This window comes from Lepidochelys kempii, chromosome 19 (genome assembly GCF_965140285.1).
Source record: "Lepidochelys kempii isolate rLepKem1 chromosome 19, rLepKem1.hap1, whole genome shotgun sequence".
Classification (NCBI taxonomy): Eukaryota; Metazoa; Chordata; order Testudines; family Cheloniidae; genus Lepidochelys; species Lepidochelys kempii.
In genome coordinates this window covers 1,450,867-1,511,814 of record NC_136398.1, presented here as the reverse complement: position 1 = coordinate 1,511,814, position 60,948 = coordinate 1,450,867, and the positions used below count along the sequence as shown (strand labels likewise).

Below are 60,948 nucleotides of genomic sequence, written 5' to 3'. Positions count from 1 at the left end.
AGAAATAGCTCACTGGTACGGCCTACTGGCTATAAATAGCTCACTGGTACAGCGGACCAGCTATAAATAGCTCACTGGTATGGCGTACCGGACCGGACCTCCCTCCTTGCACCACTGGATAAGTCTGAATACTATGCAGCCTCACTACAGTGCTTTGGGTAAAATCCACCCTGTGCACAGGGGCTGCACAAAGTGTGTGCGCACTGCTTCAGTCTCCTGGAAGCCCTGTGGCCACAGGCCTCGTATTGCACAGTGGTGAATTTCACCCGGGAGATTAAATCTTTGCTGAGAAGTGGGGAGACCTAGACAGTGCTGGTGCTAATTCTGAGCCAGTCCAACTGGCGACATGCCGATGAATGGTTTTCTAATGGATGTAAAGGTTCTGAACATTTTGCCCCCTGCAGAGACGGGACCGCACGGCTTTTCTCCATTAGGTTAGGGAGGAGTCTGCACAAAGGCATCAGCACCTTCCTCAGTCCAGCACAGAATCCTTTCAGCTGCGACTGTTGTCAGAATCGCAATATCAAACAGCCTGTGGTTTGCTGTAACCTCTAATTTTCTCAACTTGCTGCATGATGGGAAATTCCCGACCGGACTTATTGAACACAGATGGGGATTGTGCAAGTGAATGACGACTGATTTGTGGCTAGGATGCAGCTGGCAACATTTTCTGAGATTTTCTTAAAGCTTTTATGAGTTTTCCTTCTGCAAGCAAGGCCCTGCCCCACGGGCCACCAGCTTCTGCGGGGGCTGAGCCATGAACCATACGCTCGGAAATTTGGTTGTCATTTTGTTGGATTTTTTTTTAATTTGAAATAAATTTTTGAAGCCATTTCAGGGCAGACATCTCTGACCTCTTCTCACAAAGGTTTAACATATATTCTCTTACAGCTTAAAACACAAAATAAAGGAAGGGGGAATAGAAACACGCCACTGCCTTTGCACGATTCCAGATCCTTTGATTTGGAATAGGAGCAAATCAGTTCTAGTCTCTGGCTGAAGCTGCGTTATGCTGGGGTTTACATGGCTGGCTTCTATTTGAGACATTTAATCAGGAATATTTGCATCACTGCCCTCCACTCTGGTTCACACTTTCTCCCCAGCTTCCCATTGTAAAGTCCTTCGCATTTAAGCTTCATCTCTTATATTTTCTTACTCCTCTTCTTAGAAGTTTGCTCTTTGCAGTCTATGTTGCATATGTGTGTGGTCTCCGTCAGTCTTTGTGTGTGTGTATAGTTTCTGTGTCTGTCTGTCTATCTTTCTGATTGTGTCTGTTGTGTAGCAGTGCTCTGGTTCAATAAAGCTTTCATATACATAGCAGCAATGAACTCTTGCCATCATGTGACTGTAAAGGGGCAGCTATTGAGCAGGGCTAGCTGGAGTCATGGGGACCACAGTCCCTCTCTGTTGGCCTTTCCTTTTCTTGGTGCCAGATTTAGCATCTTTGGTGTCTTTCCGGTTTCTGTTTCCATTTGTGTTATCTTGCTCTTCCTTTCTCTTCCTTTTTCCTGGAACCAAGCAAAGGAGCAAAAATGAGACTATCGAATGGAATGCTGGCTGATCACAGAGCTGAGCACTGTCACTGCCTTGTGACCAGCAGGCATGCTGGCCCAATGGCTAGTGAGTGCTGACATTGCCTCGTGACCAGCTTGCACGCTGCAGGCCTGTGTTTCTCCTGCTCTCTGAGGCGTTAGGGTGGTTGAAGTGCACGCCCTTGAGCTCAGTATTATTTGTGTTCACAGAGGGGTGAGATGACTGAAATTCTAATTTGGTTTTGTAATTTTCCATCTCTGGCAGGGCATTCAGAGCCGGCATTTGCTGAGGTTACAGGCCAGACTCCTTAGCATGATTGGAAAATTCACTTTGTGCATTTGAGAGCCACTAAACTCAACGCCTGCCTTTTCCCCTCTGCTCCTTATTGTCTTCTGCCTGGAGGGTTAGGCACTATCCAGAACGGGGCTCCCCAGAGCAGCCAGCACAACTGCAGTCCTAATGCAATCCGGAGGGGAATGAACAAGCCATCAGCCTCCATGAGTTCACAAGTCCAGTGACTATGAGGAACAGCAAAGAAAACACAACATTCTGCAAAGGGGGCTAGAGAGGAACCATCCATCACATTGACAGGTTTCAGAGGAGCAGCCGTGTTAGTCTGTATTCGCAAAAAGAAAAGGAGTACTTGTGGCACCTTAGAGACTAACCAATTTATTTGAGCATAAGCTTTCGTGAGCTACAGCTCACTTCATCGGATACATTCAGTGGAAAATACAGTGAGGAGATTTATATACACACAGAACATGAAAAAAATGGGTGTTTATCATGCATACTGTAAGGGGAGTAGAGACTGGGAGTGGTTGAGTCATTACACAAAGTAAAACTATTTCCCCTTGTTTATTCCCCCCCACCCCCCACTATTCCTCAGACGTTCTTGTTAACTGCTAGAAATGGCCCACCTTGATTATCACTACAAAGGGTTTTCTCCCCTCCCCCCACTCTCCTGCTGGTAATAGCTCATCTTAAGTGATCACTCTCCTTACAGTGTGCATGATAAACACCCATTTTTTCGTGTTGTGTGTGTATATAAATCTCCTCACTGTATTTTCCACTGAATGCATCTGATGAAGTGGGCTGTAGCTCACGAAAGCTCATGCTCAAATAAATTGGTTAGTCTCTAAGGTGCCACAAGTCCTCCTTTTCTTCATCCATCACATTGTAAGTGGACCAACCATCTACCAACCATCACATTGTAAGTGGACTATGAGCTCCAGCCCTTGGTGTGTTCTCTGTCTCCAGTGAAGAAGCTAATGGAATAAGAATGCCAACATACAGCAGACACGGCAAGCTGCGTCCAGGGACAATTTTTTAAGCTTGATCCTATTAGAAACTAACCGCTCAGTGGCTCATTCTGTTTTTACAGCCAGGGGTTCTTTCTAGTTGTCATGTTGCACACCGGCCCTCAAAGGCTTTTGGCAGGGCCGCGTTCCTATGAAAGGCAAACTGGACACACACTGTAAAGAGCAAGGCAAGACGCTCAGTGCCTCATGACATTGCATGAAACACATCACAGCTGCTCACATCCGTCAGTTCGGGCTGTGGCAAGGAGGATCAGGCAGCACAGACGTGCCTGTCCTGTGGAGGTGCAGCACAAAGCAGGTCCTATTTGGGGGCTGTAAGGCCCAGCAGGTCTCAACCCTGGACCTACAGAGCTGCCAGGCAGCGGGCATCTCCAGGCTGCCACCCAGTCTGCGCTCCACTGCCCATGATCCGCTGAGAACACAGACCGGGGGAGTCCCTCCTCAAGGGGTCTGATATGGGGCAGCCTGGTGGTTCCCGATTGGTTCCCTGCCCTATATAAACCAAGGAGCATTCCAGGAAGTCCAGGCAGCAGCATGGATCTCAGGTAGCTGCCGGGACTATTCCTGCTCCTGGCTCCTGAGTGCCTGGCCTTGCCCTCAGCTTGGTTTGGACTTCACCTTCCACCTCGGCACCTGAAACTGGATTCTGACCTTCGGTATCAACCCCAGCCTGGAACCTGACTACGAACGCAGTCTACGACTTCCAGCCCCAGGTTCCCTCTGCTCTGACCCTGGGTCTCGACTGCCCTTGCCAAGTTCCTGACCGGGCCTTGTTTGTTACATCCTGCAGAGAAACTACATGTTAATGCCAAGCAAACAGAATGTGTCCCCAAAGGGAGAGGGTGAAATGCCCTGCCATCAGCTCACCTTCAGGGCACTGGTTCTTCTGCACTGTGCATTTCCGGAGCTCCGTGGTGGCAGGACACACAGACACATCTCCAGAGGGAGCCTGCAGAACCTTCCGCGATCGCTCTTCGTTGCCTTTCTTGAAGCCACACAGCTTCCTTTTCTTGGCGCACGGGCCCCAAGGGCCCCACTCGCTCAGTTCACATTGTGCTGCCAGACAGCAAGAGAGTCAGGAGAAAACTACTTTTCCCAGTGCCCCCGACACGTCCCCGGAGCCCTTTCCCTCCCCAGTGCCACCGGCTGCCTGCTCCTCCCAGACAGATCTCTGTCTCCCCCAGAGCTGCCTCTGGCGAGGTGCAATACTCCCACGCACCCCAGCCCAGCCAGAGCTCTAGGGTGGAGCCGCCGGCATTATTCAAAGACTTAAACAATGCGGAAAAATCTATTGTGATGGGAATTTTCTGGGCCTGTTGCGAGACACTTGGAGTCCAAACGCCAGTTCCAGGCTGCACCACACAGGGCTGTGGTGATCAAGGCAGGGACCGCGTAACAAGTCAGTGTGCCTGAGGAGAAGGCTCTGACTGCACCTGGCCTCAGCCAGAAGGTTCAGTGCATCTCTCCCGAGGGGACCGTTCCTCCTGGCCCATTCTCTGCTCCACCTGCAGAACAGGGTCCTGGAGGCCCAGCAGGGGAATGGGAAGCCTCACTTCGAACATGCCTAGACCCTCAGAGCGCATCACATCTGCCTCTCCTAGAACAAGTCACCACAGTCCCTTCCTGCTTTTTCTACTCACTCTTGTCTCCTAGCCTCACGTGGCCTTTCCCTTTTGGCAACCCCAGATGTGGGTCACTGCAGACCTCACCCACATGAAGCTGGGTGCCAACAATGGGCATGTCTGCACTTTTTGATGTCTGCCTAACCCAAATAACCCCATGGCCGTGGCCTGCATTCTGCCGCACCTCGCACACCTCCCGAATGTCCCTCGTTTTGAGGGACCCCAACCTGCTTAGCCCCCAAGTTCCCCGCATTCCACACAAACACGGTGCTCCCTCATTTTCACTGCCGAAAATTATTTACTTTAGAAACAAAGACGGGCGAGACCGAGGAGCCATTCGCATGAGGAGGGGAGCCTGCCACAGTTTAAGTTTCCTGCATGGTTAATTTTTGTGTGTGCTCATATGGGGTCTTTGTCACCCACTGCACCCCACATCTGGGCCTTTAGCAGGTCAGAGGTGTACTCCCCCCACCCCTTCCTGAGGCTATTATATCCTTGAGTCCGTCATTTAGATCGTGAGTCTCAGCAACAGGTGTTTTCAGAGAAGTAACGAACAAACAATGAATCGGGACAGTGGGCTGTAGTATGCCAGAAGGTTTTACACTCCTCCAGGGGGTTGAGTATCTGGCTGTACTTTCACTCATTAGAATGCTGCTGCAGCTAGCCTTGTCCCTTGCAGGGTTTATTGACATCTTCCAAACCACAACTATGCTTTAAGGCAACCGGCACAGAAAACCGATCACGCATTTTGCAACTAAATATTAAATTGGCAAGGGCGGAGAGTTTCCTGCAGAGTTAAGCCCCTGACTGTTTGTTGTTTTTTGCAGATGCAAATATGCCACCAGCGAAGAACAAATGAAGAGGCAGATTCTGGTTTGCCTGGCTTTGCACAGCACAGCTGGGATGCAGGGAGGGGGGTTCAGGTGCATGTCTTACAGGGAAAATCTGTCTCCAGGCAGGAAAGATCACATATACACTCTGTGTTTCCTGTGCTCCCCCAGTTTTACTAGGATGTTCTCATAGGGAAAAGAAAACTTTTCAACAATGTCAGCTGGAATTTCTTGTCTGTTGCCGAACCCTTCAGGTACCTCCAGGTCATCTAGCCCAGTGCTTCTCAAGCTATCTGATGCGGGGGACCGGCAATTTTTTTTCCCAATGTGCGCGCGGACCGGCAGCAGGTGGCTCATGGACCGGCACCGGTCTGCGGACCACCACTTTGAGTAGCACTGCTCTAGAATGCACCTGCTGAGCTGTTAATTGTTCCATTCACATACTTGCTGGGCTGCCCACTCTGGCACCCCAGCAGGTCACTGCTGTTCATGGGACGTCACTGAAATGCAGCAGGGTGATGGAGGAGCAGCAGGGAAAGCGGGCAAGGATTAATACGCTGTTGCATACAGACAGGCAGCACAAATCTGAGCCTTCAGAATGCTACAGGACCCGGCAGAAAAATCAATCGCTCTAACAGCTTTAATGCCACTTACCAGGACTGCTGCACTCCATGGTGCCATTGGCAGCAGAGTAGCCGTCTGGGCAGGTGGAATAACATCTCCCTTTGTGCAAGTACAAACCTTCCTTACATTTGGTGCAAAAGTTTCGGCTGAAACAGGCCTCACAGTTCTCAATTTTGCATTCTGGGGAGGAAAAAGGGAAAAAAAACCAGCCACATAGTTTGAATTCTACCCCCAGGGCCAAAATCAGCAGATCCATGGATATGATCGAAAAGCAACTCCCGGCAGGCTTCTGTGGCCTTTAGGTACTGAAAGTGGAAAGTGCGTATTGCAGTCAAGTTACATTTCAAGGTGGAGACTGGGCACCATCTGCTGGAGAGGGGAAAGGAAGAGTGGAGCTATGCAAAGGGGAGGACTAGATACCCCACTAGAGAGCCCTCCTGGCCCACGAAATCTGCAAACAGCCAGTGTATGTCTCTGAGCACTCTGCCAGGCCTGGTGGTGCTACCACGAAGGAAACTGGTTTCCTTCTGCCATTGCCCCTTGCAAGACAGAGCCACTCTGCTGAAGTTATCACATCAGCAGCAGCCTAGGCTGGGTTATATCTCGGCAATATGATTGCAAGAGGGTTGGGCTCCTGTTTAGTTTGACAGACAATCAGCCAAAATGGAAGAAGACAAGGAGCTGACTCCAGTTTCAGTCACTCCTTACCCAGCTCTAGTGTGGCTACAGAAGCTGCCTGTGGTGCCAGGTTCTATGAAGCTGCTAATGAAATGACCCCAGGATTGTTCACAGGTCCAACTCACTCACTGGTGTTTCAGTCGGCCCAGCCCCTTGCAATGGAAGACAGACAGACCCAGGCCAAAGACCCAATTCATTACGGATGGGCAGACGAAGGAAGAGGTGGTGTCTGTGGCAATGGTTCCCCAGATACCGCACAAGATCCTGGAAGTAAGAGCATGCCCACCTCAAGAGGTCAGCTACGACACCAATGTGTTAGCATCACTTCGACCCGGTGGGTAAGCCAGACAATTCACACAACAAAATAAGAAATGCCCAAATTAGAGACTGTGTCTCTAAGTCTTTCTGTTTGACAGTTCACTGCTTCAGCCCTTCGCCCCCCCCCACCCCCGCCCCATGCCCACCTTGTAAAGACCCATGATAGCAACCTGACCCTGGCTGATGGGCCCGTGAGGACATTTTGTCTGTCACTGGCTGTGGCTCTCCGTGGTTTAAGCATAACGTTTAACATACGTTGGGCCAGACATTTAGTTGGTGTAACTGGGGGTAGCTCCATTGACTTGAGCAGAGTTGCACCAATTTACACTCTCTTGCAGTAGTTCCAAGCCACATTTCAGCACTTCCCATCTAATTTCTGCAATTTCCAGTTCCTAACAAGAATGACTGCAGTCAGCTCCTAGCTTAGATCCTGGGGGACCCTGACCAAAGACACAGTAGCCAAAACGCAAGTCAAAAGCTGAGAGAAGGGGCTGATGTCCAAACTAACCGATGCCGGACAGGCTTTTCAGGCCATCATTACGTGAGTGTCCATTGATGTATCTCTCTCTGTAGGACAATCTGTGCGTGCTCTTTCCCACCTTAGAGAAACTCACTGCGCTACTTCTACTGACCCTGGCTTGGTAGGTGCTATTAGGTGGCACTGGGAAAGCCTAAGGCACCTCGGCTCATGCTATTGCTTCTTAATCTGTTTCAAATAAACCCCTATGGGACATTGCATTCGTGGGTGGAAACGCAGCCACCTCTGCAGGGGAGAGAACTGCATTCCCATCTCAGGTGCAAAACGGGATAAATCTCTCTTCTGCTCTCATGCCGCATTCAGGGCTGCAAGCAGCAAATCGCAAAGGGATCCCTTTCTATGGATATTCTCTGGGCAAGTCATTTTCCCGCTCTGGGCCTGTTCCCCCATCCATATAATGGGGATATTACCCCTGATCCACATCCTGGGGGCAGGCAAGGGTTGACTCACTGCAAGCCCTGGATGTGAGGACCTGTAAGTGCAGAGCATGGTTTTGTATCTTTCTCTCTCCCAGGCCCTGGCACGTACTGATGCATTTGTTCATGTCTGGATTGCGAACGCCGAAGTACCCCAGCGGACAGGATGGCAGGCAGATCCCGATCTGTCGGATGTCGTTCCTCTCCAGCAGTATGAAGAGTTTGGGGGAACATTTCAGGCACCCGTTGAACTCAGAGCACAAGTCACAGCCTTTCGCACAGCCCTGGCTCACCTCGGTACTGACTGAAAAGGCAAGAGAGATACCCGCAGGTTAACAAACACATTGCAGAGCAGCAAGATTGTCCAGGGAACTGGCTGTAACAACAGCAGCTTGCTACACGGCCCACTCTCGCGCTGGCTTCCATCTGCTATTCAGGTTTATAAAACGTGTTCATGTGGTTAGTGGACTCAGCCCTTGTGGCCAAGTGTCTGCAAGACACAACCTATCCCTCACCCCCAACCCAATCTGGGCCCTTTGGCGGTCTCAGCAAAGAGTCCCCGGGCTGGATCGGCAAGAAGACTGAGCCCTCCTCCAGACCAGCACTCCTCTCTCCAGTTGGCAAGGGGTAGCACATGTAGGAAACTGCCCCTTCTAAAGACAAGTAGAGGATGCTGCCTTTCAGGGCAGACCAGCTGGCGTGGAATTCCTGGAGAGTGGGTCTGGCCCAGGGATCAATAATTAAAGTGTCAAAATAGCCGACAAGCCTTTTGGAATTCTTTGCAAGAAAAATTCTCAGGCATCAGAATGGACGAAATGGCTCAGGCCTGAGATAATCTGGTCGCTCAAACCCTGACCTCCCAGCCCCCATTTCCGAGTCCCCCTTTGTCTCTGTCTCCTATTTTCCCCTCACTTCAACCTTTTCTTTGTGGGACAGCAGGCCAGATGTGGCTCCAGAATAAACATTTCAGACAGGAGTGTTCCCGAGCTCCAGCTTTAGATCTGCCCAGGCTCTGTGGTGAAACACATGGCAGAGTTACTAGGTGTGACATCGCAGTATGGATGGTGCCTTGGCCGCACCAACATGTGGACAATAGGGGAAATGTAGAAGAATTATGATTAAACGATGGGAGAGGAGGATGTTCCAGTGGGTGTCAACAGGCACAAATCTGTCCAACATGGGAGTTGTCAGAAAGAAGAGATTACAGGAAAACCCTTCGCTATGCGTGTTCCTGAGCTAACCCAATCTGTCTTCTGTTTGGTGAAACCCACTTCATATCAGCCTGTCAAACCCCAACCTTTCACCACCCCAAGCCAACCTTCAGCAGAGCTGTGCCTCCCTGGCCAAATGCAACCTCATACCAGTGAGAATGTAACCTGAAAAGTGCAAACCCGTCATTAATTTGGTCAGGATTCAATGCTAAACTTCCAATGGATAACAGAGGATGGGACACTCTGGGAGACAAGAGAAGCCCCCTGAGATGAGGGAATCAGACAGAGTCCTATTGTCCCATCTAACCTGATGTTCCTTCTAAGCAGATGTTACTGTTGCTAAGTCAGGGATGGGGTGGAGAGGATGGAGTGTGAGCACTGACACATGCCTGGAGATATAATGGTTTAGGTACATGCCTCTGGAGAACCCAGATTCAAATCCCAGCAGGAGATAAACTGGGCCCACCTCTCCGCAATGTTCATGTGTCTTTAGGACAAAACTACTGGCTAATTTGGCCGTTTCTGCTGAAGAGGAAAACCAGGACTCGGCATAGCAAGAGCTGCTGCAGGTCGGGCTGCTGATGGAGGAGCAGAGCTGGGGAGGAGAGGGGAAATGCAGAGCATGCTGCAGCTCAGGGTGGAGGTACATCAGCAGAGCTGGACAGGGAATGCTTGGACAGGGTCTGCCTTGGCTCTCCTCCCTGTTGTAGCTTCTCATTTGAAATTCGCCCCAAAGGCTCCCATTTTAACCGGGATTGACGCTGCCCAGGTTTTGTGCTAGAACGTTCTCAGAGTCACAAGACATCCTTCCTGCCAGAAATGTGACCCAGCTCAAGCTGGCCCCAGAAGAACATTTGAAATCTCCAGTTCCAAAAGCCCCCATGAAGAGAGCTGAATGTTTCTTGTCAGCAAGCAGCCCTGTGTCTTTGGGCCTAATAGCTCACACATCATCTCATGGGAGATGGCACAAATGATCCTGCAGCTTCGAGATGGTTTATTGCTATGTGAAATGCTCCCTAGCGCTGGCTCTTAGGTAAGAATGGACCCTTTGCTGGCCAATCAGCAGCATCATAGAAAAAAATCCCTCTCTCAGGAGACCTGTCATTAATATTTGATGCAATGAGTGAGCTCATGCTCCAGCTTAAATACTACCCAGAGAAAATGAGTCAAACCCAGATAAATAATTGATTGCTCCTGTGGCCATTAGAAGCGCTGTTGTCCTTTGTGGCCAAGACACATCTGTTCCTGAGGCCCCTTCCAAGCCTGGCCTGCATCTTCCTCAATGGGACACAAGCATCTGTCAACTCAGCAAGATTTAGCAAGCTCCTTGAGCTAATGCGGCCCAGCATTCTCGGGATCCCGGATTCCCTGGTCAGCACTGGCCTTCATATGTGCTACTGTGAGAAAAACATATTTGGCCGTGAGAAGGTAACGTTTGCAAAACTCCTCTGTGTCCAACTTGCAGCACAAGGGAAAGAGACTTCAAGGATTCCCTGTTCTTGCCCATTATTCCTCTCCCTCCCTTCCAACCCAGGAGGGCTGCATGCACAGCTCACACCAGAGCCTATCCCATGATGCTCCAGGACCGGCACCCAGACACCACGTTGCTGAGTGCTCGATAGATACCCGGATTAGATAGTCAGAGAGATGGGCTCTCTCCTTCCCTGCCCCCTTCCCCCGGGCTGAGCAGGCTAGAAGAGATGACCAAGGAGCAAGTGATTTGAACTTGCAGCCCAGCATCGCACAGCCACTATTCTCAGCCTCGTTTCAGATGCAACTGCAGCAATATCTGGGACGAGTGCGATTGCTTAATACCCAAAAGAGATGGAGTCTCGCACTCTGTCTTGGTCCATACGGATGCATCGGTGGATGGAATCACGCGCCCAAATCTACTTGGGTGGGGAGGGAGTGGGGCTGTTGCACACCTGGTCTGGTTGCTCTGAGCATGGAGATAAATATCATGAAAACAACAGCAGCAATTTGGGCCAGCATCCAAACCCTGTAATAAACTCCGAATAACCACCCCCCCCCCCGACTCCCTCACCAAAGCGATTCCATCAGCCCCGCCCAGCGACTCCATCTCCCACTCAGAAATAACACCTGGCCTGGCTTTGGCTACCACTCCTAGAGCATCTGCAGGGGAACGCATCTCTGCACGTCCCCGGCCACGCTCCTGAAGTGGGCTGGGAGCATGTGCCTGCAGCAGGCCAAAGTGGGGAGGGTCACATGCCTGCCTTGGCTTATTGCCTGGCTCCTGGAGCAACTCACTCAGCCCAGACTCACACGCCCTCATCCGCCTACAGCCATATACTTTACGGGGAGGTAGCCAGCTCAGCCGAGGAGCATCCTCCCTCATGAGCAGGGTCCTGCCCCAGATAAGCTGGGCTCACATGTCTGCAGACTCCAAAAGGGGAAACCATCCGAATACCTCTCCAAACTGCTTGGAGCTGATTCAGGTCCCAAACTTCCTATATAGGTCAGTTACATCAGGCAACAGGGAGCTTTTAGTACCCCCTAAACTGAGACCAGTGCTGAGGCCCTAATCTCAGGCCAAGAAAAATGTCCACTTTCATGTCTGAACATCTTCTGCTTCTAATTATCATAAAAAACTCTGCTTTATTTTGAAACTAACATTTTCTGCAGGCTAGAATGCAGGTTATTTTTATTAGTTAATTATGTAAGCATTGTCTGTGTTTATAGAACATCTACATCTTTTTGTATTTTAAATACTGCACTTATTATACCTCAAAAGCAAGCACTGGAGCGACAGAATCTTTAAATTCCAGGCTAGTAACTGAGCGGCAAGGACTTGGATTCGCAAAGGAAAAGAAAAACCTCACGCTTGCTTCCAGAGCAATTTGCAAACCCCTGAGATCGCTTCAGTAACCTCTGTGCTCTGCCTTATCAGAACCATGCAGCTGCTGATGGCATTTGTTCTGTTTGGGTTACGGAGGCTGTTCTAAGCACAGAAAATGTAACAGAAATCGGAGCAGATTCCTGATTCAACAGAACAAATTCTAATTACTGGTCAGGACTGAATTCTTGCTAACTCTGGGACTTGGCCCCTCCCCCTTTTAGGGCCAAGTTCCCCCTTGTATTGGTGCTGGGGCTCCCACTGAGCTGCATGAGAGGGAGCCACGGGGGAGTGCATGGAGGCAGAATCTGGCCCCTACCTGTAGAGAGGAGATGCAGCTGATTTCATTCTCTCATTGTGCCTGCTCCGGCAGGACAGGAATTTTGCACTGTTTTGTGAAACCCTTTCCCTGTGTTTCGAGCAGCCCTGCTCATCTGTCCCCTGTGCTGATGGATAGGGGCTCTCTTTAAGCGGGGTGACACCTCCCCTCTTCTTTCCCCACGTCTCAGCAGAGCTGCACTGCCCACTGGGGCAGAGAACCACTTCATTTTGACCCTCTTAGCAATGAGCCCACCCTCTGTCTTGATGTTCTGATCCCGCTCTGGAGTGCGGCCAGAGAGCTTGCAGCCCAGCCTCGGGCATACGCGAGCTCCTCTCCCCGTGGTCCCCGAACGCAGTGCTCACTTCTCAGCCCACTTCTCTGTGGCCAGATGCTGAGGTTTTTATCAGCTCCTTCTCCCCAAGTCTTGTTTGCTCAGAGGCATGCTCACTATCACAGTACGTGTCACCAACTCGCCTCACGCCCAGAACAGCGAATGACCCACGAGTTTCAAACCGAACATAGTGACTGCTCAATGATCACCGAGCAGAGACACCCAGCTCCGCTCCCGAATGGAAATCGTGCAATGGTTTGTATTAACCAGCCCTGGGCCGCGCAGACAGACAGCTTCAGTGCGGAGCTACAGCCTGGGGCATCTCATCCCAGGGGCTGCTCCACGAGGCTCCGCTGGATACCGGAGCGGTTTGAATCGGGGCTTGGGGTACGTTGTGCTAGAACTCGACATCTCCTCGTATCCGCACCGGCAGCACCACTGCAAGCTTCCCAGCCCGCCTGCCCACTTCCACTGGGCCTCAGCCCTCACCGCCAGGGCCCACCTCTGGGGCCAAGATGGGGATCCCGTTTCTGGTGCAGGAGGCTGGACTGGAGGGGATATGCCCTGATTCCACCCCCCTTCCCCAAGGCCCCGTCACCACCTCTTCTCCGCCTCCTCCCCGGAGCAGTGCGGGCACTCTGGCTCCGCTTCTCCCCCTCCCTGGCAAGGGCCATCAGCTGATGGGCGGCAGGGAGGGAGGGGAGGAGGAGGGGCAGGACCCCAGCAGGCTGGGGGAAGAGGCAGGGAAGGAGGAACTTGCCTGCCCTGCAGCAGCAGCCGGCAGGACCAAGCTTCTTCACCCTGCCCTGGGGCAGGGGCAGGGGGAAGAGCGGGCCTGGGCAGGCAGGATTTTTAATGGCTCGCTGCTGCCTGCTGGGGCGGGGTCCGGCCTGGGTTCGGCAGCGGGCTGAGCGGGGCCGGTGGCTGGGACCCGGCAGGCCTCAGTGTGCCATTAAACATTGGCACGCGTGCCGTAGGTTGCCAACCCCTGGGATACAGCACATCCCCTCGGTCTGCGCTGGGTCAGGAACAGAATGGGGATACCCCCCTGAGAGCAAAATCTCTCGTTTGCTGCAGGCCTGGGCTTGTCCTCTGTGGCTGCGGCCAGGTGGTGCTGCTGCACCAGGTTCCCCAGGAGGAGCTCCCAAAGAGGTGGGAGCGGGCGACGAGACCGAGGAAGCAGGTGGAATCCCTGGGTGTGGGCGCTGGAGGCTCAGGCTCCACGACAGGACCCAGATGGCTGAATGGCAGCACCCATTCTCTGGCCGCATCGCCCTCTGCGCTGCCCAACTGGGGCTGCTTCAGGAAGCTCACCCTGCATGTTTCCCCAGCTGATCCGCCTGGCTTAGCAGCTGAAAAGGGGAGCTAATTCCCAGCTCGGCCGGCAGCATGGCGACCCTGCCGCGCCCTTCCGGAGAGATGACAGCTTGCATCCAGCCAGATCTCACTCATGCAAGAGAGGCACCGACACTGAGCTCCAGGGCTCTGCTCCCATGGGACACTGAGTCCCAGGATCTCTGTAACAGGGAGATCGCTTTCCTGCCCCTTCCCTTCTCGGAGGGGGAAATGCTACTTCTGTCCAAACGCGATAGCTGCGGTGGAGCACATGGTTCGGACAGACCCATCCCTTGGGGAGGGTTTAGTAAAGGGGATGCTCTATATCCTAGTAAAGAGGAGAAGATAGAAGTTGATGAAGTACAGGTAGGAACTGAAGAGAAACAGTCAAAGAAGGAGTCCTGTTCAATGACATCACACGAGACAGACAACTAAATATTGACACCTTTTAGAAGTGCTTGGATACAAATGCAAGAAGTCTAAATACTAAGACGGGTGAATTTGAGTGTCTGGTATTTAATGAGGATATTGATATAACAGGCATCACAGAAACTTGGTGGAACGATGCTAATCAATGGGACATGGTAATACCCAAGTACAAAAGACACAGAAGACACAGGAATGACAGAGTAGGTTGTGCTGGAGGGGGACTGGCATTATATATGAAGGAAAGCATAGAGTCAAATATAGTTAAAAAAAAAAAAAGGAATCAAACTGTACCATAGAATCTCTATGGATAGTAATTCCATGCTTGAATAATAAGAGTCTAGCAATAGAAATGTACTATCGACCACCTGACCAGGATGGTGACAGTGGTTGTGAAATACTCAGAGAGATTAGAGAGGCTATAAAAACCCATTAATAATGGGGGATTTCAACTATCCCCATATCGTCTGGATACACGTCACCTCAGGACGGGATGCAGAGATAAAATTTCTGGACTCCCTTAACGTCTGCTTCTTGGAACAGCTAATCCTGGAACCCACAAGGGAAGAGGCAATTCTTGATTTAGTCCTAAGTGGTACACAGGATCTAGTCCAAGAGGTGAATATAGTTGAACTGCTCAGTAATAGTGACCATAATTTAAATTAAATTTAACACCCTTGTGAGGGGGAAATAACTCAGAAACCCACCACGTACCATTTAACTTCAAAAAGGGGAACTAGACAAAAATGAGGAAGCCACGAGTTACAAAGGTGGGTGACTGGGCAACAAAACGACAGATAAAATTCAATGCTGATAAATGCAACAGTGGAAAACAGAATCCCAACTAGACATATACAAGGATGGGGTCTAAATTAGCTGTTACCACTCAAGAAAGAGATCTTGGAGTCATCATGGAGAGTTCTCTGCAAACATCTGCTTGATGTGCAGCAGCAGTGAAAAATGCCAAAAGAATGTTAGGAACCATAAGGAAAGGATTCAGAGTAGCAGCCGTGTTAGTCTGTATTCGCAAAAAGAAAAGGAGGACTTGTGGCACCTTAGAGACTAACCAATTTATTTGAGCATAAGCTCTCGTGAGCTACAGCTCACTTCATCGGATGCAACAATGCATCCGATGAAGTGAGCTGTAGCTCACGAAAGCTTATGCTCAAATAAATTGGTTAGTCTCTAGGGTGCCACAAGTCCTCCTTTTCTTTATAAGGAAAGGGATAGATAATAAGACAGAAAATATCATATTGCCTCTATATAAATCCATGGTACGTCCACACCTTGAATACTGCTTGCGGTTCTGGTTGCCCTATCTCCAAAAGGATATATTGGGATTGGAAAAAGTGCAGAGAAGGGCAACAAAAATTATTAAGGGTGTGGAGCAGCTTTCTTATGAGGGGAGATTAAAAAGACTGGCACTGTTCAGCTTAGAAAAGAGATGGCTATGGGGGAGAGGGGATGTGATAGATCAGGAATGGTGTGGAGAAAGTCAGTAAGGAAGTGCTGTTTACCCCTTCCCGTAATACAAGAACCTGGGGTCACCCACTGAAATTAATAGGCAGCTGGTTCAAAACAAACAAAAGGAAGTATTTCTTCATACAACACACAGTCAATCTGTGGAAACTTGCCAGGGTTATGTTGTGAAGGCCAAAAGTATAACTGGGTTCAAAAAAGAACTAGATAAGTTCATGGAAGATAGGCCCATCAATGGTGATTAGCCACAATGGTCAGGGATGCAACCCCCATGCTCTGGCTGTCCCTAAATCTCTGACTGCCAGAAGTTGGGACTGGATGACAGGGGATGGATCACTCGATAAGGTGGCCTGTTCTGTTCATTCCCTCTGAAGCACCTGGCATCAGCCACTGTTGGAAGACTGGACACTGGGCTAGGTGGGCCATTGGTCTGATCCAGCCTGGCTGTTCGTATGTAACAAGGCAGAAAGGGAAGGGCTGTTGTGAGCCCTCAGAGCAGGGGAGAGCATGGGTCCCTGGCTTTCCCACTCCTGGCAGCTTTAACATCTCAGGAGTGCTCCAGCGGGTCCCACAGTTTCCTCAGGGCAGCAACCTCTCTAAGCACCATCTCTTGCCATGAAGCGTTCACACGCAGCAGGAACAGGATCCACACATGGCCCTGATGCAGGATGGGCTGGCAGCGACCATCAGACTGGAAGGGGCCAGGAGGGCAAGGCTTGGCATGCAGCTTCCCAGGTGCGTTATGGATTGGGAGAAGGGGCCTGTGAGTGCTAGCCAGGGAAAAAGGAGGTGGGGAGCCCTGTGGGACAGAGGCCTCACCCTGGATTGGTTCAGAACAGCTCTGTACTTCAGTTCGCAGATACAGCCTGCCCATTTGTACTCCCCTCCACAGGTGCTGGAACTGCCGCACCCCCTGGCTTGAAGTGTTTTCCATCATATCCAAGGTTTACAGTTTGATTCAGTGGCTCTCAGCACCCGCACTATACAAATTGTTCCACCCCCCTACTCCCCTCTGTTGGGGGGTGGGGAGGAGAGAGGAAGACAAGAGAGGGGCATTGGGCCAAATTCCTCCTTGCTGTAACTCTGCTGATGCCCCTGAAGTTGCACCAGGGATCAATATATTTGGGGTAAAGTCCTCCAGGCCAGATGGCTTCCCCCATCAACTGTACATGCTTCGGGCATTACTTACAGGCACGGAGGGGTGTGTGGGTGTGTGTGCGTGCAACAATGTCTATAGTGGGAGTGCTGCTGATGGGAAACCATGTATTTGGAGGGGGCAGGAGGAGGTGGCAGCCTCCCCCCAACTCCCCGTGGTTCCAGCACCAATGGCTGACACTGCGTGGCTCGTTCCAGCTGCACACGGAGGGTGTCACCGCAAGGCCAGGGACGCCATGCTTACCCTGCCGCAGGGCCCCCAGGAGTCGCTAGCTCGACACAATGGCAGATATTGCCTTGCTGTGGTGCTGATGGGTGGCCCCCCAGCTAAGAGTGTAATTGAGACCCATTTGGGACTCGTAATTTATAACATTAACCAAGAGAGCACATCTTCCCTGGAGCAAGCAACTGCTGCAGGCATCCCTTAGGACTCACAGACCCGCACTAGCTGGACCAGTTTAACTTAAATCAATTAAAAAGCCAGAGTAGTAAAACCAGTGCAAACCCCTGTGTGGATGTTCTCACATCAGTTTAAAACTGGAGATATCAGCTGCTGACTTGCACCTGCACACGTCCTGATGCGGCCGAAGTGACCTGAGAGCATCCACACACAAAGCTGCCCCCATGTCACTACCTCAGTTTAAAATGCACTGTTAGTTAAACGGGAGCAACTCTGTGCAGAGAGCAGGCTGTAAAGCAATAACCAACTCCCACTCCGTCAAACAGCAGCCCCTTTCATGCCATGCTGACTTGCACCAAAATAACTAACTGGGTTTTAAGTCACCCCCCCTTTGTTATTTCCATGCAAGTTTGTGTGCAGACCAGGTCTCAGAGCCCCTGTGAGATGCAGCCTCAGCTGCTGAGCCAACCTGGGCCCAGCTGTTTACCCCCACTTAAGAGGCCGGGTACTTACAGCTGAGTCATGCTGGCCGGTGGGCCCAAATGACTTTCACCAGGCTTTAGAGAGGGTGAGGCCAGCTCATTGGGCTTGAGACAAGCAGAGGGTTTTTGCAGGAAGGGCAGAGGGGGAGCGACAGTCTCTGGGCTCTGCCAATCTCAGGCAGGAAGTTTAGGCTGACATGGTTTTATTGCTTTGAGTGACCAGACCAGCCCATCCTCAGAAAACTCAGAGTCTGGGTGCTTTGTTAACAAGGGGCAGGGGCTTGGCCCATTCATAATCCCTGGAGCTGAGGCTAGAGAGGAAATTCCCTTTTTCAGTTTCCCGGGTGCACTCGCCAGCCCTCAGCGCAGTGAATTTTCCTGATTCACCGGCAGCCCCTGTTGCTAGTCTACTCCTACCTCCCTGCATCCATGCACCTGCCTCTGGTCTCTTCCACACACTCTGTAGCCACCGCAGGCTCTCACTGGCCACCCCTGCCTCTCCTGCTCCCAGGCCTAGAAGCTGCAGGTTCCTTAATAGAAATCTGGAACAGGCCTGCAGGTTGTTACAAACCCAGCACTCTGCGGTGGAGGAAGAGTGGAGCCCAGCGGGTCTCCCTTGAGCTACAAGCTGGGGGCAGGCTTTGGGGGAACATAAGATCACCGTGTTCCTGCAGAGTCAGAGGAACCAGTTCCTGCTCTGTGCTCAGTAAGGGACGAGGGAACCATCAGTCCAGCCGGTAGAAAAAGCTGGGTGCAGAGGAAGCAAACTTATAGATGTTCCCTATCTGACAGCAAGAGAAAGGGACGTATCTTTCCAGCCAGGCTCCTTGTGGGATTTGTTAGGTACTGACGTGGCAAGACACAAACAGCCCCAGCCCCTGCCCTGAGGAGCTTACACAGCCAGGGACTGAGCGACATGTCAAACTGTTGCCTTATGTTTTGGGTGCGGTAATGATCCCACGCCTACCACCCCCTTCTGCATTGCTTACCCTGAGCCAGCTTCTCCCTAAACAGCTGCTCCTCCCCGCCCCTGCCCTTTGGGTGCCAGTGAACAACAGGGGCCTGTTACTCACAGACACTGACATTCTGCATCGCGAGAGGGAGTCGGAGAAGAAAAGCATTTCATACATACTTCGTCTTTGCCTCTTGCCCTTCACCACCTTGCTGCTGCCTGTCAGATCCATCAAGCTTAGAAAAACCACCACCAGAAATAGTCCAAGCTGCATAGTAACTTCCCAGTGCCTAGACTGCAGGGTGATCGAGAGTCCGTTCCACAGCGTGGTGTCTGGGTTTGCTCCTGCTACTGTGTCTTGGGCTGGATCAGAACTGAAAGTCTGTACACGATGCCTGGTACAGGACCATATCCGCACACCATAATATCAGCCACAGAAAACTTAGGTAGTAGGTAACATGAGTCTACCTTCAAACCCATAAGGAGCACAGGAGCGTGGATCTAGTCCCATCTGGGGGCTCCCACGCCGTGAGCGTTAGCTGCTTGTAGCTTCCAAACACACACCCACACAAACTGGAAGGGAAAAGGAACAGATTAACCTTATGGAATAATGAATGTTATTTTACGTCTTGTGCATAAACTGCTCAGCGGGACGCTGCGAGAATTAACATACAAGTGCCGAAACAGCAGGCCAGGAGGAATAACAACATCACAGAGCCCTGGAAGGGCAGAAAGGGGGGGGGCCCAGGCAGCCGATCTGCAGGGAGGAGATTGACTGGTAATATTACTTCACAGACATATCTGGAAGTTCCTGTTTGCTTAAAAACTAATAGCAACCTATTTCCTTTGACAGGTTTCAGAGGAGCAGCTGTGTTAGTCTGTATCTGCAAAAAGAAAAGGAGGACTTGTGGCAGTCTCTAAGGTGCCACAAGTACTCCTTTTCTATTTCCTTTGAGAAAGTTAACATGACGTTGAATAAGGGATGGCCTGTTTCTGGCTAAAATTTACTTAAAGTGCAGCAATCCTGATCACTGCTCATCTGACCGCTACCAGCTTGTAGGTGAGGCTCTTGTAGGCTGCCAGCATCACAGATGTCTCCCGTCAAGGGGGCCTCATTGAATGTCTCGTGACCTAACGTGGGCAAGTAGCTATTGATGTGATTGTAGCTACTGAGATTTCATGCTGTGCGTAGGGACAGTGCTGCTCATGCTCCCTCACACAGACTAGGTACGATTGTCCCTCGGGCAGGTCAAAACTCAGAGGTTCTGTTCCCCCAGAAATTACAGCATTTTGAAATTTCCATTAATCCCAGGTCAGAACCACAAGCCAAAATTTCCTGCACAACAAAATTAAAAAAAACCCACACCTTGGAAATAGCAAAATGACTCTTCTGGCATGTGTCAGTCAGCTCTGCCCGGGACAAGGCTTAGGCCCAACAGGGTCCCAGCCTTAAAACATTGTCATTACCTGGAGAGTGTCCTAGATCATTCAGGTTTTAAAAATCAGAAATAACTGATAAATTCACCAACCCCTGCGCAGGAGTTGCCATTTTAGGGCTGTCTCCTGCCTTCGCTCTGCTGCTACTGCAGATCCAGCCAGCAGAGGAAGCCCAAGTTAATTAACAAACACTATTCTCACAGCTGTGCTGACATCACCGCAGTGAACAGTGATGTACCAGTCGGGAAGCAATGGCGGCATGTGCTCGATGAGGAAAACCATGGTGGTGTGATGGACAGATCAGGGCAAGGGCAACTCTGACAAAAAGCAAATTGTTCTGCGCCATTGTCTGTAATAGGGGATTGGAAGTCAGGGCCCCTGAGTTCTCATCTGCCTCCACCACTGATTTGCTGTGTAACCGCTGAACAAGTCTCTTACCTTTTTTGTGCCTCATTTCTTTTATCTGTAAAATGGACGTACTATATTAATACTTGTATTACAGTGATGCTCAACCAAGTACAGGCCCCCCTTGAACTGCTGCTGCACACACACATTGTAAGAGACAGCCCCTACCCCAAAGACCTTACAACCTAAATAGACAAGGCAGAATTATTATCCCTATTTTGCAGCTGGGCAACTAAGGCATGGGGTGATTAAGTGACTTGCCCAAGGTCACACGGGTCTGTGACAATGATGCCTGATGTCCTTGGTCCTGGACCAGTGCCTTAACCACAAGACACTTTTCCACTCCAGTAATACTGACGTGCCCTAGAGCAGATTAATTCATTCATATTTGTAACACTCTCAGGAACGTGGGAATTGCTAGACTGGATCAGACTCAGGGTCCATCTAGGCCTGTGTCCTGCCTCTGACAGGGGCCAACACCAACTGCTTCAGAGGAAGGGGTAAGAAACCCTGCAGTAGCAGGTACGGGATAATTTGCCCTCATGAAGGTCTCATCCTAACTCCTAATAGTTAGGGATTGGTTTAAGCCCTGAAGCCTGGAGTTTTATCTCTCTTCCAATACCCTTCTTTCAGGATTAACCATAATGACTCTGATGAAGTGGGCTTTAGCCCACAAAAGCTTATGCTCAGATAAATTTGTTAGTCTCTAAGGTGCCACAAGTCCTCTTCGGTCTTTTTGCTGATACAGACTAACACGGCTACCACTCTGCAACCTGCCATGACGACTCTGGACATTCTTGCCCTCCAAATAAATGCCTAATTGCGCATCGAATCTTAAGTTTCTAGTCTCAGTGGCATCCTGTGGCAGTGAGTTCCATGGTCTAACTGAAGATCTTGATTACCCTTGAACAAAAGATGCTGAAAAAGGGCAACATGTTTTCATGATAAAAGCAGTTTCCTTCCAGCTCCAGCACGACACTTCCCAGACTGAGCAATGATGGATAAAAGGGGGAAGCTTCAGGATTTGAGGTGTGATCAACAGCTACAGAGTTTGCTAACAAACCTAGCAACCATGCAGAACTGGCAGGGTTGGCCTGGACTTCAGACATATGCTCACTGCCCCCCCAGACAGTGCAGCCAAGGGAACAAAGCACTGCTTCGCTCTGGAAATGATCGAGGAGGTGATCTTTCTGTGTACTATGTGTCTGGGAGGAAGCGAGACATCCCGGCTAAATAGAAAGCTCTGACACAGCTCTTCTGGGTGCAGCTGGCAATGCAAAGCCCCACCAACTGCTGCCATTGTGTGGGAATAAAGGGGACAACATTCACGCTGTGAGGTCAAATGAAACGGAAAATGATTTTAATCCCTTTAAAATAACTCTGCATCACCGATGCTCCCAGGGCCTGTCTAGATGGGGCTGGAGCTCGGTGGGGGCTGCAGTAAGACCCACACATAGCTGGAAATGGGCTTGTGCTGATTCTAAACCGCTAGGCGCTTGGCACGGAGAGACCCCACCCCCCATGGTACCAGGATCTCTCACATGCTGAGGGGAATGGGGCTTTGGCAGAGTTTGTACACTAGGAGCCCAGGTGCTTGGCTGGCATAAATTGGTGCAGCTCCCGTGGTGCAGCCGTGGCCATTTGCACCAGCTGAGGATCTGGCCCTAGGCCTCCAAAATGAGTCTGCAAACCGTTCAAGCCGAGTGCCGTGCTGCTCATCTCAGCTATGCAGCGACCTGCAGGTGCCTCCTCCAGCTCAGCGGGGCAGCCTCTCCCTCCCTCAGCAGGTCAGCTGGGAGCAGCCAGCGGGCTTTTTACAGTGCTCAGACTTTGGCTTCAGACCAGCACTTGCAAACACAGCCTCTAATCCTTCGAGCATGCAGGTACTAACCAGCGACAGCTGGCCTGGAGAAGAGGGCTGGATGGATCTTTCAAACCCGTGCAGGCATTACCTATGGGAGGGGGTCACCCCTCTGGTTCCCCACCCCAGGGACTTCTCCTGGGAACCTGTCCTGGCTTGGAGACACACGGGCTGACAAAGAGGATTCTGATGGTCATTCCCATCACTCCCCCCCAGCCCATCACCACAGCAGCCAAGAGCGCAGAGAAATTGTATCTCCACTGCACTCCTCTGGGCGTTAAACCCACTACTTTAAAATATCTTTTTTGTGCAATCCTGCTCCCGTTACCCCAGGCTGGCCTTGGTGTGCAGAGACACGACAGCCCTGCTAGTTCCTCTAGGCCAGCCCAGTGCATTTCCTAGTCTTTTGTCCCATCTAGTGGGACACGATCTTGAGACCTGAGCCAAAGCCCAGTGCAGTCGGTGGAAGTGCCTCAGGGCCTTCGAGAACAGTTCTGGGCCCGCTGAAGTCCTTTACCCCCCTCTCACTCACTGTGGCTTGCCCTGCCGCCAGCTGGAAGGAACAGATACACGCTTCCGCAGCGGCGAGGGTGAGAACGTGCCTCAGGGCCAGCGCTGGGGAATATTCAACTCCATTGCTGAACACAGGCCCCATGGCCAAGAGGAACTCTGGGCTAGCCGCTCTGGGCACTCAGCACGGGAGTAAGGAAAGGGGTCTCTGGCGCTGCCCAGGATGGGGGAGATCCGCCCCCCCCCCACTCCACGGCAGAGGGCCAGGGCAGGGCCTCCACTGAACAGGCTAGAGGAAATCTGCACAGAGGAGCTGGATTTGGGAAAGTCTGCCCCTCCCCTGCTCTGAGAGGGTAACAACCCCGAGCACTGGTTGGCATCAGGATTTGAACCCAGCCCCAAACTACAGGCCTCTACCACTTGAGCTGAAGGAGTAAGTCCTGTTAGCTGGTGGCAGGACTAGACCATCATCCTCTAATCGACCAGCCGCTCGAGGGGGACACGACCCCTGGATTGCCTCATGTGCTGTGACAGCATATCTCCGATTGAAGTGTTCATGCTAAAATGGAAAGCTGAGGGCTGCTTTGGTTGCAGAACAATGCTGAGGCCTGGGAACTATTTCTCACACGCCCGGCAAAGGGTCATTGTCATCCTCCGGTCCCCGTGACTTTGAACTTCACCACAGCCCTGCTATGGCCCCCCCAAAAGCTGCCCTGGCAGGAGCGCAGCGCTTCCCATGTGCTTGTCGTTAAGGTCCTGCAGCAGCATCCAGGGGGTTTTCAAATAAATAGTTAGTCACTCGGGTAAACACCACCTTGTGCTGCGCTTTGAAGGCTGTCTGCTGCAAGCTGCTTTATAAACATTGTCAAGAGCTTCAGCTGGGCCGAGGAGCGTTTACCAAAGTGGGGATGTGTGCAGGGGAGGCCTGATCCTTGGGCAGCTCTAGCCCCTTCCCCCTGGCCCGGACTGAGACACAGACACAGACACGAAGAGAGGGTGTGCATGGTCACGTGGCGCAGCATAGACATCCAGCCCTGGAGCAGAAACATTTTGCAGGGGAGGATTGTGGCTGAGTTTGGGCCCTTCTGCAGCAAAGTGAACGTCGGATACACTTATCCTAATCTGCAACCACCTTCCCAGCTCCTAACACCTGCAGCCAGGCACTTCCCATGCCCAGAGCTTTGGCCTGGTCCGATTGTTATCGTTTTACTCCCTGGGGCCCAGGCAAGGTTCACAGAGCTCATCGGAGAGGCAGAGTTGGCCTGGATTTGGGCCCAGCTGGTGCCCCACCTCCCCGGGCTCTGCTCCCACCCGAGGCGCCGTAGGAGGGAGGCAGAGCTAGCAAAGGCAGATAAAAGAATTCTCCTCTAAACAAGCGTCTGGGGCTCCAGGACAGGATCCCGTCTGCCACAAGCGGCTCCTGGGGAGCCTCCACCCGCGACACAGTGAGGCCAGGAGCATAGCTACGGAGCGGGCGGGGGGGGACTAGTCTTCTCTGGACGCGCACGGCAGGGTTTGCACTGGAGCAACAGGCAGCCGGGCTCTTATTACAGACTAGACAACACTGACTTGTGCATAGGGCAAATGCAGCACAATACTGCCTGACGGTTACAACCGCCCTGTGTTTGCGGTGATTGCCATCTAGCTTTAGTCACAGGGAGCATTTTTGCTCCAATTCCTCGACATCTGCACTGGCTTCCCGCTGCAATTCTGTGCATTGCTTTTGATCTAGAAAGCCTTGTGTGGCTTGGGACCTGAATGTGAAGCCCACCAATCTCCCCACGTGCACCCCGCTGCTGAGGAGTTCATGGTAACATCTGCAGGCCAGAGACAGGGAATTTGCAGAGAGGAGAGAGGGCTGGACTCCGGGATGCATTTCCCTTGCTGCTCCAACAGACTCAGATTCAGGAGAAAGGTGAAATGGAGTTTCCAAAACTCCCCCTCAGACTAGAGCAGGGTGTAGAATTTGCAACAAACAATGAATCTGGCATGTCCTGCCTCCTTCTCCCCCTGCAGATGGGGTCCAAGTCTCCCAAAGGAATTCCTGGTGCAAAAATCAGTCGGCGAACAATTTCTGCAGATCATTCTCGGCCCACAAGCTATCCATTGCAGTGGTTAATTTGTGCCAGGGCTGAGCCCCAGCACCTCTGTGTCTGGCAGTTCAGAGCCCTGGCACCTCTGGGCTTGCCATGTCAGTTATGACAGTAAAAAAATTGCTTGAGCCCTGACACCTCTTTCATTACAAATAAAGCCCTGGTTCATTGCATGTGTCCAGTATTTAAAATTCCAGCACTATTCCTTTTGTTTGGACCCACAGGTCACATGGTAGCTTTCCGTTTGCTGATTATAGCAGGTTTCTGGTTCAAATAGTCATGATTATGAACTCAAAACTGGCTTCTGAGAACCGTCTCCAGTCCTCCTGCAGAATTTGCTGTCTAGGCAAACATTCCCAGCTAATAGATGCAGCTGCTAGGACTTTCAGAGAGAAAACTCCCCGCATGCAGAGGGCCAGCATCATGTCTGTGGAACACTTACATCCCACTTAAACCCTCCAGTTGGGGCTGCTGCTGTGCAAAGGCCTTGGAGCTTCACCTGGAAACCAGCCTCGGAGGGTGCCAACATACTCCAAGCAAATTCCTTTCATTTTCCATGTTCTACCCCAGACAAAGCCTCAGAAGCCAGGGTGGCTACTGGCCCAGCAGAGCAAGCGAGTTTGTGTCCTGGCTGGAGATGGGGCATGCCGAGATATTTAGCTAAAATTTGGCTTTGCTGCAGACACTTCCGAGATTGTAAAGCTAGAAGGAAGCTAACTACCCTCCTACTTTCAGCTTGCTAGGAAATTATCCTCTGCTCCCACCCACCTGTTTGTCAGGTTCCAGTAACTGACGGCATGTGAGACTGATGGCTCACTGACACTGCACAGACTTGAGCCACTTGATGGGCCACTTGAGATCACACAGACCCTGCTTTCATAGCTCAGAGGGGTGGGACCTGCCCCACTCGGCTCAGAAACCTAAAGACGACCGTGTAAATGTCAACGTCGCTGGCTGCTTCACTGCTGCTCATCCAAGCAGGAAGATCCAGATAACGTGCTTTTCCTGAGTATCCCCCGACAGACCCCAAGAGTGAATTCCCGCTAGTTATGCAGACAGCCCACAACACAATAACCCAACCAGTACACGAGCTCCACAGATTAGTACAGGCTGCTCCAACTCTGTCCCACGGGCCTTTCCCAACTCATCCTAAAGGGCTGCTCCAACTACACAGGAGAGGAGAAAAGGAGTGAGGTGCAATTCAAATGTTTCCATGTACATATGTTGTAGGGGGATTACGCCATCAAGTGTCCATTCTGCATCTGTCTGCAGCAGCTCCACCGAGAAGACCCACTGTGATGAGACTAAGACCACGTGCAGACCATGGGGCCACGAGGAAAGGGTCTGAACTGTGATGTTACTGGTGCTCATTCGAATGTTTCAATCATGGGATGAAATTCAAAGTGCGAGGTTATGCACTTAGGGTCTCATAGTAAGAATTTCTGCTACGAGCTGGGAGCTCATCAGTTGGAAGTGACAGAGGAGGAGAGAGACCTGGGGGCGTGGGTCAAGCACAGGATGAGTGATGTGGGTCAAGCACAGGATGAGCACAGCTACAGACTAGGGACCGAATGGCTAGGCAGCAGTTCTGCAGAAAAGGACCTAGGGGTGACAGTGGACGAGAAGCTGGATATGAGTCAGCAGTGTGCCCTTGTTGCCAAGAAGGCCAATGGCATTTTGGGATGTATAAGTAGGAGCATAGCGAGCAGATCGAGGGACGTGATCGTCCCCCTCTATTCGACATTGGTGAGGCCTCATCTGGAGTACTGTGTCCAGTTTTGGGCCCCACACTACAAGAAGGATGTGGATAAATTGGAGAGAGTCCAGCGAAGGGCAACAAAAATGATTAGGGGTCTGGAACACATGACTTATGAGGAGAGGCTGAGGGAGCTGGGATTGTTTAGCCTGCAGAAGAGAAGAATGAGGGGGGATTTGATAGCTGCTTTCAACTACCTGAAAGGGGGTTCCAAAGAGGATGGCTCTAGACTGTTCTGAATGGTAGCAGATGACAGAACAAGGAGTAATGGTCTCAAGTTGCAGTGGGGGAGGTTTAGATTGGATATTAGGAAAAACTTTTTCACTAAGAGGGTGGTGAAACACTGGAATGCGTTACCTAGGGAGGTGGTAGAATCTCCTTCCTTAGAGGTTTTTAAGGTCAGGCTTGACAAAGCCCTGGCTGGGATGATTTAACTGGGAATTGGTCCTGCTTCGAGCAGGGGGTTGGACTAGATGACCTTCTGGGGTCCCTTCCAACCCTGATATTCTATGATTCTATGTGGCTGTGGAAAGGCAAAGGTGATCCTAGGATGTATCAGGCAAGGCATTTCCAGTAGAGATAGAGACAAATTAATGCCATTGGACAAGCCCCTGGTGAGACCTCAGCTGGAGTCCTGTGTGCAAGTCTGGTCACCCAGGTTCAAGAAAGATGAATTCAGACTGGAACTGGTGCAGAGAGGGACTATGAGGCTGACGAGGGGAATGAAGAGCCTGTCTTTGAGAGGAGACTGGAAGAGCTCGGCTTGTTTAGTCTAACATAAAGACAGCTGAGAGGGGAATCTGACTGCTATAAATACATCGGGGGTAAATACCAGGGAGGGCGAAGAGCTATTGAAGCTACAGGACAATGCTGGCACAGAACAAATGGGGATAAATTGGCCATGAACAAATTCAGGCTGGAAATTAGGAGGTTTGTAACCACCAGAGGGGTGAGGTTCTGGAACAGCCTCCCAGCAGGAGTTATGGGGGCAAACAACAATTAGTTTTAAGAGAGAATTGGACTAATGTATGCGTGTGGTTGTAGGACGGCGGGGACCAGGACTCAACCGTCCTGGAGCTCACAGGTTCCATCTTGTGTTCCGAAAAGCTCATGCTCCAGGGTTTCAGGCAGCCAGGTGCCGGGGTCAGAAAGAGATATCCCACCCCTCCCCTCCCCCAGTGTATTCGGGGGTTTTCTTTTAACTCCTTTTTCTGATGCGTTAGGGTGGCCGTGGCTGGAGGTGGGAGGCTGAACAGGTGGGCCATGCTCGGCGGCGGCATTGAGCATTCTCCCTCTCGGGGGCTTGCCTGGCTGGGTCTTGCTCACGTGCTCAGGGTGTCACCGATTGCCCCGTGTGGAGCTGGGAAGGAATTTCCCCCCCGCTCACATTGGCAGTGACCTGGGGCGGTTTTATGTCTTTTGTTGTTGCTGCCTTCCCCTGCAGCTGGGCGCGGGTCACTTGCCAGGGTGGTCTGGGTGTCTCTCACGTAATCATCTCCCTGCCATTGTGGGGGCCTCACGCCCTGGTGCACTTTGGTCCCTCCTCATGGCACAGAATGGTCCCATCTCCTGAGGGCTGTGATACTTGGGGCTCGTTTCAGTACGTGGCTTTAGTATGCGGGTGCTGGCCTGACACATACAGGAGGTCCTAGTAGCTGATCTGGTCCCGTCTGGCCTTAAACTCTATGCCTAGCACAAATGTAGTCCGTTGCATTCCTAGGCCCTGGTGCGCTGTGCAAAGCTGGGTAGCTTCCATTATCCCCATTTTATGGATGGAGAAACAGAGACACAGAGACATGCTGACGGCCACCCAGCAATTTGGCAACAGAGCTGGAGCTAGAAGCCAGGCCTCCTGCATCAGCCACTTCTGCTCCATCTCGCAGCCAGGGCGGCCTTCCCACCCCTACTTGGAGCTGCTTGTGTGACGCTCCCAGCCAGTTCCCAGGAGGAGCAAGGCCCAGCTATTATACACTTACACATCTCGTCGGGAAGGTCAACTAATCATCAGAGAGATTTGGTGTGGACAGGAGAATCTTTTTCTGACAACAGTGCCTAGTCCTCAGCATCGTTAAATAAACCTACTTCATAAATACAGATTAAAATAAATCTTCACAAGTTAAACAAAGTAAAACGCCAGGCTTGCACGCAGTGATTCAGCCTGTGTTTATATTACACCAGCTCCGTTTTGCTTTGCCTTTCCCTCCCATTAAAAATGTGCAATGAGGTTACTTGGAGACAGTGAGGGGTGGTAGTTAGAAGGTTTTCTAGGAGGGGTGGGGTGAGGCAGGTGATCTGGCTTCTAGCTCTGAAGCTGACACTGAATTGCTAGTTCCCCTGGACTTGTCACTTTTCCTCTCTGAGCCTCAGTTTCCCCATCTGGAGAACCAAGTGAGTGCAAACACCCACGCAAGGGTAGTGCTTTGAGATGCTCCAGTGAAGAGTGCCACGTATGTTTATAGTCAGATCACTTCGTCCAGCAAGCATCCGTCCACATACACACGCAAAGCCACTTTGTTCTGCTTAATCCCTCAGGCAATAAAGATCAGCGGCGTTAAGTCAAATGTCCTACCCCGAAGGTCTTTATTTGATATTATATTTCAGAGCCAAAGTTCTGCCAAAACCATAAACCATCAAGCTAAGCACTGGAAAAAGAACAAAACCTGGCAGCAGCATTGTTGAGGTCTGAGTCCTTCCACCAGCTTCTGCAAAGCACTCACACCAGCGCTGCTGGGAGCCTACCAACAGGGACTGTGTCTAGAACTGACTCCTGCCTGCTAGAGGTCCCACCTGTCCCTTGCCACTGCCTTGCTTGGCTACATTACCAAGTCACTTTCACATCCACCCACCATCCTGAGCTGGGTCCCAGATTCTCTCTCCAAGCTGTATCCCGCAGCTCATGCGGTCACCACCTATCAGCATGGGGTGGAGATACCATAGTGCTGGTTAGACTGACAGGGAAGAATGCCCTTGCAGTAAAGGGGCAAGACTGGGCCTCAAGAGACCTGGATTTGGTCCTTGGTTCTGCCACAGACTCACTATGTGACCTAGGGCAAGTCACTTATTCTTATCTGTGAAAAGCGGGTGATAATACTCCATTTTTTCCACGCTTCGTCTGCCTGGTCTATTTGGACGGTAAGCTCTGGAGAGCAGAGACGGTCTCTCACTAGGCGTCTACACAGCCCCTAGTACACAGTAGGCCTCTAGGTACCTGCTAAAACCTTTATTAGAATCATCACTGCATGTACCAGTGCTCCAGGATTGCCTGTAGTGCAACGCATTATAAACAGTCACTTAAGGCAGGAAACTTCGTCACCGTCTCAGTTTGCTTCTATGACAGACGCGCTGTAGTGAAACAGGCCACCTCCCAGAGCAGACCCAGCAATCCAAAAAGGAGCCCTGAAGTTCTGGGAGTGATGACGAGGTCAGGTGCGTGTGTGAGTGAGGGAGAGACACAGCACCTGCGTTCCTTCTGCACCTTAACCTGCCTTCTGGCATCATTATAAATGCACAGGAGGCATCATGTCAGGCACTGCTCCATTAAATGGGATCAGGAGCAGATTTGGAGCGTGCATGGGGATTTTGTTTGGGACAGTGGGACGTTCCCATCTGGTGTTATCAGGACCAGTGATCTGCTAGGCCACTCCAATCCTTGACTCTGGGAGCCAGCCTGACCCTGCTCTGCTGTGAGAACCCCCACTCCTGGGCTGTTCATGCACAGCCTCTGGCATGTAAGCTGCTCCCAACTATTTGCAAGCGAATGACACTAGCCAGTATCTCCAGTCCCAGACACAACCCTAGGAACCTCCGTCTTGCAGTGTCCAGTTATGCCTACTGGACGCTGTAAGCTTATATAAGTTTGTCAATTTAACAAATAAATTGATATGTACCATGCACCCAAGGGGAGCCTCTGACACACTGCAAACCAAACACACTGCTTCAGGTAGAATAAACAAACAAATTTATTAACTATAAAGATAGATTTTAAGTGATTATAAGTCAAAGCACAACAAGTCAGATTTGGTCAAATGAAATAAAAGCAAAATGCATTCTAGGCTGATCTTAACACTTTCAAGGACCTTAAAAACTTAGATGCTTCTCACCACAGGCTGGCTGGTTACTTCTCAGTCAGGCTCTCCGCTTTGATCAGCACTTCAGTTGCTTGGCGTCTGTAGATGTGGTGGAAGAGAGAGCGCACGGCAAACGTCTCTCCCTTTCATCATGTCCTTTCTTCCCTCTTGGCTTTCCTTCCCCCCCTGCCCCCGAGTCAGGTGAGCATTACCTCATCGCAGTCCCAAACTGCCCACAGAAAGGGCGGGGTGACTCCCTCAAGGGTCTAACAGATTCTTTTGTTGCTGCCTAAGCCAGTGTCCATTGTTCCTGTGAGGCTGGGCTGGGTTTGTCCCATCCATGCCCTGAGGAGGTGTGAACTGCCTCTCTGTTCTTGGAGAGTTTTTGCGTGGGCTTGCTTTAAACCATGAGGATACATTTTCAGCCTCATAACTATATATATGAAATCTATAACCTTACTATAACATCACTATAACAACCATGCTCAGTGCATTATGAGCCTTCCAAAGACACCCAACATGACAAACTTTGCATTGGATACCATATGATCATTTTATAAAGATGAACAAGGGGATGTAGGGTGTTCCCGAGGTACAGAGCGTCACAGACAGGTCAAATGCAAACGTTCCCTAATTTCCCCCAGTGCTTTTTTGCACAGTAGAACTTTACATTGCATAATTTCAGCATCATCTGCTGAAACTGTCCCTGAGTTAAGTAATGCACTTACAAAATGCAAATTAAAGATGAAAAGCAGAGGTCCAGACTGAGGGAGAGAAGACTCAGAAGAGGTGTTTTCAGCTGCATTTTCAGAGCAGACCAAGGGGGAGCTAAATGTGCGGCTGTTCCCTTAGAAGCATCCTCTGAATATTTCTGCTAACCTCAGTCACCAAAAGCCAGTGTTGCCTCCCTCACAAATACTTAAAGACTGAGAGACAAGTGAAGAGGCACCTGCCCACACTACATGAGGCTAGAACCCCCCACTCTTCCTCTGTGACCCTCAGAGAACTAGTGCAAAGCCCCATACAGTTCTGAGCAAACTGCCGAAGGCTGCAGGCTGGTCAACAAACCAACCTCTTTGGTTAAGCCTCTGCAAGCCCCTGTTCTTTCGGTTTAAGAGCATCCACACAGCGATTTGCATCCGTTTAATTAAATTGCTTTAAATTCACACCAAGCCTCCATGGCTTAGGCCAGGCGTCCATTCAGAGCATTTTGCCAGGAGAGCAACATCAGTCTGCTACGTTGGCAGAGCGCTCCTAGTGTGGACACAGTTTATACCACAAAACGGCCCCTTTGCTGGTAGAGCTCATTCCAACCCCCTGGGCAAAATAAACGAAAAGCGCAGTTTTGCTGCTGTAGCGGTGTCTACATTAGGGCCTTTTGGTAGCAAGCTATTGTGGTCACATCTCCTCATACCTCTGACCAACAGAGCTGCCAGAGCTGGCAAAAGTTTTCAGTATAGACCTGCCCTGAGAGAAGCCAGCTTGAGTCAAAAGCTGATGTGGTAATCACTCTGTGCAAAACAGGGATGAAACACGGGGGCTTGGAATTCCAGGGCAGCATGCAGCGCTGTCTGTGCAGAGGATGAAACCCCATGAAAAGGAAGCATGCGCTAAACACAAGATTCTTAAAGGATTCCCAGCACTCTTGCCGTCCTGTCTAACTGTCACACTGGCTTCAAAATCTGAACCCTGCAGAGCCCCAGAGTCCTGCGCTGCCCCTCAGAAGCAGATGGAAAAACAAGACTGGGAAAAATCAAGAGAGACCCCAGCTTTGTTTGGGGCAAGACAAGGAGGTTGGGGGGTGGGTGTCTTGTGCTTTCCCTGATCAAGGAGTTCCAGCAAGTTTAGCTGTGAACTAATTTGCAGTCTGTCTTCTTAGGGGAATTCTACTGCTGCCACTTGAACAGAGGGACCCAGGGGACTGGGCTGGGGCTGGGTCAGGGACAGGAGAGATGCAGGGAGGACTCCAGCAGCACAAGCCTGGGGCGTGCTGCCGGGCTGCCCCCAAAACCTGGCACTGCTCAGCTCCTCTCACAACCTGCCCGGGTTGGTCTGTAATGCAAGGTTTTCTCCAGTAGACACAGGCCAAGTTCAGCATGTAAAAGCAACTTGGGGAAGCTAAAATCAGAAGGTGTGATTCCCCAGGAGCTGTCAGCTGGGGCTGTCTGAACCAGGGATACTGGGCAAAACCTGATTATTCTGTCTGTTCATACCCCAAAGGAGGGCATCTCTCTGGGTCAGGGCTGTCTCCAGATCCCTGGCTGAGGTCAGGGAGTCGAGCTGGGAGCAGACATGGCATGGGAGAACCTTGCCCTTCTCGAGAGCATATTTTGCTCCCTGTTGTTTCGTTTTCCTCTCTCTTTGCCACATCTGGTATTCCTTTTACACACCCACGGGTGTGTTTGTGAGGTCGGGGGGGGGGGGAGAGCTGAGGTCTGAGTGCAAATCTGTGCAGCCTTTTACATGCACTGGTATGTGACACAGAGGCAGGACGGTCCCATACTCAGGTCTTAGCCTAGGCTGCAGAAAAGGCAGGTTCAGTTACCTGCTCTGCTGCAGACGTCTGATGTAAGTTTGGGCAAATCCCTGTCTCAGTTTCCCCATCTGTACAATGGTGAGGATCGCCCTGCCCTGCCTCACCGGGGTGCTGAGAATAGACCCGGTCAATATTCCGACGTGCTCAGATGCTATGGTGCCAGGTCCCAGAAAAATACCTTAGACTATCTGAAATAATGGGAACCACCCAGGAACCTTCGATGTCTCAGTGCAAGCCAGCTGTCTCCCAGGAGCCTCAGCTGTGAACAGTCCCACCCCAGGTACCCGTTGGGCCACCCCTGAGCGGTACGTACTCCTGGGAGTTGTCCCACTGAGTGCACGGATCCCTAGGCAGGAGACAAAGGTTTCTAGCATTGCTCAGCTCTGTGCCCAACAGTGCTGGGCAGAGAGAGAACGCTCAGTGCCCGCAGAGCCTGCCTCCTTCACATGCCTACCGCTCCCAAGGGATGCGTCTCCCTAGGGTACTGCTCTCCATAATGAGGGAGGTGCAAAGGACCCCGTAGCCCTGATTTTGCAGGAGACAACAGGAATCTGTGGGGCAGAAAGTCCCCAAACTCCCAGAGTTCTGCCCTCTCATAGCTGTAGGCAGATGGCACCAGGAGCCCTTTGTACCCAGAGGTGCTCCCCAGAAAGCAGGCTTTTTTCTCCACACTCTGACCTTTCATTAAGCAAAGCAAAGCCAAACATCAGCTGCCAGCCCCTCTGGTTCTGGGAGCACCGCCTAGTGCGGAGCCCAGTGCCCTGTTATCCCACCCGTTGGACAGCCAAACAGGGAGACAGCAGCACTTCCCAATGGGTGAACTCCCACTGCACATCAGCAAGGGGTGTTAACTCAGATGTCTGATTACTACCAGCATCACTTCTAATCCTTTCCATGCTGCTACCCCGTGAGAAACGGCCAGTCAACGCACTTACCGGGTGCTGTGCAGGTACCTGCTATGCACAGATGGCCCCTTCCTTTACAAAGAGGCTGAATTATCCATGGCAATTTAAATATGCAAATAGTTTCCTACTCAGTTAGCTACCCTCCTGATTGTTCAGGTAACCAAGACGCTTGCTACTCTCTTTGAAAGTCAGGGTGGCCGTGGCTGCGGTGGGACAGCCAGTTACGAAGTGCTAGACTCCTGCGCAGCAGCTGGTGGGATTTTGTAGTTGGTCCAGTAGCAGCAGCTCACTTTAATAACCTGACACATATTTCTGAATAACTCCCCTTGTGTCCTACACTCAGATCTGGCATGTAACATACAAGCAGAGAACAAAAAGCAATACCCCACCTTCCCCGTAACACTTCTCCCAGGTTGGTGGTTGGGGTAGTGAGGAAATCCCCACAGAGTTTGCTGTAATTCTTCACAGCTTTCCATTGTCCAAATTCATTAGCGATATTGCAGGAGGCAAACCCACAAGTCAGAAGCCAACAATGCTCACACTTCTAGCTAACAGCCTGCATTGCGAAAGCTTAATCTCAACAAACATGCATTGTGAAACCCTTACCTCTGAGCTGTCAGTCACTCATGACTGCTGAAGAGACTCTACTTAGTTTCTCAGTTTTAAAATACCACAAGAACAATCACAAAAATCCTCTGTTCCTCCAGGGAAAGTTACACGCGAGTTTCTGTCCAAAAAAAAAAAAAAAAAATAGTCGTCCCTGGGAGCTCACGGGGAAGTCTGGTGCAATGGGGCTTCAGGGGGTTGTTTGGCTGGTTGGTTGAAGCAGATTTCGAGCAGCCTCACAAACTCTGCAGAGAGAAACAAACCCTTCTGGGATGTGCAGGATTTCAAGCTCGTAAAGATTATCCAGGCTAGTTTATACTCCATCAGCCCACACTGCTCCCTGTGTATGTGATCATATCAGAGCAACTGGCACATTAATAACGCCTGCCCACAAGGCCACAGACTCCATCCCCATTCTAGGAGTATGGTTGTGGTTTGTTGTTTTTTTTAAATTATTATCATTACCAGAGTATCCAGCTTTGTAAAAGCATCCAGTGCATACTCCAGCATGAGGGAATTCCACCCGACTAGTACCACCTCCTAAGACAGTATCCAGCCAAAATATTGTGACTGTTGCAAAACCCGGACTGGAGCTCACCAAAGGACCATCCAATGTAACATCCAAAGCCAACAGGGTCTCAGTAAATCCCTGCAGGGGGACAGAACATACAGGGTTCTTCTGTTTTATTTATGACCGTTAATTCTGACTTGTTACTTACATTTCAGTGGTAACTGGCATATGAAGTCTTCAGCAGTCACTACTGCATCTGTTCATAAACACAGCAAATATTAGAAGCAGCTTGTTACCCTCTCGAGGGGAGAAGAGACTAAGTAGACGAGCGTTAAAGCCTAGTTATTTTTCAGGCTGTAACCGTGCTGCAGGAGGAAACATTCATGCTTAGGAAGTTAAATAAAGATTTTCTTAGGAAAACAACCCTGCTATGGCTGAGAGCTGTGTTCTGATACCTGCTGTCTCGGATACCTAATCTGCCTTTCCTCCATTCCTGCTCAGCTGCTGTATCCCCTTCCTTTCCTCTCATTAACATGGACACATAGAGAAGGTCAATGGCTAACCTCTACTTTGCAGCACGAATTAATTCAAACACGCTGGGAAAATGCAGGAACCCCCAAGACCACAGACAATCAGCTTTCCCACCCTCTGTCTCTGCATGCCCCCTGGGTTTGCTCCCAGCATAGCCCATAGTAAACGTCCCCTTGGCTTTGATGGCAGCAGGGTCATACCTAAGGCGGTGCCATGCAGAAATGATGTGTCACAGCATGACTGGCAGCCACACCATGCTAGGCTGCGTGAGCCCATCAGATCCACAGGGCTGGCCCTGCCTGGCCCAGGAATGGAGGCTCTCCAAGAACACACAAAGTGGAAGCCCTGGTAATTTGTGCTCATTAAAATTATCATGTTAGATGTTTTCCCCAGGGCCCTGGGCAACTTTCAAATTGGGCAACTGCATTCTGCGTCCCTAACGTCTCCACGCCCTTTCCCTTCGATACAGAATTCTTCTCCGGTCCCTCTCCGACACTGCGGTGCTGCCCTGCGACACAGATGCTGGGTTCCACCGGACCAGCAGCTGTGTTTCAGCAGTGGGGAAGTGATCCATCTAGCTAGAAAATGTCTGTCGAACACTTGAGGACCCTTTGGGATCAGAGATATTCTTACGGCCATCACTGCTGTCCTGACGCGACACTGTCATGGTGACATATCAACGTCCCATCCCAGCGCGTATTTGGGGATGCTCTCTGTGTTATATCAAATGACGTAAATGACCCACCCAGTCTTTAAAAGAAACCCTGCAGCCATAAAGCACCAGGCCCTCCCGTCAAGCAGATTAACATGAGCTGACAAGCTGGACAGGTTCTTTGTTTCATGTTGGGGGAGTGAAGCCCAGGCAGCAGCTCCCCAGTCCTCTGGCCCTGGTGGCAGTTGGTTAAAACCTCCAGCCTGACCCAGTGCTGTTATTTCTAACCTACACAAAGTTCTAAATGAGAACAGGGCTCATTTGTTTCCCGGGCACCAGCAAGGGGATATGGCCGGCGGAGCTGGGACTCCCCCTGCATGTCCATTCCTCCTTCCCTGCCCCCCACACACGGAGCCCGCCAGCAACAGGAGGCAGGGAGAGCGATTCGGAGCTCTGCCGAGCTCTCCCCCCCAGTGAGGAGTCCGATACCTCCAGGAGCTGCAAGGAGCGCTGCTCTCGGAGAACAGAGTCCCCCACATCGCAGTCATCCAGGGCAGCCACAAAGGTCCTTGCCTGCTTTGTGCGCTGCTGGGGACCCCCCTGGCAGGTCAGTCCCCCTCGCTTGGCGGAGCTGGGGCACTGTGCCTGCATTGCACTGTTGCCGTCAAAGGCGTGAACGGGGAGCAGGGCCCAGGGGAAGCAGGCCCTAAGTCTGCTCCAGCAGCGGGCAGCGTCCAGTGAGTCAGCTCAGTCTCCAGTGCGTGACCCACACCCGCAGTGTGACACTCCAGGGACTCACGACACCGCAAAGCTCTTGTGGGGGAACTCGCCTAGGGCCTGGGCACCGCTTTAGCTCCACTTCAGCCTCTGAGCGTGTCCTGCAGCCGCTGCTTACGGCATGAGCAAAACTGTCCGACTCCTACCTTGTGCCCCACCCGCTCGTCGGCTGCTTGTTTCCACCAGCTATTTCTCACCTTATGTTAAACTGTCCACTCTTCGGGGCAGGGAGGGTTTGTGCAGTGCCGTGCGCGGCAGGCCCCAATCCCTGACCGCAATACAAACAGCAATAAATAATAGCTACCGTGGGCTGCGAGGACAGGACACTCTGGCGATGGGCGCCAGACGAGACTCAAGGGAAAGGTCACCAGAGGGTGCTCTTACACATGCTCTTCCAAGTTCTTTTCCTTTGCATGTGAGCAAACGTTCAGACTTGGGAAGACATGTTGTGTTGCTGTTAATTTTTGCCATGCGAGGTTCAGTGTAGAGGGGGTGAGTTCAGAGGCTGGAGCCGTGCAAGGGGAGCTGGAGAATTTGTTCTACCTTGATCTCTAACTGGAGCCAATTCCTGAGGTGGGGCAACTATCTGGGAACCAGGTACTGGTATTGAGCGGAGTTTCCAGGCAGAAGGGATTCCCTGCATGCTGTTTGTGATCATTGCTGTTCCAAGACAGGGGCCTGCAAGGCACAATGGTCTAGAAACTGTTGTAAACATGGAGTGGCACTTAATGCGGTGTCTGTACCATCCTCCTTTAATCTGCTGCTCCCTTGTCAGTTCTCTCCAATGCTAACCCCAGGTTCTGTGGCTGGTCCTACCAGTGGCCTTTATTAGCTTGGAAGGAGCAGAATGGAGTTCACCCTGGGATGCACAGGACTGCACAGCACCTCCTACCTGCTGGTTCTCTGATAGGAAACTCCACCAGCTGAAACGTGGGAGGGAAGGGACAGCCTGAGAATGCTGGGGCAGCTGAAAGGGCTGAGGAAGGAGAGTGTGGAGACCATCTATGGAACATGAGAAACATGGGGAAGATGAATGGCAGAGACAGCAGCCACGGATGCTGCAGGACTCCTGGGTGGAGTGTGAAATACCCATTGTCTGGGCCCTGCGGCTCCCCTTGGCACTGGAATGGGTGAGGCTGCTTTGCCCGTGTACGTAGAGCAGTCTGCACTCTGGGGAGTCAGCGATGAGACTGGAACAAGGCCTTGCATGCGGGGGTATCCAGGGAGGGGCCGGCTCCCAGAGACCTTTGTCCAGATGACTGACTTCCTCCCTAGCACTGCCTGGACATAGCACCTCAGCCCTGGGCATCAGCAGCATCAGAACCACCCATTCACAGTCAGTTTAAAGCCGGAAGGGACCTTTAGTTCCTCCATTCTGAGACCCGTAAAGCCCAGGACAGAGCATTTCACCCAGCACCCCCGGGACTGAGCCCAATAACTTGTGTCTGGCTAAAGCAGGGGAGGGGAGCCTATGGCTCGAGGGCCGTATCCAGCCCGCTGCTTCATTTAATCCGTCCTGCAGCAAGTCTCCATGCCATGGGCCGGAAGCCCCGAGCCTCGGTGAGCCCCTGTGGGGCTGGAGCCATGAGCGCCTGCTCATCAGGTTGCCAGAAGACCGGTCGGCTCTGCGCAGCTCCTGGCAGAGACCGACATGTCCAGCCCCTGGGTGCAGGGGCTATCAGGGAAACGCCATGCACTGCCCCCGCCCACAGCACCAGCTCCACAGCTCCCATTGGCTGGGAACCGCAGCCCCTGGGAGCTGGGGGGGCGGCGTCTGGGGGGGGCACACCCCGCGCAGAGCCCCCGACCCTTCCATCTAGGGGCCAGACATGGCGGCCACTTCTGGGAGTAGTGTGGAGCCCAGGCAGGCAGACAGCCCATCGGAGCCCACAGCCTGAACCCCCTGCCTTAGGTCAGAACCCCCTCCTGCACCCCAACCCCCCAGCCCCACACTACAGCCCACACTCCCAGGCCCAGGCCTCACCTACTCCCGCACCCTGAACCCCTCATTTCTGGCCCCACCCCAGAGCCTAGGGGAAGCCCCGAGACTCTGTGCCCCATCCCACGGGTCTGTGTGGCCCTTGACTGGTTTTTTCTGTGGGGCAGGGGCCCCTGATAGAAAAAAAGGTTCCTCATCCCTGGGCTAAAGCATCGTCCAAGAAGGCAGCCAGCCTGGATCTGCGGGCACCGACAGATGGGGGATCCACCACCTTCCTTGGGAGTTTGTCCCTTCATGGCTTAGATTCATTCAGTCACAATTGTCATTGAAGGGGAAGCCCCCTGCCAGGGGTGTTCACGCCTCAGCAGCGGGAAAAGGGCTTCCCTGCCCCATGCAGTCCCCTTCGCTACCCTGTAGGTGTTGGAGGAGCAGAGCAGCAGCCATGCCGCACCCTGGCTCCAGGATTTGACCATTTGCAGGATGCAGCAGGCACAGGGTGAAGTGTCATGGTCCCAAAGCATGTACTGAGGGCAAGGAATCTCTCAGGACCGGCACAGCCCGTTCTCAGGAACATGGTCCCCAGTGACAGCGGCAGGCAGATGAGATCACTTTTGTGGGACAGGGTTTATTTGAAGTAGAAGAGTCGCCTTTGTCGAGAGGTCAGTCAGACAGTCCGTGGTAGGCTTCCCAGCCCATCCCCTCCAGCCTGGCCAGCGTTTCCCCCTGTGCTTCTCATGTGGGGTGGAGGCGTTTTCACATGCACTGTTAGCATCCCATGCCTTTCGGTGCTGGGCGGTGATTAGACCCCATTCCATTAGCTGTAATAACTGTTGACTCCAGATGGCTCTGCTCTTCCCAGGGAAGCAAGTTGACATTTTAAGCTGTCTGGACACATTTGAGTATTTATTTTAGGTATAAGATCCACTTAAGCAAAGGCCATAATTCTTCTTTAATGAGCAATGCTCCAGCTCCAGCTCCCAAACTCTCCTAGGGATGGTGCAGGCGCCGGTGACATATTATCAGAGCCAAACGGGGTGACTCACCACAGAGCGCTCAGAGAAAGAGGCTGGAAAATAAGAAACAACATTATCTCCATGTGCATCTATGGGCAGGGCAGCCCACAGGCCTGCTCACAGCTTCCAGGTTGAGAACCTGCAGGTGCCCCATCCAGTGGGGGTGGGGGAGAAGTGGGGAATGGCTTTCTGATGTGGCCCAGAGGAGAGCTGATCCATGCCTAGGCACCGATGGGCTACGTGTCTGGGAGTGAAATGGGAATGTCTTTCCAACACGACCATCTTGATAAAACTTGGACAAGCTGGGAAATTGTGAGCCAGGGATGCAAGGTCCCCTTGTTGCTCTCCTCATTGCATTACTCCCCGGTGTCCAGGAATTTGCAGGACATGGTCTATAAGAGCAAGACTCCCTGGGATGGGCTAGGCCTACATGTCTATCCAGACCTTCACGAAGCTCAGTAACTTAGGAACCTGTGGACTCCCGTGAATCCCCCGCCACCCAAATCCAGAGCAAACCTCCGCTCAAGGTGGCCAACTTTTTCATACAACTGACACCCTGAACTGGCCTCAGGCTCACCTCAAATGCTGTTCAAACTCACCCCCAAACTCAGCTTTGTGCCGAGGGACTTGGTTCCAAGGTCACCCAAAGCCTGGCCAACAAAAAACACGGCCTTCATTTGCCAAAAATATGTGAACTGTGGCAAAGCTGGCCCAAGGATCCAAGTCCGGAGCCTTCAGGTTTCATTAGAGGAACTTCTGCCAGCCCAGCTCTTCCCCTCATGGCTGAACTGCATGCCATTCACGGGCTGAAGGCGAGTCACTATAAATAACCACAGCGGGGTTCTTATTGATTCCAAAATTGTTTTCTACTGTCTAAGAATCTTTTCTTTAAAATACCATCTCCTGGAAGGGCTGGAGAAGAAACCTCCAAATCCCCTTTGCAGACACTGCCAACTGAAGTGTCAATCCAGACCCACAAAAGTCTTGAAACATCTCTCTCCGCCATGCTCCTGTGGGTTTAGACATCAAGAGGAATTTTGGGGGGGAGGGTCAACTTCTTTGTGACTTTTCCTTTGCATTATAGTCACTTGGATATATATCAAAACCACTTTTCCAGAGGCAGCCTCATCCAATGGATTGGCTGAGCATTAGACAGGCTGTAGGTGAAAAATCACCCCTGCGCAAAGGTACCGACCCAAGTCCTTTTGCTGGCCCTCTGTAGAGGGGTGAAATTCATCCAGAGTTTGAGTACATCACCTACCTTCTTTAGGCCTCACTTTCCCTATCTGTAAAAAAAGAGGGTAATAAGAGCTACCCCACAGGCGGGCTTGGTAACGTGAAGACAACCGCAAAGATGCCACATGCTCATTGTTACTGTTTTGTGTGTTGAACTGTTTCTCTATTTCTTTACCTATTTAACATTTTAGCATATGAAATTCTTAAATGTCCATAAATCCCCCTCTGGGACCAAAGCACTTAGTCCATGGGATGGCAAATGTTTAAAAGTCTTACTCACTACATTGCATGAAAATGTCTTGGGTCTTTGTGGTGGGTTTTTTTGTTTTTTTTTTGAAGGTTTAATCTTTTACACTTGCACAGAACAGCCAAATCTCTTTTTTTTTTTTTTCTGAAAACACTGCAGTTTCCAGCTGACAACTGTAGATCAAGTTTCAGCCTGGAGCAAATGTTTATGGCTGAGCAATAAACCCCTGAAGATAGAGCTTGATAATGGAAACTCTGACAATCCTGCCCTAGGAACAGGGCTACTGGATGCACCAGGAATTAGTGAGCAGTGGAACAGATCCAGCCAAAGGCAGAGAGGTGCTCCCTAGACCCTTGCTTTGGGACGTATCCTTGCACACAACAGTACATCGCACTAAATGCTCTCTTTGCTCTGGCCGCTATACATCGAAAATTAAGTCCCATATTTCTCCTCTCGCTGATAGGCGGCTAATTTATTGCTTTGTTTTCCTTCAACTAATGACTGTTGAGCCTGATCCGAAATTAATCCTAAATGAGCTGTTTCCTTCCAGGACAAAACGACACACGATTTTGCATATAGCTGGGTAAAAACATCCAAGGGGCACTTGAGCGAAAGCAGAGTTGTTGGCCTGCAGCGTTGGATGGCCTGATGGAGCAGGTGAGGATGGAGCCACTGTACCTGGACGGATGCCGCTGGCAGTGATATACCCCTCTCTCCTGGGGGCTGACGGGAATCGTCCTCCCTCCGACGGGTTTTTAGTCCAGGCAGGCATTCCCTTCCCCACCGCCTCACCTCGCCATGCACTGAGAGGGCACAGGGCAAGCTGCCCCCACAGGCCCCGGGGGACAGAGAGCAGCTGGCCTCACTACTGGGGAAGGCAACACAGCCGGTGCTCCATTTGTAATGAAAGAGGTGCCGGGGCTACGAGCTGTCAGGCCCGGAGGTGCCTACGCCCTGTCCGCCCCTACGCCTTGTACGTTTCAGTACAGTGTTAGTCTGCACTCGGGCAGGGGAGAGGCGTGCTGTGCCGGGCATATGGCCCCTCTGCTGCCAATAGCAGGCACCATCCAGGCAGAGTTCGGTACTTGGTTGTGTCCCTCCGCTGACCCCTGAGGAGCAGCCTCCCTCTCTTCCAGCAAGGCGGTTCCACAGGCTGGAGGGAGCCATCTGTGTCATATAGGGCCAGGTGTAGGCTGGGCCTTGAGGACAGGGTCCCTCTCCTGTCACAGCCACCTCGGGACAGCAACTGTCCCTCCAGATTGCAGCCAAGATCTATTGGGTGGAGGGAGTTACGCAAAAGCAGGTGGTGTTATTCCTACAAGTGCCAGGCACAGATATGTTAGGGACCCTGCGTCACGAGGCAGGTGCAGCCAGGAAGAGGGCTGGCTGCACGGAGTCTGTCCAGATGCTTAGAACAAGAAGAGATGGGAGTCAGGACGTCTGGGCTCTCTCATCCCAGCTGTGTCCCTGGCAGGCTGCTTGGCCTCTGGCAGGTGACTTCAGCGCTCCCCTTCGCTCGTCTGTAACACGGGGATCCCGACACCTATCCCAGGTGGTGTCCTGAGGCTCAGCCAGAAAAGGTTTGCAATGCGCATTGTGCTAAAACGCTCTGTAACGCTCTGAGTGACGTCAACCATGCCCAGTTTGTCCCAGCTCTCAAGGGCTCAGCAGCCCTGGATGAATGCAGCTCCCCCACCCTCTTCTGGGGACGCAGCGAGGTAAAGGGAGTTTCCCACGAAACAGTGTGGGTCTGGGAGTGCAGAGTATATTTTCCTGTCCTCTCTGAAGGTCCGAGGCCTGTGTTGGTGTCTCTGTACGTGTACTGTGTGAGTGGAGAAGACAGAGCCAGTTTTAGAGCTGGGCACCAGGTTCCAAAATTCGATATTGTGACAAAGTTTTTAATTTTGACAAGACAAACAAAAAACCAACAAAACCCCCGAGTAACAGCCGCCCCTGCCAACAAAACCCCAGACTAACAACAGCTGCCCCTGCGGGCTAAATGCTCATTAAAAGGCTTTTGGGTTCTGACCATTGATGGAGCTGCTCCCAATTCTTTGAATTTTGACAATGGAAAATAGCATAAAAATGTCCATGTTTTTTCTGTATTTCCCATCAGCTCGCCCCTTTTTTTGCGCTGAACTGAAGGATTTAGGGCCCATCCTGATCTCCCTTACATCAGATCTGCCCTGGAGTAATTCTGTTGACTTCAGCGGAGTTCCTCCTGATGATACACTCCAGTGACACCAAAAGGAGACTTGCCCTAGGAATGCCAGAGCTAAATATCGCCTCGGTAAGAAATCTGGCCTTGCTGTTAATGAGTCACTCAGGTAGTTTATCTGTTTGGGCGTATATTTATAGATTCTAGGACCATTTATGATCATCACAGGCCAGAGAATCTCACCTCCTGGTTTCTGCATCAAACTTGTAACTTCTGGTTGAACCTGGGGCATGCTGTTTAGAAAGAGGCACCCGATTGTGATTTAAAGGCTCCAAATAGTGAAAAGGCCATGTCACCAAGTAAGCTGCCCTAGGATTAATTCCCCACCCTGTGAAAAATTTGCACCTTATTTCTATCTTGCATTTATCTAGCTTCAGCTCCCAGCCACCAGTTCTGGTTCTGAATAGCCCTGAGCTATCAGAAATCTTCTCCCATGCAGGTGCTTATAGGCGGTCGTCAAGTCACCTCCTCATTTGCTCTTTGACTGAGCTTCTTAAGTCTTTCACTGTAATTCAAGGCCAGAAGGGACTGTTCCGACTGTCTTGTCTGACCTCCTGCGTAGCCCAGGCTGTAGAATTCCACCCACGGTTTCCTGCATTGAACCCAATAAACTTCTGATTGCACTAGAGTCAGAGCTAAGGCCGGAAGGGCCCACCAGATCATCTGGTCTATCTCAGGCCACCAGCATCCGCACACTACACCCAGTAAAGCATATCGTAGTTTGATTTCAGCCCGTTGTGCACGGGCATGCACTAGTGTTTACAGGTCTCTGGCTGGCACTCCGTCACTGGCAGAAAAGGTGTATTACCCATCCCTGGTTCCACATCCACCTTTGATAATATCTCTCAAAATAACCATAGAAAAGGAGACCAGAAGGGAAGGAAGAATATGGTCCAAAAGGATGCGCTTGAAAACGGCTGACTCAGTTGGAAACCTAGACTCTTGGCTCTGGCATTTCTTGCATGCCTTATAACACAAAGGTTTCCTTTTCAAAATGATTGTCTCATGTCGAATGATTGACAGGCTGGGCATTTGTTTTTAATATATCTGAACACCTGCGGTCCACGGTCCCCAGTAATATAGTTATCCTGAATGCCTGACTTATTACATAAACAACGGCTCCAGTTGCAAAAATAACTATCAGATTCTTAACACAACCTGCACAAGCTGCGGTGGAGGCTCATGCATGGGGGGCAAACAGACTGATGTTTCAGACATGAATATCTGTGAAAAAGAAGACAGGAGATTCGTATCTCTGCCACAGAACCACACAGAGGCAGTTTTCTATTTTTCCAGCTCCTTAAGCATCTGAAACCGGTTACTACAAATATGTTTTTCTGCTGCAGAATGTTGCCCATTGGGTTTTGCTGTGAAATGTATCTTGCCTGCAATTTCAAAGTGGATTTTGCCTTGGAGCACTGCACTACTAGATCAGTGAAGGGGAATATGCTGTTTTTCTTTGCGGAAACTATTGGGCTAAGCTGTTAGTAACAATGGGGTTTTGGACAAGTAAAAACTGCCCTCTAGACAAAAGTCTTTCTTGCAAAACAAAGGGCCAGATCCTCAGCTGATGCAAATTGGTGTAGCTCCATCAACGTTACACACTGATTTTAAAATGCCCCCACTCTTCAGGAAGCTGCCGGTGTCTGTGCACAGCCCTGCTCCCTGGGGACGCTCTGACCTGGATTTGGGGAGGTGATACCTCTTTCCTTGTGTAGAACATCATGGCTTGTTTCCGCTGAGAAAGGTTCTATGTATTGATTTAGAGCTGCAAATCAGTGCTCATGGGAACAGCTCAAGTCTGTGGGCACTGGGAAAGCTGGTGTCGCTCTTTACACCTCAGATGCAGTGTAGTGGGTATGACATGCAGTATCTTTTGCTGGGGCACATACATTGGAGTGCATCCAGCTCTGTGAGGCATTTGGCTGCATTGGCTCAGTGCTCCATGTGTCCCTGGGCCTTGCTGACTCTTGTATGGCTGAGGTTACATTTGGAAACGCTGGTTTCTCATTTGCTTGGAAGGCCTGTCTTCCCAGTGTTTGAGAAATACTGTTTGAATTAGCCCTGCCTATTGCAATCAGACTCTTTGTTTTCCTTTCCCAATGCAAAGAGGCGTCTGTTCTCTTTGGCCTGCTGGATTAACTGCGGCCTTCCGCACTGACCTCTCTGCAGCTCAGGGAAGCTAATTTAATCCCAATATTGTTTCCAATTGCGGTAGGATGGATATTGCAGATTCCTTGAAGCAAACCAGTGCTTTGGCTCTGGGAGGGAGAGCAGCTCTCTGGGGACCACCAGCTCCACTCCCCAGGGAGCATGCTCTGTCAGGGAGGGCCAGATGGTGACAGCCTGGGGGACTGCCAAGCCAGTTGGTTTGGAACCAAAACCCTTCTCTGTCCTGACACCAGAGAGGAGGAACAATACAGCTGACAGTGACGCTCCCTGTTCACCCTTCCTTCCTCTGATGCATCAGCTCCTGGGGCTGGAGATTTTAAGTCTGTTCATTGCCTGTGGTTCTTCCTGGGCAAAGGAAGCCCAACATCCTCTCAGGTACAAAGAGGTGTGTGTGGTGTTGTTGTTATTAATTACTGTGCAATGCGCTGTTCAGTCACAGACACGTGCCACTGACATGGGGTGACCCTGGACAAGACACCTTACATTACTTTGCCATCTGTGAAGGGTGGGGTCATAGATTCCCCTGGCCATGAGGGGTGGGAAGTGGGTTGTTTATAAAGTGCTCCAGGAGAGGTGTGATTGGAGGGTTAGGTCTTGTTACCATCACCACTCCATTGGCAGGAGAGGCAGCGGGTTAATGGGGGTTATTGGCACATAACGCTGGACTGATGCCGTGTTTCCATCCCAGCTAAGGGCCAGGCAAGGGGAGCTGGCACAAGAATCAGGGTGTTAGCAGGCCTCGTGATCAGGCCAACGGAGTGACAAAGCATTTGCCAGAGAGGAGCCAGGCACCAGCTCCGTGCACAGGGGAAGCAGAAGGAGCAGCATAGCTAGAGCCTAAAGGATCTTCCAGCACAAATGCAAGTTTCATATGCCCCTGCCTGCTCCATTTCTGGGAAATAAGCACACTTGGCATCTCTCTGCTTGCCCCGCAGCGGGTTGTAAAACTGCCAGTGACCCTCCCTGTCCACCTTCCCAGCTCTTCCCCTGAAAGTGAAAGTACTCTCCCCTCCCATCTCCACCTTGGTGTCCGCACAAAGCGGAGACCAGCCCTGGGGACATCATGTGAAACCAGTGCCAGCTCCTTGCAGGCTGCCTTTGCACACCTGTGCAGCGCCCTCCTGCAGCTAATTCCATTCCTAGGATATCCCTGATATTTATAAATAGCAACCTGAAGGGAAGGTCTGGAGGCGGGGACCATGAGGTGTCTCCCTCCATCTCACGGCTTCTCCTGTACCCCTGCCCTCAGGTCCCAGCATATGACAAAGGCCCCACCATGGGTGGGGCAACAAGAAGCTTTCCAGGATGCTGAGGTTTGTTCCTGTAGCATTTTCTGTAGCAGCCATGAGCCTCCTATAAAGAATTCACAGAAACCCGAGTGACGTAGCAGCAGGTCTGTGTGGGGCACAGGAAAACACCAGGGCCAGAATGAAAGAGCTCTGTGGATCTATTAGCAAATGATTGTCCTTGTCATTCATTCCACTATTTGGAGGGCCAGAGCTGCACCAGATAGGTGTCAGGCAGCACCATGACGGGAGGGGGGGGCGGCAAATAAGTAGCTGGACAGATAAGTACCTGTGGGGCACTTATTTACAGAGTTGTTAAAAACAGCTTGTGGTCCCTGTTTCTGCCTCTGAGGGAAGCATTTTTCTCCCACCCCCTTCCGTTGTTAGGACCATGATCAACAAACACAACGAATCCATTGTCCGCGGTGCGTCCCCACCATGAAAGAGCTGGTTGGAAGGGAGACAGGCCAGTTGGAAGGGAGAGCTAAAACGCCCCTCGACAAGCCTCAGTGGGGCTTTGGTTTCCTGACGTCTCAGTACATTTGCATGCGCATTTCCCGCTTTGTGGTTTATTTTCATCGCTGTTCGGGGAGGGGTGTTGACTCATTAACGTGATCCTCCAATAAAGCTTCCGGCAGCCAGTGCCGCTGGGGGAGCACTCCCACTGTAGCTTCTCGGTGCTGGCCGGCAGCGTCCGCAGCAGCCTCACCGGCTCCTATGCGCACAGCTCTGCTCACACGCCTCACTCCTGACCTCAGCCTTGCTGCCCCTGGCTCTTCTACCGCTGGCCTATGTGGAGATCTACCAAGCATGCCAAATGGCCTGGAGAGACCATGAAGCCTGTATTTGAGACCACGTTTAATGCCAGAGACAAAGACTCTGCAAATTAACCCTCCAGAGACTGGAGTACCTTCCTCCTTGTTTTGTCTCCTCTTTTCTGCCTTTTAACAGAATTGTTTTGCCTTCTTTCTCCTCTCTGTAATGTCCAAGCTGTTACCTTCAAAGCGTTTCTTTTCATGGGTTCCTCACCGATTCTCTGAGTCGTGTTGGCTTCTCTGAAGACACAGAATAAATCACTGTCAGGAAAAAATGCCCCCAAATCCCTTGTAGAGTACTGAACCATTTCCAAAACCCCTCAGAGGTTGGATCAGAGTCAAGACTTGATCCTCCCCGCAGAAACAAACAGGTTTCACATACGTGTCGACTCCGTGGGTGTTCCGGGGCTGGAGCATCCACGGGGAAAAATTATGTGGCATTTATAATGTTTCACCCATCTTGAAGGCTTTTACCACCTTGAGAGAAATGACCATTTGGGTCCCGTTCCTCAGTGGGTGTAGTTTGGAATCGCTCTGTTGACTTCTGGGGAGCAGCCCCAGCTTATGGCAGCTAATGGGTAATAGGTAAACTGGTCAAAACTTCCAATCCAGAAGGCAGAGCTTGAGTGTGAGCACCGTGTGCCAAGCATTGTCTATATTGCATGTTGCTACACAATGCATGTAACAAACAGGGATAATAGTCCAGAGGAAAGGAGTGGAATTTGAAGGCACAAAACACAGTTAGGAGCTGACTCACAATCAAAGTTAATGGGAGTTGTGTATCTAACTCCCCTTTGTGCCACTGAACCCACCCCAATGCCTGCAATTTAACAAATGTGTTGCATGTCGTTTCCATGCATGTGTCATTGGAGTTCTGAAGTAGGTGAGGAGTGCAGGGACAGGGGGTTGTTTCTCAGTGTAGCAGATTGTTGCTTTGTATCTTTTCTCCCTGTGGAAGAACGCGATTACGCTAAACAAACTTCATTTAGTACACTGCAAGCTAAGTCCAAATGTTGTTCCCATGGAACACACAGATATTTCATTTCTCAGGGTTGCCTTTTGGTTTATGGGGGGGGAGGGAGAATATTCCAGTGACTATAATAGCAGCTAGAAAGCTACCACAAGCATGAAAGCATTTCTCCATGCCTCTGTCCTCCGAGCTGCTGAATTGTTTAATTTTCATTTACCTTTCTGCATTGCAGCACTGAGAATTTGGGTTGGAAATGGGGCTGCTTTTGTCTAACAGAAAACATGCTTTCACTGTTGCGCTAGGGTGGGGACCGAGTGTTCCACTATTAAAAGGTAATCTAATTTATCTTGTGTATTCTGTGATGACCAGGGCTGTGTCTAAGGAGCCCTTTAAAAGGAGAAATTTTCCATTATTAAGTGTATGTGTAGAAAGTTGAGTCCTGGCATCCATTGATAACCAAATTTCTTTTCCATCCTCCACTATATCCATAGTGATAAAAGCTGCTGCCAAAGCCCTAACTCAAGCCATGCTGTCTGGCATATTGTGAAATGAATCAGGGAGAAAACACAAGATGCTCTAGTCCCATATTGTTTTTTAATCCAAATTTCCAGGAGATTGATGCTTTACCTCAAAAGGTAAACATTGTAAGCCCCGTTGCTTTCCCAAGATTAAAACAAAGACAAGTGGCTTCTTTGCCCTGCATGACTGTCAGCAAATGGTTAATAGCACATGATAGTCCAATATCCTATTACCCCTCTTCAGCATTCCTTAACTCACACAGTAAGGACCTTATTTGGTGGGCGTTATTCATTGCTTCACAGACACCTAGCTTGGCTGGGACCTCACCTTGCCCATCCTCCTCCTCTGTAAACCTGGGCTCAGATTCAGCGCCGTTGTCCTAGAAAATGGGAGAAATTCCAGGCCCGAGCCTGTGGGGTGTGGAGCACCTGTCCCCTCTCAGCACCTCCGAGGCCATCCTTTTAGGAACCACTCTCCACACACAGCATCTCCTGTGTCTGTCCTTTTCTATTTACCCCCCCCCCCCCAGTCCATCTGCAGACTTGTGGCCTAAAGGTGTCCATCTCCCTAGCCCGGCCTCTCAAGCCACGCTATTTCCTCCTGGGCTTTCCCAACTCTTTCCCCTTTGGCGTGTTTCTGAGTTGCTTTCACCACTGCCCCTCTGAAGCTGTAACATTGCACTTTCATTCTGTAGAAGCCGTTTCTTGCAAGCATTGCAATGTATTCGGGCTTGCAGCCCATGTGCTGGAAGCACGAGGCTACCCTGGAATACGCGTCCACTGCATTTATTCCTTGCATCTATTAATAACATAGCAGTAAAATGAAACATTCACAATCTTTGCTGCTGAAAAATAACCCAGATTTAGAACCTGCGAACTGCTCTGTACATTCAGAAATCAGCTGCAACCTGAAGACCTACAGCTCTTGGATGCCTCCTCCGACAGAGGGGCCTAGCGGCTCTGGGAGCTGGCTCGGCGATGCTGCCAGCTTTACCCAGCTAGCTCAGATTTCCCTCCCCAGCTAGCTGGCCTGTGCTCCAGCTCGTTATCTTGTTTATGAAAGGCAAAATGAAATAACTTTCTTGGAGGTCAGAACCTTGCAGAAAGCCCCTAAATATTTGCTCTCTGCAAGCTGAGATAAAACCAAGATGGGTAAGGCAGGTTTCCGGGGTTAACTGGAGAGAACGGCAGCTTAAAATATAGAGTGAGAGAAGAAAACGTGTGGTCTCCATTCTCCCCATCGGGAGCCCACTCACAGAGGGAGTGATGGGGGGAGGGCAGATCGCTGCATTCTGGGCTGCTGAAAGGCAGGGCGCATGCGTCTCTTTCTTACCTTAAAAGCCCATTTCACCAATCCTTGATTTGCTCCTATTGACTCTCTAGGGTAGGTCTACACTGTGAAGTTGTTGGCAAAACTTTTGTCTTTCACGGGTACTTAAAAAAGCCCCCCCCGCAAAAGAAAAGTTTTGCTGACGCAAGTGGCAGTGTGAACGCGGCTTAGTCGGCAGGAGCACTTTCCGGCTGACAAAGCGAACGCCACTCGCGGGGCTGGAAGTATTTTGTTGGCAAAAGTGCCAACAAGGAGTGTTTACACTCGCTGACGTTTCGTGACAAGGCCGTGTTGACACAGCCTTGTCACTAAAAGCTGCGTGGTGTAGACAAGCCCAACGTCTCTTTAGGGCACATTTCCTGCTGCTGGGCTCATGCTCAGAACCTGACTCAAGCCACGGCTCCGTGCTGAGCGAGGAGCCTGCCCCGGGCTTCTTCAAAATCACTGTACCTTGTATCTCAAGAGCTGTGCCCACTTGTCCCCGAGTTCCAGTTCTGCCTGGGGGCTGTCCTCTCCTCTCTAAATCCCTTTCATTACTCCCCTTCTTGCAACTCTGAATGTCACCACAGATACGTCTGTACTAGAGCCAGGCTTATGTAAGGCTTGTGTGAAGTGTACTTGGAAACAAGAGGTCTTGTAATTTGCGAAACAAATAAAAGTGTCCAGTCATTTTTATGAGGGAAAAATGAGTCATGGGATGGCACCGTTCATATGACCGGCATTTTTTGATTGGCATAAATAGCTGTTGAATTAATCTGGTCCACTTATTGTTAGCAGACACTAGACAGTTCCCAAGGCTTTGAGATCTTTTTCTTGGAAAGAAACATAACACCTACCCAGTGTGTCTCATGTGCAGGGTGATTTCCAGCTCTGTCAGCTCCTGCTGAGTTTGTTTCAAATAAATCCTGATGGGATTGGTGGCTATAACGTGCATGACACTCACCCAGCACATCCAGCAACTGGATGCAGTCGGTTTTCATTAGGCTGAACTGCTGCCACGGTCAGAGCCATGGAAAGCAGGGCCAGAGAAACCCACTGGACCATTTTGTCGAATGCCTCTGTGCATCTTACAGCCTACCTGCTACACAAGCTCCATTAAAGTCTTGTTGAGACTGCAGAATGTCTATTTCTGGCCTAGAAGTTTTCTGAGCTAAGCTGTTGCTCCTTGCAGCAATTAGCAAAGGAACCTGGTATCCCCAGCTCCTCCATCTGGAAGGGAATGATGCCACCATCACTTACATTTCCAAAAGCAACTGGCAATTTTGGGACACTTAAAAAAAGAGCCAAAATTTCAGGGAAGTGCTGAGCCCCCCTGCTTGGGTGTTTCAAGACAGGCTCCTAAAAACAGAGGCACCCAAAATTGCCAGAGAACAGATTTAATTAAACATTTTGTGCCTTTGGATTCCAGACAAAGCTCACGTTTCTTTGGACCTAATGACGCTTGGGCTTTGGGTGAATTGCCCCATCTCCTTAATTTCATCAGGTGATTTTGATTGGAATGCTTGGGCTCTGTTGCAGTGAGATGGGCCTTACAGGTCTTGATAAACTGACAGCATTTGTTCCTACTGGCTCCTTCATGTTTGTCCTTCTGGACTTTAGGGTCTCTGGAAACCCTCTTTTAGAAGTAAGCCTTCCTCCCACCTGCACCAAAACTCTTCATTTTCTATCCCAGTTATAGCCCCCAGTGAAGAAAATGGAACATTTTCCTCTGGTGAAAGAGGAGAGCAGCCAAATACCCCATCGCCAGTGACTTATAGTGAGCTGCATGACGTATCAGCACCCTTGGCTGCTCTGTCACTCCCTGGGAGGCCGAAGTCTTTTCTCTATGTTGCCCTGTTAAGGAGATTGAGTATGTACTGAACTGCTGAAAAAAGTTACCGTGAAATCCTAATCCCATAGGGACAACAAAACAAAAATACCATCTTCCCAACGCGACAAATGCCCTGCCAGCAAGCAGCTATGTAGCAATCCTACTAGGAGCATGCTGGGCTCGGTCTTTGCCTCCGCCCTCTCGCACTGCACTTTTGTAAGATAATGGTCCTGACTCAGCAATCCATCCCTATTCAGCAGAGCTTTCAAGCACATCCTCTGCCGAATAGAGATGGACATAACCATGTGTTTAAATGCTTTGCCAAAAGGCTTTCATCCCCTCTTAAGCCATGTAGATTGATGACCCTCTCTGTACCAGGCCAGCTACTGACATGTATTGGGACCTTGCCTGTGGCAGGCCAGATACTGCCCCCGCTTTGGGGCAGGGGGGGATGGGGTGTCAGAACCTCACCACTCCCAAGTTCGTGTGCTCGCCTCTCTGAGGGCAGCTCGATGCAGCCTAATGGCCTCCCTCCACACAATCACCCCGTGGTCCGGGTAGTGTGCCCGAAGGGCCAGAGTCCATATAAATCACTCCCAGCCTTGCAGCAGTGCGGCCCAATGGCCAGAGTCCATATAGCCCCCCCTTGCAGGCAGGGTAGTGCCACCTAGTGGCCAGACTCCATGTAACTCGCCCCAAACATCAGGGCGGTGTGGCCCAATGGCCAGGGTACATACGCTTCCCGGGCCGGGGGTAGAGGGACCCAGGCCCACCCTCTCCACCGGGTCCCAACCCAGGGCCCGGGTAGTGGAAAGTTCCCCTTGCCACCAGCTTGGCAGGGATCCACCCAGAACACACCGAGCCTCCGTGCAGCTTTAACGCGTTTTCCTCTCAAGTTCCGCTGGGACACCGCCTACGATAACCTGCGGGTCCTCCATTTCCGGGGGTCCTCTGGCCTGTTCCCCTTCTGGGACGTACTCCGTGGCGCACGTCCCGGCTTGGCTGGCCCCCCTCGGGAGCTGGCAGCACGCCTCCTTCCACTCCAGCGGTCAGCCCAGACTGGGCAGCTCTGCAGGCTTTTATACCTGTTCTCCAGTTGGAGCATGCCCAGCAGAGCCCCAGGGGCGGGGCTTCCTCTGCTAGAGAGGAAGTGTTAACCCCTGCAGTACCAGTGCAGGGCTGCTCTGCCCCATCACACTGCCCTAATGATCAATTACCTCCCACCAAATAATTTCATTCCAGCATTCAGCACTTGGCCCCTCAAGACATATTGAAATGACTCAGAACTTTCCTCCTGCTGCACCTTAGCTGGAAATCTACTGTGTCCCAGTGCACCCCGGGTGGGTTCTGCTGTCATTTCTGGTTTCTCAGCCATTTTCAAAATCAGTTCCTATTTGTCCTCCTGGTTTTCAAAACTGCCCATGCACCCTGCCTCCCTTCCCAGGACCCACTGGTGCTGCTGCCCTGATCCTGGCCCCTCCTTTGTCTCTCCAACTCTGGGGCAATGTGCTCTCTCCTCCTCCAGAAATCCTTCCTCCTTCCCTTTCTCAGCTTCTTCCCTGGAACCAGTGCACAGGCTGGAACCTGGCCACCTCATTAGCATGATGTCACCGTCTTTCAGATAACTGATAGAAGGGAGGTTCACACGTTTGCAGCACTTTGCACAGGTGGAGTCCAACTGACTGGGGAAAGCTGGAGTCCCACCTGTGGGGCAGCAGGAGCAATGAGCTCTGTTCTCTCTGCCATCTTCCTTCCAAGCTCCTCCACTCCCAGAAATATTTCACAAATCTCGTCTTTTATTATTTGCTCGGGGAGGGGAGTGGGCTGTATGGGCTCTGAAGTTCTACTCCCTTCTCTTCCAGAAACAATGTGTGCAACCTTGAGAAAGTCACTTCTCTGTGCCTCAGTTTACTCACCTGTAAAACAGGGATAGCAACACTTTACCGGGAGAGTTGTGAGGCTTAGCTAATACTTACCAAGTGCTGAGATCCTCAGATGAAAAGAGTTGCAGAAAGGCAAACCAGGACGACTGTTGCATAAATGTCATCACCTTGAATTAGCTATAGATGGGGAAGCAGATAACTATGCTAAATGCACCTGCAGACCCAGAAGAATGTCCAGTTTCCCTGCAGCAGGTCTAGTGTGTGCAAAGAGGAAGAGAAGGTGGTGGGAAAATCATGGACTAACCTGTCCTTTTGCTGTTAGTCTCCTAGCCACATGTACCAGAGCTGGAGTTCACCCCAGGGCTCACCGTTTCCATGCAGGGCCAGCCTTAGGGGTGGGCCACTCAGGCGACCACTCAGGGGTGCCATAGTCCAAGGGGCGCCGTGAAGCAGCGCAGAGGTGTGCCCTGCCAGTGTAGAGTCAGAGACTGCTCTCGGCTTGCAGGAGAGAGCTGCGTTGTGGGGGGAGGCACCCAGATTTCTCCTTGGGGGGCAACAATGATACGCAGATACTGCTCCTGTCCCCAACATTCCTCCCTGTATGTGGAGAGAGTGGTAGGGGGGAGCGAGGACCAACACCAAGTGCTCCTGCATCCTGGTCACGTTCCTTACCTGGGCCGCGCTCTGAGGCATCAGGAGCTGCTGCTCTCTGCCCACCCCTGACGCAGCCCAGGTGAGGAAAGTAACCCAGGTGCTCGGAGCACCTGGTGTTGATCCTCGCTCTCCCACACACACACAGACCCCCGGGGGTGCGTGGAGGAGCAGTGTTGGAGGCGAGGTTCCTGCCAGGTGCAGGAGCACAACCCCCGGAAATAGCTACTGCTGATGGCTCACGCACCGCTCCAGAGTCTCCCCTCCATGGCTTGGTATTTTCACAGCATTCAGGCTGCCGAAGATTATGGGTCAATCTAGAGAAATAACATCAAGGAATCAGCTACAGCTTGGTGTCTACACAGCCCAGCAGGACAAGTGAAGCTGTGGTGATAACCAATAGGAGGGGCCCTTGCAGGCAAATTCAGCAGGCCTGGGTGAGGCAACACAGGACAGAAAACAAACAAGAGACATAATTGTCTGATAGTGTGAGTAAGAGACTGGGAGCCAGGAGTCGTGGATTCTACCTCCATCTCTGCCCTCAGTTCACTGTGTGGAATTGAATTGCTCTGTGACTCAGTTTCCCCATCGGGGTGATAATGGTCCTCAGTGTGGCCTTCTAGCATATTCATTATTGTTTATATCTGAGTATTGTTAATAGCACATTCTGGATTGTTTTCCAGTCCTCACCCCTACTGTGTAGGTGTGGGCAGGGCCTTCACCCGCTGTGTTCAGCTCCAGGAATGGCTCCCCGAAGCAGTCAGAGATGCCCAACTTTACTCTCTCCCACAGCTGCATTACAGAACTTCCAACTGTCTGCCTCCAGCTTTCTAGTAGCGGGAGACTTATCAGCTGATTCCAAAGGTTTCTGCAGGTCATCGGAGTAATATAATAGGAAAACCAGGCTGCTGCCCAGACATGCTAATCCCTTGGCAATTGTGTGCCATTTCTGATGGCGTTAATAGCTCAATAAGGGCTCTGCAACCTTAGCAAAAATGTTAATCTTTACAGAAGAAAAATGTGACAATTATTTAATGTCACAGTCCTGGAGCTTTTGTGATAGATGGATTTGTGCTGAGTAACGTTTTGTGGAAAATATGACCCAGGATAAACACTAAGTGGATTAACTGTGTGTTGCTTATCTGGTTAACTATGTGCAAGGAGCTTTGGAACTGGGTTAATGATGCCAACCGAGAAACGATGTTGGGATTCTCTAGGCTGTGACCTTGTGCTGCCAGTTGTTTGCATTCTTGGGCCCCTGCTATGGCTCTGTCCAGCTTGAATCTGACAAGGATAAAGGTATTAGCTGAGGTCTCTGCCATCAGTCAGTGAAAACAGTAGCATGCCCATGGCAGGAGTATACCTTTGTACTGGCTCTTCTGTACAGGACATTTCTCATTGGCTACATGCCCTTTCTAGTGGATCTATTGTTGGCTGCGATCCCGATAAACCACAGCTAAAGAGCAGTTGACCAGCCTCTCTGTTCTGTCTGTGCTATGGTGAGGCCAGAATGGCCTGACACGAAGAGGTTTGTGGGTTAGCATGCAGCAGGGAGCATGATGGGCTAACGTGCCGGGAACTGCCCAGCGGGAGAACAGCCAGCGGGGCACAGGGCAGGAGAACACGTGGCGTATAGTGTACAAGGGCTGTGCAGTGGGATAACACACACTGCCATGATGCAGTGAAAGGATGATTAAGTGCAGCAAGGCAGAAGAATCCGAGAGGCGTTGGCTTCTCAGGCTGTTGCCCGCACTGCAGTCCCTTGCTTAGCAAACCAGGAAAAGGGGCACCATGTGGTTGACCAAAAAAGGCAGGATGGTAGCCAATCAGTTTTCTGCCTCTGCTCTGCCCGTTATGTGAGAATAAAGCCATGGCATGGTGGCTGCTCCCTGGGTGCTGGGGTCCCTTGGGCTCCCCTCACTCATCCTGGACTGATTCTCTGGGGGTGGTTCCCAGGAGATGCATTTGCTGTTGGTGCCATCTGACCAGCCATATGCCAATGCAAAAGCCTTCACCACCTCACATGCCGCAGCTCTTCCTGCCTTCGTGAATTGTTTGGAGGTGGAAAAATTCAAACAAAAGCTGGGGGCGCCAACCCATTCAATGCTGGAGGAGCAGAGAGTCTGGCTCTGTCCATCCCAGGGCATCTCTGGCTACAAGGATTCAGGGGAGAGCACTTTTAAAGCACATGCGTCTCTGGGAGGCATAAAGGAGGAGATGACAGAAAAGTCTAGGAATGATCCAGGTCTGATTACAAGTGTGAGGAGTGCAGCCGCACAGCCGAGGGAGACAGGGTCACTCCTGGGCAGAATGGCTTGGGTGAACACGCGGCATGGCCAGGAGCTCAGGTGAATCACTCACCGATTGAGTGATAATATCTCACCTCAGAAAAGGCCCTGCGTGACAAGGTGTCCTCCCCTTCCCTCTGGGCAGCCATTGGCCCTTGGCATCTGGGTGTCAAGGCCCTTGTGCAGCCTCTGGGTTCACTCCCTGCCCCCAGCCTTACAACTTTACCTCCCACACACCCTGCAGTTAAGGTGGCTCTGTAGGGCCTGCAAGCTCAAGCAGAGCGGCCCCAGAGAGCTCTAGCTTTGGAGAAAGGCATGTTGAGGGCACCTGTCTGACATGGAGAGGGGAGGTAGAAGGTGAGCAGATGGCAAACCATTAGAGACTGCAGAACTGGCCCCAAACTGCTGTGCTTGAAACAGTTCCCTCTGGAGAGGAATATGGAAATGGTTAAGAACCCAGGGACTGGGCAAACAAAGGGTGTTAACGGCAGTGCCCAGGTCTGCGAAAGCTCAGAACAAAAGGTGTTCTGAGTACAGCTGGGCAGCAGTTTTGACCAAACCTTTACTTTTGCTGAACAATGCGGATTTGGCAACGCTGAAACGTTTTGCGAATTCTTGTAACTTTCCTCAAGTTGTTTTGGTTGGGGGGGAAAAAAACACTTAAAAAAAAAAAAAGAACAAATCAGAATGTTTCATTCTGAGGTTTTCTAAATGAAGTGTTTCAACGTTTTGCTTTGAATAGACTTTCTGTTCAGAAATTTCCTGTAATTTAATTATAAAAATGTTTAAAAGTTAAAAAGTGCTTGAAATCGAAACAAATCTTTTTGTTCAACTCAAAACTCTTTTTTTTTTAATTTTTCAGAATTACCCATGAACTGAAAAGAAGTCCTTTCCCCTGCTCTGCTCCTGACCCGATTATATTTATGGAAAAGCTCATTCCTGAGAGATGTGACTTGGATATCACGGAAGACCCTCCTTGTAGAGGAAGTGAGCTGTAGCTCACAAAAGTTCATGCTCAAATAAATTGGTTAGTCTCTGAGGTGCCACAAGTCCTCCTTTTCTTCTTGTAGAGACAGGAGCTACCAAGTCCCCACTTGAGCACGTCAGCAGAGCCAGGACGGGGGCTGCAGCCTCCTCATCTTCTCCTGACCTGCACCTCCCAATCGCACGCCCCTATTGAAATGGCTCCTTCCTGAGCATGGCAGGGTCCTTCTGGCAAACCGCCACAGGGAGGACCTGGTGCATATTGAGCTGACTGATTCCTTAGGCCAAGGAAGAGCAGTAGAAAGGAAATAATATCCCATTCCATTCCTAGGGTCGTGCCCCCTGGAAGGGAAAGGTGTCGACTAGCTCCTAAAAAGGCTTTCTGGACGGAAGCTGTTTGGGTGCAGTTGTGTTCCTGCCAAGTGCCGGGCCATGTATTATCACACAACATGCATATGCAGTTTGCCATGCGATGGGTGTGCTGCTGTGTGCCCAGTCTGTGTGTATGAGAGCGCCCACAGTGTGTGGGGGTGGGTGTGCACACGTAAGGGCCTACAGTGTGTGTGTGTGTTCCCACAGTCTGTGTGTGCACGCCTAGTTTCTGTGAATGTATCTGTACAGTGTGTCCGTACATTTGTGTGTGCCCACCGTCCTTGTGCGTGTGTGTGAGTGTGAGCACACACGTGTGCGCTCCCCAGTGTGCATGTCCGTGTACGTGCATGTCTCCATTCTTCACAGCCCGTGGATTTTAGGGACTGCAGGCAGAAAGTGCAATCTGCATTCCATTAGCACAGCCGTTAGCAAAACAGGGCACCCACTGCTTACTCCCACCTCACTCAGGGAAGTACAGGCAATATTCCAGACCACTGGGCTGAGTGCCCTGGAGGCACACGTCCCAGGGCGCATAAGCCCTCGGGGACAGGAACTGGAGCTGAGACTGTCGGCGGATTCTTCTCCACTGGAGAGAGGCGCACCGGGGAGTAGCATGAACAATACAAACATGCCAGTTGTGTTTAGGGTTGACAAATAATGTAAACCACACAGTCTGGTTTGAGGGAAACGACTTCACCACAATTTACTTTAGTGCTTTAAACATCACGCCAAACTCTGTAGTGAATTGCTAAATTAATGCCGGGCTGCCATCTAAATAGAGACCTTCAGATCCCAAGCATGTTACGGGGTGAACGGCTTCCTTTGACACGGTTCCCACAGTTTAAAGGCTGTGCCGAGAAAGAATGTGCCCAGAACTCAACTGCTGCCAACATGTGGTGGCCACATTTCTCCGCGGCTCTTGGCCTTGCTGCTCAGTAAGGCTGGAGAAGCACCAGTTGAGGTAAATAGATAACCCAGCTAATTGCAGAGAGCTGGGGAATGTGCATGCCACAAGCTCCTCGCTTGAAGGAAGGGGGCGGAAGCAAAAGGGAATTGAATTCCAAGCTATTCGCCTTGCAGGAGACGTACATGTCCCAAGCAGGCAGTCGTTTGTTCGTGCACCACGTTTGCCAAGCTGCTTGTGACATAGCAAAGCGGTGCAGCACGAGCGCAGTTGTTTCTGAGGAAGAGGAGTTTGCTAAACTGGATAATTCTGCCTTGCTTATGCCCCATCAGATTCTCAGCTGGTGGGAATCAGAACTGCTGCCTTTGCTCCATTCCCCTGCTGCCATGGCACGACCCCAGGGTAGGATCTCACCCTACACAAACATCAAACTCCACAGATTCGCCCGGCCAAGGCAACGGGGCTCCACAGGGTAAATCCCGCCCTCTGTAGTTTGGGACACTGCGCCAGAGAACTGCAAGCTGGTTGAGCCCATTCTCCACGGAGCCCCTCTTTGGACAGCCACGAAACAATGTCTGTGTTGAGGTGGGGGAGTCAGAGCAGGGTGAGGTCATTGAAGCCACCAGGAAAGCCCAGAGCAGACCTTCGCCTCATGACACCGAGTGTGCGAGAGAGCTGGGGTGTGTGTCCAGCAGCTGCATGGGGAGGGGAGGGGAAGGGGGAGGAAGGGTGTATGGGGCAGTGAGGGTGCAGGCTCCTCTCCGTGGAGCGCTGTGCTCTATTCCCAAAGAACAGTCAGAGACGGGCTGCTCCCAACAGGGGCTGGTCTGACAGCCCTAG

At 51.2% G+C, this 60,948-nt stretch overlaps 1 protein-coding gene across 1 annotated transcript; it reads right to left on the bottom strand.

The window, feature by feature from the left end:
* Positions 1 to 790: 790 nt before the first annotated feature.
* Positions 791 to 35,105, bottom strand: RSPO1 (R-spondin 1). Its single transcript, XM_073317580.1, has 6 exons — positions 35,002 to 35,105; positions 19,006 to 19,398; positions 7,991 to 8,182; positions 5,959 to 6,108; positions 3,720 to 3,908; positions 791 to 1,508 (listed from the first exon to the last, which is right to left on the bottom strand). The coding sequence occupies exons 2-6, from the start codon at positions 19,097 to 19,099 to the stop codon at positions 1,360 to 1,362; spliced, it is 774 nt and encodes a 257-aa protein (XP_073173681.1). The 5' UTR covers positions 19,100 to 19,398; positions 35,002 to 35,105; the 3' UTR covers positions 791 to 1,359.
* Between the last annotated feature and the right edge of the window lie 25,843 nt (positions 35,106 to 60,948).

Bases quoted from the DNA above. Each gene is read 5' to 3' on its own strand.
- RSPO1 (XM_073317580.1), bottom strand. From the start codon at position 19,099: ATGCAGCTTGGACTATTTCTGGTGGTGGTTTTTCTAAGCTTGATGGAT. The intron at 8,183-19,005 runs GTATGTATGAAA...TTGCCTTTTCAG, and splicing joins GGGCAAGAGGCAAAGACGAA to TCAGTACCGAGGTGAGCCAG. The intron at 6,109-7,990 runs GTACGTGCCAGG...TTTCCTCCCCAG, and splicing joins AGACATGAACAAATGCATCA to AATGCAAAATTGAGAACTGT.